Here is a 72,089-nt window from a genome sequence, read left to right as displayed (position 1 = left end):
AAGCAGGTAGAGTGAGAAAGCTTTCTAGCAGAAAAGAGAGGGAAACTCAGGTGAACTGGTAGGAGGCTGTTGTGTGGGGGAAGCTGTACGCAGGCTACCTAGAGGTGGAGTTCTCTATGTGATTGGTGAGGGGTGCAGTTTGGCTTTCTCGTTGGTGCTAAGTTGAAAACAGGTACAAGGATGAGGGAAACTGTTAGTTATTAATTCCTGGCCATTAGTTGACTGCTAAAGAAGTAATTGTTTAGCTTTTTGGATTGTCACTAGGGATAGCAATCTGGCTACCTGGCTGGGTTGTTGTAGGTAAGGGTTTGTTCCCTGAGCAGGTTGCTGTAAGCTTGGGGTCAAAATTCTGTATTTATATATGGTCTGGCTATTGTTCATTCCTATATTCCTTCTCTCAAAGCTTTTTGTTCTGATGAATCAGTAAGAACAAAACACTTGAGCTAATCACTTATGAGGATAAGAATGGGAATTCTGAGGGTGTGTTTTTGGGTTTTGGGCTTGTCATAGGTAAACAAGGGAGGCATCTAAGGTGGTTCTGTGCAGTAAGCCATTTCCAGGAAACAAAAGGGCGGGGGGAATTTTTTAGAAAAAATAATTAATGTTTATTTTTCAGAGAGAGAGACAGACAGAGAGACAGAGGGTGAGTGGGGGAGGGGCAGAGAGAGAAGGAGATACAGAATCTGAAGCAGGCTCCGGCACAGAGCTGAGCTGTCAGCACAGAACCCCACGTGGGGCTTGAACCCATGAATTGTGAAATCATGACCTGAGCCGAAGTCGGAAGCTTACCCTGCCAAACCACCCAGGCACCCTGGGGGGATTTTTTAACTTTGCTGTTTTCCAGGATCATAGAGTTTATGTAAAATTCAGCATTCTATGACCCATACATATACAGGAATATACATATGTATGTGCATAGATATGTAAGTGTTAATTATGGACACAAACACCTCATAGAAGTTAATGTGAACATCTCTAACATATCCATCTATATTTGTCTTTAACTACATATAGATATATTTTAAAATATTAAATATTTAATTTTGAATCTTTTGTTTGTGTATTTACTTTTTGAAAAAGAGATGAATCTAAATATTTGGGAGTATGCCTAGGGCTTTTCGGTGTTCCTTCCCACGATACATCAATGAGGTATTTGAGGAAATTTAGAAAATATTCCTCACTTGATGAGGTTGCTGCTTTTTAAATTGAGAATGCACTTCAGGCCATCACTAATATAAGACTCCTTCCTCCGTTACTGAAATTAATAGATATTTTATCCCATGTTGGTCATAGATGTGATTCCTCAGGCTTTGTTTTCCTTACCCTTAGTGTTAAAGACTCAGCCATCTTTTTATCCAAGTCAGTTTCTATGACTGTGCTATCACGGACTTGTGCACCTTCAGGGAACAGTGCTTAGAACGGATACAACAGACGCTATACTTTAGGATCTACCGAGATTGCATTGTAATTCAGAGCTAAAAAGAAATTCAGAAAAGGTTCATTCATAGGATTCTTCATTATCACCTTCATCGATTTCCTCAAATTTAACTTCATGTGTCTATAATGATTCAATAGAAGAGCCTCAGGAAATTTGAAAGGGCTGTTTAAAACAGCGTGACTGCCTTGTTTGTGTGGACATCTCTTTGATCATCTAAAAGTGAAATAAATTAGATGGTGGCATTTCCATTGTTGCCCTCTCACTGCTTAATCTATATCAGAGCAATATACACGTTATCAACCCATTTCAATCTTAACTCGATGTGAGGCTTTCAAAATTGAGCCATAAATCATTTTGAAAAAGGAATCCAAAAAAGGAAACAAAGATTTTCATATAAGAAGCAGCTTTCTAAAATTTAATTTTGCAAGAATCTTATTTAGAAATGTGAGATATAAAGTGCATGGCATGGAACAGCTAATGGAAAGCACAGGGTCATGTGGAAGACAAGGATGTGGCCTGTGGATTAAAGAGGTATACTCTAGTGTCCCTCCTGTGAAAGAGACCACTAGCATAAGTTAGAGGATGCCGGAGAAGCTCCCTTTCTCCCCAAGATATGTGACCTTGCCAGTTTAAATGTTGAAGCGTACCATGTATATATTAGAATCATCAGATATAAATGGAAGAAATGACTATGTAAGGATACGTGAAGCATTAACCGTTGTAAAGTGAAGAGGGTTTTTTGGTTTTGTTTTTGTTTTCTGTTTTTTGTTTTTGTTTTTGTTTTTTCGGTTCTTTGTTTGCTGGGTCATTGCTGCTTAATTGATTGAGCATCCAACTCTTGATTTCAGCTCAGGTAAGGATCCCAGGGTTGTGGGATCAAGCCCTGTGTTGGGCTCCAGGCTGAGCATAGAGCCTGCTTAAAATTCTCTCTCTCTCTCTCTCCCTCTCTCTCCCTCTCTCCCCCTCTCTCCCTCTCTCCCTCTCTCCCTCTCTCTCCCTCTCTCTCTCTCTCTCCCTCTCTCCCTCTCTCTCCCTCTCTCTCCCTCTCTCTCCCTCTCTCTCCCTCTCTCTCCCTCTCTCCCTCTCTCTCCCTCTCTCCCTCTCTCTCCCTCTCTCTCCCTTTCTCTCCCTCTCTCCCTTTCTCTCCCTTTCTCTCCCTCTCTCCCTTTCTCCCTCTTCTTCTACTGTGCTCTCTCTGTTTCTCTAAAGTTAAAAAAATGGACTTTTGAGAGCAAGAACATTTTATAAAATTATGGTCAATAATCAAATGCAAAATATGAGCATCTTAGAATGAGATCAGCGAAGGATAAAAGTAGCAGAATGGGTAAGTGAGAGATATCTGATTATTGTCACAATCACTCTGGCTTAAGTACTACGAAAACTTCGCTATTAGTTTTAAATCAGATCCAAACAAAACCAAGCACTAATTAATTACATCATGGAAAATCTGAGAACTTTCAAAACAAATTTGGTTTAAAAAAGTAAACTACTAACCCATGTTTTCAGTGTAAATAAGGCAAGCAGAGATGAAGTAAGTGGGAGTGTGGGTAAACTTGTCCCAAATTTCCCATTTACTAAATTTGGCTCTACAAATGCATAGCAACTAGACTGGGGTATGTACTCTTTACTGAGTACAGTTGTTCAGTTGAATTCAATTGTTCAATTGAATAACAGCACTATCCCCAGTATTGTACGTGTGCCGCCTACATCCCCTTCTCTTTACCAATGTGGTGCGTGCTCACCTGACTTCCACAGCAGAACCTGTATTCCTTTACCTGAGATCTTTCTATAGTTAGTGAGCAAGGTTCATCAACCTAAGCATGGGCCATTTGTGCTGAGGAATTAGGACCACCTGGGAGCAGTACTTACTCAATGACTAAAGGGAGGTTATGAAAAAATTACACCACTCTTCTTTTCCCTTGTGTAGGGTGACTTGGAGGCATGATCTTCACACTGGCTCCTAGGACTTCCCCAGCAGAATTAAGCTTCAGCAATCCCCAGTAGTACTGGGCTTGATTATGTGCCTTCACTCCAGTATCTCACTTCCCTACTATTTCCTTCACCTGTCAAACAAATAACTTGCAAGAGATCCTGGTCTCAGGGTCTACCACAGGGGAACCTAAACTCAGACAAAGTCAGTGGAGTAAGTTACCTTATACATGTAAATATATCACGGTTAAATCCTCTAATTAAAAAGATGTTATCCTAATATAACCTGTTTGGTGAATGTACCTTTGAAGTCTCCTCTTGGGGAGAGAGAATGAGAGACAGCGAGTGAGTGAGCAAGCTTGGGTGTTTCAGTGGGTATAAGAAAACAAGATTCATTCTGGTACAGCCATTTTCAAGAAGTAAGGGATGCTGTGAGCAGCAGCTTGTGGTTGAAGTTAGTGATGTGGGCACTACTGCTGAGGCATAGATTTGGCCTCCGGTCCATATGTACGCACAGCTGGCTGGGCTGCTGGAGGAGCCTAGTGTAGAAGGACAGCCTGCTGGGCTTGAGATAAAACACACCTGCTCCTCATTGCTTCCTTCTGGGACCTTCTATGCTAAAAGGGATCATCTCTTTTTCAATAAACACTGGGCTCTGTTATGGGAATACATCATGCAGGACTGAAAAGAAAGCCAGAATCCACAGAGGAAAGTTGGTAGAACATTATTCCAGGCAAAAAGAGAGTTGTAGCTGCCAATTTATATTGGTCTCATACCCATTATCATTACTAAGACATCCATAATCCTAAAAAGACTTTCAGTAGAAAAATAAGCTTAATTGTCAAAGGACCACAGATTTGCAGTTGGTTTCAATGGTCCATTGCCAGTTACACTACTTGACATTTGAAGTCCTCCAAACAAAAATATTAAGAAGATCTACTGGAAATGTTAATTGTTGTATAAATAGATCACTGGTCTCCTTAAAATTAAGAGTATTTTTAAGCAGTATTTTGACCTATGAAAAATTAATATAGCCAACAGCATATTCTATGTGATTCAAATTCCCCCAGATCTTTTTTTTTTTCTTATGTGTTTGGTTTGTAGATTCAAGAATCAGAAACTACTACTCAAGGAAGCAAAATGGTTCTTTAATAAATATGTAAATTTTGCCTGATGTAAGAATTTCTAATAAATTCATTGTTTCATGGTGTCTTAGAAGGACTTATTGGGAGTTATGTCTCCTATGAGCCAGAACAATCTGAGAGTTGGGAGAAAGGGGAGATCCATATGCCCAAGATAGCTCTGGGTTGGTGAGTCAGTCTGTCTTTTTCTCGCTAGCTCTATCTCTTTTCCTGCCAGAGCATCTTTTTAAAGACCAGCTTACTGCCCCTTTTCTAGGAGACACAGCTACTTTTTCCTCTTGCACATTCACTCTGAAATGTGCACTGCAGGGTTTGTGGTTTACTGGAAGACTATACTTGAGTTGTCTTTCTATTTCCTGTAGCTATTTCTTCTTGACTCCTGGGTATCTTGATTTTCATTTGATCCACAGACTGGTTTCTAATGAAGAACACCTAAACCACATTTAGGTAGAACATAGCTGCAGTTTATACAGGTTGGAAAACCAAATATAGAGAGAGGTTTTTACAATTTTTTTTTTAGGGATTCTGTGTTCGTCTTCAAAAAGTCACTACCTATTTCCTCTCCTTCATACTGAAGAAGTTAAGAGCAATTTTTTGAATTCAGACCAAGGGAGAAATAATAAATTCTGTGCCAATTAATGGTAATATTAATGAACTCTTGCCATTATGTAATTATGGAGCTTTTTGTAAATGATGTCAACTTTGATTTTGCCAATACCTTACAATAGCTCTTTTAATGATAGCTTCAACCAGGAGTTGTTTATAAATGTCAGTGTATATCAATTTGAGAAAGAAAATCCTATGAAAGGATAGTTCAGTTTCTCTAAGCCACATTCAATAGAAATATAATGCAAAACACATGTGATTTAAAATGTTCTAGTTGACAAATTAAAATTTTTAAGTAGGTAAATTGATGATACATTTACTTCAATACATCTAAATGTTTTTATTTTAAGTTCTAATCAATATAAAATGATTAATGAGATATTTTATATTTTTTGGTACTAAGCCTTTGAAATTTGGTATGCAATTTATGATTGTAGCACATTGCAATTTGGACTGGCTACATTTCAAGGATTCAATAGCCACATGTGGCTAGTGACTACCATGCTGGATAGTAGGTCTATATAGTATCTAGATACAAAATCCAAGGATGAAAAGTTCTGTTATTTTAAGACCCGGTAAAACACTGTATTGCTCTGGTGGCATTTTTGAGAAAGAAAGCTTCTATAAAACAGTGATAAAAACTCACAGCAGATAGCCTTTTTCCAAAATAAATTGCTTATATTTAAGAATTAGGTGTACTGCTCAGTGCTGTACATTTGGAATTGTCTCAGTTTACTCCTTGGCATCTGCAGAAGGATACAGTGACTTTTACTGCTTCTTGGACATGATTTTTTAACATTTTGTAGGTAAGCAATGACAAAAAAATATGGAAGGTATAAATATTAAGGGAGGTTTACATTGTACATTTAGGTGTTTTTAGAATAAGACCAGTTGTTTTTTGTTTTTGTTTTTCCCCTCCTCCCTATAGTATAATCAGTTTGTTGAGATACCATCATGGTGACAAAGAGTGCTGCAAAATTGATAGGGCAGCCTCTCCTACATCAAGTTGACTTTATAATCATTAGAAAATGGAATAGAGACCATTTTTAATGGTGTCATTTTTGTTGTGTTCCAGTCACTGTGGGCTGCAAAGAATACAGAAGTGCGCGCTGGCTCCAATTTGGATGCCTTTGGCATGAAACCGTTCTGCTCTACATACTGAGAAGAAACCATTTCCACTTAATCCTACATAGCCATATCAACAAAACATTCGAAGCTAGAATGCAGTTCCTGTGATGCTTATAGAAACATAAAACACTTTATTTGTTAGGGCATTTATACCACATGTATTTCTGACTATGGGTGACAAAATATGAAGCGAATATATGCTATCAGTACGTTTTTACTCTTATTTTTTTTAATTGGAGTAATCCAGTATTTCTTTCCAACTCTTTGTATTCCTTCTTCATATTCCTTAAAGATTTTGCTCAAAAAAAGCAAAGTGTATTATCCTGTCCAGGAATGTTCCCACAATGAAGAATATAATTAGAGTTTTCCATTTGTCAATATTTCCCTCTTAGGTAAACAAGAACTTTAGGAATCAATCGATAAAATCTCAACTACAGAAAACCATTTTATTATGACAAATACTCTATATTAAGGTTTCTCAATTTTTCACAAATTGTATATAATTTTTTTTTTTTTTTTTTGCTAAGCCCTAAGTCAAATACCAAGGGAAGTTTTTTTTTTTTAATTTTTTTTAATGTTTATTTATTTTTGAGACAGAGAGAGACAGAGAATGAATGGGGGAGGGGCAGAGAGAGAGGGAGACACAGAATCAGAAGCAGGCTCCATGCTCTGAGCCATCAGCCCAGAGCCTGATGCGGGGCTCGAACTCACGAACCGTGAGATCGTGACCTGAGCCGAAGTCGGACACTCAACCGACTGAGCCACCCAGGCGCCCCACCAAGGGAGGTTTTAATAACTCATGAAAAGTAAAAAATACAAAAGAGAAAAAAAAAACTTTTCTCTATAAGAACTCTAGGAAAATAGTGGGTTTTTCTTGTAATTGAATCATGACACTTTTAAAATAGAATTAACTCTAAAATTTTGCCTTATTTTATCAATGGACATGAGATTTTAAGTTATGTAAAAATATATTCAGAAATCTTTCTCAACCCACAGGATCTCCTTTTCACAAAGTTCTGGATCTGTTAGAAGAATGTCAAATCCAGAATACATGAGGCCAATCATCTAGGAATTGTTAGAAGCTTAGAAATTTGATGTGGTAAAAAAAAATAAGGGGAAAGGAATGTAAAAAGCTGATGAAGAGGAGATATTATTGAAACTGTCTTAAACTCATTTTTAAAAGCTGGAGAACAGTTTAACTAGAATGTTAGACTTTGTTGGTGGAGGAGTTATGAAAAATTTGTGCTTTTGGAAATGTTCTAAAATTCATTAGGAAAAGCATTAGGAAAATGGGTTTTCTGAAATGGAAAAAGAGATTTCATAATTTCATATTTGGATGAAGACCCACTCCCAGAAACATAGCCATTGAAAAATGCCTATTATATACAGAAAAAAAAATCCACATGAGACTAGCAGTGAAAAGAATGTATGAGTACAAAATAGAAATTGACCAGAGTGTCACAAATTTTAAGTAATTTAAAATCTATTGTCTTTATATTTATTGGCTCTTTTTGGTGCAAGTGTGTGTGTGTGTGTGTGTGTGTGTGTGTGTGTGTGTGGTGTTCAATATGAAAACTTTCATGAAATCTGTTTCCCAAACTGTATTTTTCTATAAGATCTTAAGTCCTTAGAAATGATTTTTTTTTGTATTTTTTTTTACCCTACAGAGTTTTATTTGACCACTTGGTTCTGTAGTGATTACTTAATGTGTATTTTGCATGATAGTTTGCAGTTGTCACCCATTATAAGCAATGCATATTTTTAGAAAAAATATTTGGCCCTGAGATATTATATTCACATAAGCATCTCAAAGTTCCTGCCAAGGCACATCTTGCTTTCCCTAATATGATGCGTTTAATGCTCCCATATTAATACTACCTAGAAATCAACATTCAGTCTCCATTATTTTTGCACAAATATTCTAAGTACATTCATATTTAAATGTTTCACACAGCTAATTCCTGCTGCCTAGAAGTTCTGTTTGACTCAATAGGACTTGAATGTTTAAACAGTCTAACTTTTATGTCATTGCTTCCCAATAATTTATTGCCAGGAGGCTAGCATTTGATTTGTTTTTCAAGCAATTCTATATTTGAAGGAATAAAGAAAGGGATGTAAATACCTTATATAATAGAAGTGCTGTTTTTCTAATTCAAATATGCATCTTTGTTCAGAGGCTATATTTTTGTTCATTAACTGAATTAATCTAATATTCAATTATTTAAAATAGTTCAATAACTAATTATCTAGAAGCTACTATGGACAAGGCCAATGGGCAAGTGTTTATGGGGTGGAGGTGTGGGGTGATATAAAAATGAGGAAGCTTTATGTTATCAAGGAAAGCTTAAGCTATTAATGAAAAGCTATACATAAATAACTATAGTACAAGGAAAAAGTAGTAAGTTCATGAGAATGGATGGAAGTATTTTATATTCAGAAGAGAGAAAACTCACTCAGCTGTGATGAGTGGAGATTTCATGCAGTTGGTGACATATTAGAAAAATACAAAAGAGGACTAAGATTTAAACAGAGTACCATATTCAATGAGAGTAACAGTTCAAATTAGGAAAAGCCCTTATTGTATATAGGAAATGAAGCTCACTGTGAGGAGAGCAAATGTCCCCTGCAGTAGGGTACCAAACCATTTTGTGAAGGGCCTGGAAGAACCCAGGAGTCAGTCTTTGGTTGAGGTGTTCTATTCCTAGTATTTGAGCAGAGAAATCATATTACAAAATAGTGAACTTGGAGGGGCACAGTACTGTGTGATTAATGGAAGAAGGCTGGTGGCAGTCTTGTTAGGGCAGGGGAAAGCTTGTGAAGGATGCAAAAGGTATTGTGAAAAACAGTCAACCAAGTGTTTGTCATAAAGGAGTAGGAAAACTCAAAGGTCCATTATAAAAGTTAGGTGAAATCACCAGGAAGAGAATTGGAGGCTGAGGGAGGAGCTACTGTGCGAGAGGGAAGACAACCTAATAACAAAGTACAGAATGAGATGTGGATGTGCAGATGTCTAGTGGGCCAGAAAACATGAGGACTGGAACACAAGAGTGATCTGGGCCATTTGAGAGGCAAGTCTTTATTTATTTAACTACTAAACTTTGGTAGGTGAATATTCACTGATGCTGAAACATCTTTTAGAAATTGGGAGGGTTGGCCATGGGAATTATGACATATAAGAATATGAGACTTACAGAGGCACAGATCCCATCTGTGCTCTGACTGGTCATGTACATGAAAGCAAAACAGGGCAAATGAATGGATGTGTTAAAAATGTGTGTCTTAAAAATTAATCTCTTTATACTTACTCTAGTTTTGGAATACTACAGATTTTTGGTGAATATTTGGCAAATTGTGACGCTTTGTCATGCATAAAATTGAGATTAAGATGGGAAAGAAAAGAAATCTGGACACAGTAACAATGAAATACTCAAGAGATCAGATAAATATCAGAGGTAAAGCAAGTCATGGGTAAGAATCAAGGCAGCAGGCCATAGAGAGATAATAATGTGCAAGGATCAGAGAAAGCAGTGTGTCAGGATCCATTCAAGAACAAAACTTAGAAGTTCACATATTCTGGAGAGCAGAGTAAAAATGAGAGGTTCAAAGACCTGGGAAATGTGTATACCAAAAAGTAGAGCAAGCCAGCAAGAGGCACCTGGAATGAAGTAGTTACTTAATACCCAGGAAGTGTCTAGCTGATATGAAAAATTTAGGCATGCATAAACTAATGACTCAAGTCACTTGTAGGAATTCATTTATTTGCTCATATTTTGTTTTGTTGTTGTTCTATGGCAGCAAGTAAAAATTCTTATGGAATCTCTGTATGTCCCTGACTTTCAACTTTGGCTACTCATTTGAATGACCTGAAGTGCTTTAAATTTTACAGATGACTGTGCGACTCCCCCCCGCCCCCCAATCCAAATTAGCTTTCCTTAGTGTAGTTTGGGCATCTGTAGTTTTGGACCCTCCCCATGTAGTCCTACTAGCCCAGATTGAGAAACCCTGCGTATGTAAAGCTGACCATAATGGAATTGATCACCGGAAAGGAGAGTAAAGGAACCTGTGTGCTGCTGGTTGTCGCTGCACCAATTTGATCTAGGTTATGAAGCAGAACACCTAGGGGATAATTCTAACAATACAGAAGCCTCAGTCCCACCCCAAAAATGTTGAGTGGAATCCGATTGTTGAAGGTAGAACACAGGTGATTCAGACACACTAATTCTCTTTTTAAAGTTTCCTGCCATTAGGTCTCCCTAACATATATACTCCATAAATCACTACTACAAATAAAGATTTTTGACTTCTACTGAGTTTCCAAGCTTCTTATGAAAGATCATACTGTGACCTGTTTAGGACTCATGATGCAGTGCTATTAATTTCTATTTCTATATTACATAATACTTAATTACCATAAATTAAGAGCAGTGTGACAAGATTTTGGTAGTCCCTAAAGATTTATAAAGAATCAAATCATGGTCCTTGTCTTTAAGAAGCCACCCACCGACTGGAGGAAAAACAAGTAAATGATTGTGACAACGTGGGGGCTGATTGCTCTAATAAAACTGTGTGGCGCATGTAGGACTGGCACAAGCAGTAAGGAAATCAACAAGACTGCCTCAAAAAAGTGAGAGCACTTCCTTGGTAGGAAAGATCAGGAGAAGACCCTGGGTGGCTGAAGACAGAAAAACAGTGTGTTAGGTAGGAAAATGGGCAAACAAACTACAAAGTAGACAACACTCTAAATCATGCAAATTTCAAGGTTTAACCAAGACATGGACTACTTTCTCTGGGAGCTTCATGATGTCTCTTGCCTTCCACCTCCCTTTGGAGTTCAGACTAATAGAGTATATGCATAAAGGCCTATTAGTTTGCCATAGGACACGTGAGAGGATTCAGGAAGCAAATATGTATCTTTTAAGCCAGCAGTTCTTCCTCTTACTAAAACAAGACAAAATTATTTTTAATCTCTGATGAGTCAGGTTGACCAGTCCTCCCTCTTTGGGTACTGGATTAAACGTGTATGATAGGGTAGGGGAGAGGGAGAAGAATAGAGACTTTTTCTACTTCCTATGACAAAGACCATTCGTTGCTGACTAATGTCCGTTCTCTACTTCCTTAACAACATAACCCAGGTTTTGTTGAGACTGATGATGTACCCAGTCTAGAAGCAACATTCATGAGTCCCATGTTGGGTATTGATGTCTATGGGACAGAGTTCTGACTTGTGTGACATTACTGGAAGTTGGGCAGAGCTTGTAGGAAGTTTCTCTGGAAGAGTGTCATTCTTTAAGGACATATCAGTTTTTATATGTGGTTGTGCTGTTTCCACTGTCTTGAAACTCAGATGTGAGGGTTGCTGGAACAGCACCCATTTAATGAAAACAAATTTGAGGGTATAGGCCTGAGTTATACATAACAACATGAAGTATGGTACCAATATCGGATGGCCTATCTTCAGACTATCATTACTAGAAGAAAACACCCAGTTCCCTAATTTGTTTAAGCCACCTTGTTGTTGTTCTTGGAAAGAGTAGTGATATCTCTGCTGCTTACAGAAAAATTACAATTTCTGATACTTTTTCCCACAAGGGAAGAAATGACCAAAGTAATTCCCCTTCTCCATAAGGCGAGATCAAAATTTTAGCATGTAGGTATACATGCTTTACGTTTTACTTAATGAGAACCAGTAAAATCCACTGACTTAAAAATGTGTATGCTACACCAAATTGCATACCAGTCAATAACTAGAAAAACACTTTTATGACCTAAAGTAAGAAATGTCACTACAAAATCCCAAAGATCTGAACTAGTTCTCTTATAAGAGAAACATTTCATTCTTAAGCAATACTAATAAGACTCGCTTACCATTGCATGTTAAGTCAACTCTTAAAATTATATGAGAGAAAACTCCTTTCAGTTTTTTCCAATTATTAGGTGAGTAATTTGCAAAAGGCTGCCCCAGGAAGTATCCATGAGAGGATGTGCCAGTCCCTTAAATGGAAGTGACAGCTGCTGGATAATGCTGGAGTTCTGGCTTATGCCTTCTACCCACTCACTGTGACAGACTTGTGATGAGTCACCTTATGCTATGAGCATAGACACATCCCTTATGAAGAAGAATGAGAAAAATACCAATAATATTTCTTTTTTTAAGTTGACTGAGCAGTTGTAAGAAATCTGCACAATTATCCTCACATCTTTTTAAGGAGTTGATCATCATTGTGGACATTTCATGCTTTTAATGGCTTTGGTTTAAAATTAATGACAATCCTCAAGCTCTAATGATAAACTTTACAATAATGTTTTCCACAAGCATTTAGGGATGCAACATTAGCCACTGATCTGACATTACTCAACAGTAACAATATCCCTCCATAGAGTTTGAATGCTCAAGGAAAACAGCATCAACAAAGCAATTTTTATTAATAAGAAAAAGAAATTAAACCACAAAAGATGTGTTATTTTCCCTGTGTTTTCTTCTAATAGAAAATTTTATTTTATAATGCCGCTGGTGTTCAGGTATAGCTCTCAGTCCCAGAAATACCTAGAGATTGTGGGAACTGGGGTTTAGGGTACTTAAATCAAGATACTGGGTGTGGGTCTGTGGTTCAGCTGTGGGATCTCAACATCACACTTTATAATTTTCAAAAATGCTTTTGCTCGAAGCAAATGTGTAAATTTGAGGTTTCAGGCAACGTGGAATGTTTTTTTTAAACATTTAGTGAAAAATCATTTGGGTTATCTTTCTCTATACTTAGGGGATCACATTTTCCAGATTATTATTTAGTCTTTAAGGACCACTGTGACTAGAATACACTACTGAGCCCACATCCTAGCTAAGTCTGCCAACTGAGAAGTAAATTAAAGAATTCCACAACAGCCTCCATGATATTTTGGATTAGAAGTAGATTTAATATGTGTAGTGCTTTAACTTGGAAAACCACTGGATAAATTTTATTACTGATAAATTCAGCATAGCTGGGAGCAGGGGAAGACCAGCAGTGCCAAGACTGTTTTTCCATACTCATTTAATGGGATAATGTGGCCTTTGTTTCATGCATAATAACCATGTGAATATCAACAAAGCAGAAAAGTTCAATCTGGTCCTGCCATCCCTTTTTACTCAAATATAAATTTCTCCTACACCAACAGGCACATTTTTATTTTTATTTTACCAAAGCTAAATGCAACAAAGAGCCTTCTCTTTTCTTGTCACTCATATCTCTTTCTGTCTTATTATAACCCACTTTACTGTGCTGGAGACTGAGACCCAGAGCTAGGACCAGGGCTCAGGAAAATGCTAGTGTGTCAGAGATCAGTAAGCTTTTGCGAAATCCATTTTCCAGACTTCTTAGCAGTTATATGTGACTAACACATCTTTCCCTTTCCACTAACATGATGCACGTGGGTTTGGTAACCTTGGGAGTCATATGTTCAAAGAGATGAAGCCATGGGATAGGAGAAAAGTGAGTCTCTAAATTATCAATCGGAGGAAAGCTGTTTGTCAATTAAGAGCAATGGTTTTACTTAATGTATTCAAGAAATGAACATTTGTCATGTCATTATGTCAAATGTCATGCTTGAGTCTTTCTATATTGGGAGGTTTGTTTGTTATAATAGCTAAAATTACTTTAAACAAGCAGGAAACAGATGATTAGTATTCTTTTATCTCACTGATATCCTGCTCATTTGGAAGGTCTCTGTAGGAAACCTGTCTCTTCATTTCTTAGTTATCTGTATTAAATCTGTCCCCACTCACTTTTGCCTATGTTCAAGGTTTACGTACCTCTTCCTGTAACCATAGCCTATTTCCTCTTTTAAAACAGACCTATCCCTGTCTCATGTCTTCATGGACTTTATTCTTTGGAAAACAACTAATTCACTCAAATATGTAAATAACTGAATGTTGTTTAAAACATTGCCTCTCAAGTACTAACACCTTGGTATTTTAAGAGATTCATAATAGACTGATTTAAATGAATGGCTAACATGAAAAATATAAGCCAAGGGGCCAACTTTTTGAATATTTTTGGTCCTCTCTATCACATTTCCTAACATATTCCCTATCTAGCAGTATGCAAGATGAACCCTCAGCCTGGCAATCAGTTGGTAGCACCAGACTGGGGATTGTATCCTCACTGATTCAGTCATATCCTCACCACCACCATCCTTTCATCTACTCACCCCACTCTCTGCCCTGTCATGAAATTTTGAAATTGGTAGATTTTGAAATTGGTGTTCTTCCAGTGCAGCCACTGATTCCCTGCTTGTTTTCTCTTCCCTCCCTGATGCCCTGATGACCCATGAAGCAGGAAGCCAGGATGATTTCACCAGGGAGTGTGGATTGATCTTCTGTGAATTTCCCAACTTAAAAATCAGCTAGGAACTACCAAAGCCTCCATCAGAATAAACTGAAGTATGTGACTTCATGGTGATTTACCAAATAATCCCCTGCCCTTCCTATTTTACTAAAGTGTCCTTGATTTATTAGAGAGATATTCAGTGGAGAAAGTCAGGTCCATTAACACAGTAGGTCAAAAGTGTTAATGCGCTCTTCAGAAAGTTTGCCCACACAGCCGCATACAAAGTGGCTGTTGTGCCAGTGATTCGTTCCACATAGATGGTTGTTCTGGACAGTGCAGTCTGAACAGAAAAGAGTCTATAAACCTGGAAATGCCCAGTGGCCTCTATTATTCTGTGTGAATGCCTACACAGGTCTAAAAGCCTGGAAGCATATTGGGTTGTGTTAAATGAATGCCAGCTCAGACTTCACTCTGTCCTTCTCAGAAGGTGCTCGGTCTGCTTCACGGCGAGCTTGTGGAAGTGCAGGGGCTGGGAATGCTTGCCAAATGGCCTCCTCTCATCAGGGCCTCTAATATCCAATTCATTTGTATTTGGCCCCCATGCATTAGAGCAAATTGCTAAAAATGCCATAAAAAGAGTTATTGTAGGGTTATTGAAGTTCTGATAGGTGATTGATGCCTTAATTAGGCCTGTTAATAGTCTTCATAGTGGTCTGTAGTAATAACAAAACAGTCAGGTTGGGATTTAGGGTCACTATATTAGTTTGTTGAGTGCCACTAAATGAGCTTTTCTCTTCAGAACCAAATTATGGTTTTATAGCTAACTCATAAACTTAACTCAGCTCAAATACTATTTAAAAGGCTCAGAGAGGTGCTTTATTTACCAAGCTCTGAGCCACTAAGTTCTAAGCTGTAAAACTTGAATTCCAGCTATTAGAATCTTAATCTTTACTTGATAATAACTCCTTTTTAAATAATGTCCTACATTTTATAAAAGCACAAGGTAAATTCAACTATCCTAAAGAGGAAGTTGTGAGTATACACATAGTAGCATAAAGTTACATTCACTATTTCTATCAATTTACAGGGAAACATTGATAAGTGCTCTCAGTGCTATGTGTTCCCACTGGATTAAGGCTAATTCCAGTCATTGTGAGAGGCACCAAAAAATATATGTAGTTTCAAAGGCTAAGAAAAACAAATTCCTTAATAGTCAAAATTTAACTTAGGAGAGTCTCTTTCACTTATTTTAAACCTATACTTTTTCTGTTACTATATTTCATTCTATATTTGACCTATGAAGACTTCAACATTCATCGCATTAACAAAAGAAGCATTTTTCCTCTGTGTATAAAAGAAGGTTAGCCTCTTTAAATTCTCATCTAAGAATAACGTACTTAAATATGCTGGTTCTATTTTTTACTTTACTCCTAAAAGATATTTCCAATGAGACCGCACATGGGTTATATAAATTGAGCCAAACAGTACATGTGGACAGGTAGGACAGGCATCACTTCCTTCGTATGGGAAAGACAGACAAAAAAAGTCCATGCTTGTGTAATTCACCATGTGGATCAGTTGCAGAGTTCCTATTTTAAATCCAGAAGGCCTTGATTCCATGTGCTAAGCTTTTCCAAGACTAATTCTCATAGCATGATGATTAAGTGAGATAAACAGATAGAATTAAAAATAAAGTTTTACAAATATGGTCCCTCTCCCCCACCTTCGTGGGCTTCCTGAGACTTCAGATGAGATTGGTTGTGGGGTTCATCATACTTGTGGGGAACACAGGTGCAACTGGGGGGCTAGCATTCAGAGGCTGTGCTGGCTTCAAATGTAGACATTGAATCCAAACCAGAGATCTAGAGAAAAGGGGAGGTAGATAAATATGGAGGTAGATAAAGGACGGTTAAAAATGAAACAAAGGATTAAACTCTGCTTTAAAGCACTTATGCTTATATCCCCCTTGACATGTTATTGTAGTTATTTCTCTACTTTTCTATTTCCTTGCCTCAAAATCCTTGAGATACAAGGCTGTCATCTATACCTGCCTGTTAGAAACCTAGTTCTACATTGGCCACATAGAGGTTGCTCAATAAATGTTTATGCAATGAATGAATCATTTAGTCCTTGGGAAATGTAAAAATGTACAAGTAAGTGGAACCAGATTATGAATTTAAAAGGTCCTTTAAGCCTCTCCCAGGGATCTGTCAAGAAGACTCTCCACCCTTAAGAATATTCTTATAGGTTTGGAGAATTTTGCATTCAGAAATATCTGACTAAAAATTCTGGTGTAACTTGAGTGCCTCTTTGGCTCTGGAGAACAGAGAGCGTTCTGAGGTGGCAGGTTCATATCTATCATTACCAATTAGTCTCCACTTAGGTACTCTGAGGTTCGGACTTTATAAATGCTTACTCATTGCGGCCTCTTCTGTTGTCAGGAGATTTTAACTTAACTCCAGATGTGATCTTTTCCAAATACAGAATCTACTTCACAATACATCTAAGGACTCTGATTTCCAATGTTTTTATGAAACTGCCATCCTCTGGGAAAATTAAATCCATATGTAGTCTGATTAAGAAAAAATGGTTTCACTATTTTCTCTTTGCTGTGGCCCAAATAATTCAGCTGCTTTTTGCTAGAATTCCCTACACAGTTGCCTCTCCACTTTATTTGGTGGAGGAAGCCTGATTAGCAGGAATAACTACCTTATCTCACCTCATGTGGGGGGACAAAAATAAAAAAAGGGACCGGTTTTGGTTAAAGCTCTTCTGGTTAAGAATTCACTCAAACTAGTGGTAGAAAAAAAGGAGGAGTTGACTGGACTTGGGGCCTGGAAAACAGCCAGGATATAAGCTGTGTCTCCCTTTTTTTTTTAAGAATGTATTATCTTACATTCCTGTTTCTATATGGGCGTTTCATTATTCCTTGTGTCAGCCAAATGCTTTCTCCTGCTTCTCCATATAAATGGGAGAATGTGGTCCCTTCACAACTCATGAGTTTAGTTTGAATGTTAACAGAATGTAGCTACATACCATATTTAAATCCCAGTATTTAAATCCCATATTTAAATGCTTGAGACAAAGAAACTAATTATCCCAATGGGTCAGCTATCCACCTCAATCACCTGTAACAATAGGATGACCATGGTCAGGGATGACCCTACGCATGGCAGAGTAGATCCTTGTCAAGTCTTAAGACATGTTATACATACTTTGTGGGATAGACCTAACTGGAACAGCTGCCTATCACAAAACATATTCCATCCAACAAAATTGGTAGTTTATGGCTTAGCACTAAAAATTAGAGGCAGGGGCACCTGGGTGTCTCAGTCAGTTGAGTCTGGCTCTTGATACCGGCTCAGGTCATGATCTTGTGGTAGTGGGATCAAGCCCCATGTTGGGCTCTGTGCTGCCTGCTTAGGATTCTCTCTGTCTCCCTCCCTCCACCCCTCCCCCACTCATGCACATGCATTCTCTCTCTCTCTCTCAAAATAAATAAATAGATAAATAAACGTTAAAAAATTAAATTTATTTTTAAAGTGTGCAACTTAGTTGGTATCACTGCCAATAGTCATCATTAAGTTCAAATATTTTTTAACACCTCTGAGAGAAATCTTGTACTTATCAGCAGTCACTCCCCTTTCCTACTTCACCTACTCCCTGACAACCATTAATCTACTTTTTTTTTTTTTTTTTGTCTCTAAAGATTTGTATTCTGATTTGTATTCTGGACATATAATATAAATTAAATCACATAATATCTGGCCTTTTGTGTATCTGACTTCATCAAATTATCAAAATATATTCAGGGTTCATCCATGTCGTTGCATGTATCAGCACTTTGTTGCTTCATATGTTCATTATATGGGTATACCACTATTCTTTCATCATTGATGGACATTTGAGTTGCTTCCATTTTATTATTATTGTTGTTATTTGCTATTATGGATGAATCTGCTATGAACATTTACATATAGGTTTGTGTGTGAACATACCTTCCACTTGTGTTGAGTGTATACATGAGGGAGGAATTTCTGGGCCATATGGTATAATGGTTAGTTTTATGTGTCAACTACAGTATCCAATTATTCAATCAAACATTAATATAGGTATTGCTGTGGAGGTATTTTGTAGATTTGCCCAATAAAATCAGTTGACTTAAAGGAGATTATCCTTGATAATGTGAGTACTCCTCATTCAATCAGTACTTAAGAAAAACACTGAGGTTGCTATGAGAAGAAATTTTGCCTGAAGACAGAAGCACCGGCCCCTGCCTGAGAGTTTACAGCCTGCCAGTTTGGCCGACTGATTCAAATTTGACAGTCTCACTATCATGAAGCAAGTTTCTTTAGGTGAATATACCCGTAAGTCCAAATGGTTGTGTTTCTGTGGAGAAAACAGACATATTCGGATTTTTGTACTGAGAATGGTTTTGAGGAACAGATATTAAGGATGAGTTTTCTGCATTGGTTCTGGGTTTTTTGGAATTATCTAATCTGACTATATTTCAAGGTACTAATGACTATTTCCAGTGGTAAAAAGAACACTAGTAGTCCATGTGGCAATGGAAATTTGCAAAATATCACCGTATGATATTCTGGATGACTATGTGTTTGGTACTGTAGGGCATTTTTGTCAAATGAAGGAGTAGAATGAGATTGAATGGTTATTCCTAACTAATGGAGAAAGTGAGGGACATAAAGGATAGATCTGGACTTAAGTTTTCTAGCTTAAGCTTTACATAAATGACCTAAAAACACCCGTGTGTGTCCTGAAAGAAACACTTATCTCCTGCAGCTGTAGAGGTGATATTTCTGAAAAGCACACCCAGACTCTTACCTTAAGAGTGACTGAATCACAACATGAACTAAATTCCTAACCTCTCAGGATTCCCATTAAAGTGAAGATATTGATTGGGAGAAAAATGGGATCTTGAAAATTAAAATAGGGGCATGTAAAGAAGGTCTCAATGAAGCTGGAGATACAAAACCCGTACATTCTTCTGAGTCTTATTTGACAGTATTCCAGCACCCCTTTCTGAGGAGTTTAACCCCTGTCAAGAGGAGTTTAACTCAGATTTGCCTGAAGAAACTCTGGTGATCTTCTCTGTGGAAATGCTTTACAAGATACTGTTCTCTCTACCCTTCTTTTCTCCAATACCTATAACTGGACTTATGTTCCAGCAGGTGGCCCAGAAGGGTAAGGTTAATGTGTGAACTACAGAGAGATGGGCTACACATGAAAAGAACTGTCAGATTTTCCTAATATATATGGAAAGAAATCTGGGGAATAATTAATATCAAATGTGCAGGGTAATAGTGGAAAAGGAAAAAAAATGGATTAGTCCAAAGCAATTCATGTAGAACCACTAAGCAAAAAATCTGGATTCAGTGTTGCAGCTGAAGGGGTTAGAATGGGCTCTGACAAGTTGATTGGTTGGTTGGGTGAAACATGACCGGGAAGATGACCTACACTAAATAAATTTGAAATGAGAAAACAGTCTTGGAATACTGTAGGAGACATCCAAAGATGTAGGGAGATTGGAATAGTAGAGTGGATTTATCATGTCTGGGAATACTGTAGGAGAGATCCAAAAGCTTAAGGAGATTGGAATGGTAGAGTGGATTTATCATGTAAGACCTGGTCACTCATTGTGGAAGGGTCCACGGGACACATCTTTCCCCATTATTATGAAAAGTAAATTTGTGAGAGATACCCCAGCTTCCTTGAAGACTGCTATAATTGTTCTTCTCTGTAGGTCTGAAATTAGAGTGGGAAATGTTGCCACTGAAGTGGGATTATTAAATGCAGTGAGAGATTGTTAGATGCCAGTGGCAGTATTTCATTGCCAAAGACATTTAAATACCAAAGGCAGACATGATGGCTTTAAAAGACAGAAAGTCAAAGCAACAATCAAAAGAGTCTAACTCACAGAGACAACAAAAATATTGTTCAGTTTATCATGATGTTCCTGGAAGAAAAATAGATGTATAATTTACTGAAATTCTTGCTTGATCTTTGTAAGCAGAAAACTTCTAGGTCGAGTGAACAGAAGTCTAACCTGAATCACCAAAACAGTCACAGACTCTCAGTCAGTTCCTACACTGGATCTAGTTTATGGACCTAAAGCCCCTTCAGTGAAAAGGGAGGCTGAGTCTACTTAAAGAAGAACCCTACTTCCTTAAAATTAATATTGATGATTTATTAAAGCTGTCATATGGATAATCTTCCAGAATTCTCCAAAAGAGAAATAGGAAAAGAAGAAATTGTCTCCCTTTTTTGGATCACTGGACACTACCTCTGAATTGACACTAATTTCAGGAGATCCAAAATGTAAGTGTGATCTACCAATCAGAGTAGACATTTATGGAGATTAATCAATGGAGTTTTAGCTCATATCTGTTTCATAGTGGGTATAGTTGGTTGTTGAACCTATTATTTGGTTATTTCCACAGTCACTGTATGCAAAATAGACATGGATGTACTCAGCACCTGGCAGAATTCTTGTATTATTCATAGTAGCCTCTTCGATATTGTGTATTTCTGTGGTATCAGCTGTAATGTCTCCTTTTTCTGATTTTATTTACTTGAGTCATCTGTTTTTTGTTAATCTAGCTAAAGATTTACCACTTTTGGTTATCATTCAAAAAAATGTTAGATTTGAACTTTTTCTTTTCTTTTTTTTTTTTTTTGGTCTCTATATTGTTTATTTCTGCTCTAATCTTTGTTATTTCTTTCCTTGTGCCAAATTTGGGCTAATGTGTTTTTTTTCTGTTTCCTTGAGGTGTAAAGTTAGATTGTTTGAGATCTTTCTTTTTCCTTAATATCAATGTTTATTGCTGTAAACTTCTCTCTTAGAACTACTTTTGTTGCATTCCATAGATTTTGGTATATTGTGTTTCCCTTTTTATTTGTCTCAAATATTTTTTTGGTTTTCCTTTTGATTTTTTCTTTAATCTATGGGTTGTTCAGGGGTGTGTGTGTGTGTTTATGTGTATGTGCGTTTTAATTTTCACATATTGGTGAGTTTTCCTCCTGTTACTGATTTATAGTTTCTTGCTGTTTGATTTAAAAAGATAATTTTTTTAATTTAATTTTTAGTTTTATTTTTTTCTTAAGTTTTTATTTAAATTCCAGTTAACATACAGTGTAATATTATTTGCAGGTGTACAATGTAGTGATTAAAAAAAACACTTGATGCAGGGCACCCGGCTGACTCAGTTGGTTAAGCGTCTGACTTCTGCTCAGGTCATAATCTCATGGTTCATGAGTTTGAGCCCTGTGTGGGGTTCTGTGCTGACAGTTCAGAGCCTGGAGCCTGCTTTGCATCCTGTGTCTGCCTCTGTCTCTGCTCCTCTCCAGCTTGTGCTCTCTCTCTCTCAAAAATAAAAGAAATACTAAAAAATTAAAAAAAAAAATACTTGATATGATTTCAGTCTTCTTAAATTTGTTAATATTTGTTTTGTGGCCTTACACATGAGAATTCTAGAGAATTTTCTGTCTGCACTTAAGGATGTATATTCTGCTGCTGTGAAATAGAATGTTCTCAATGTCTATTTAGTCCATCTGGTCTAAAGTGTAGTTCAATTCCAATGTTTTCCTATTGATATTCTCTCTGGATGATGTAGCCATTGTTGAAAAATGGGTTTGGAAGCTCTCTATTATTGTATCACTGTCTCTTTCTTTAGTTCTGTTAATTTTTTACTTATATTATTTAGGTATTCTACTTGGATGCGTATTTATTTACATTTGTAAATAAAGATACATATATATGTATATACATATACACACATATATTTATCTTTACATAATAATTTTTCTTGTCTTTTCATAGATTTTTTACTTAATGCCTGTTTTGTCTGCTATCAGTGTAGCTACCCTGCTCTCTTTTGGTGTCGACTTGCGTGGTTTTTTTGTGTCCTTAAAGCTAAAGTGAGTTTCTTCTAAGCAGCATATATATATGCAGCATGGAGTTGGGTTTTCGTTTTTTATCCAACTAGCCACTTGGACTGCAGAATTTAATCCTTTTGCATGTAAACAATTATTGATAGGTAAGAGCTTACTATTGCCATTTTGTTACTTTTTTTTTTGTTTTTGTTTGTTTTTTTAATTCATTAGGGGTTCTTTTGTTCCTCTCTTGCTGTCTTCCTTTTGATTTGATAATTTTTGGAGTCCTTCCAAAATTTTGGAATTTGATTCCTTTCTTTTTTTCTTTTGTGTCTACTATAAGTTTTTGCTTTGTAGTTATGAAGCTTAAAAAAAATCTTAATGTTATAATAGTCTGTTTTAAACTATTAACAACAGTGTCAATGGTATACAAAAACTACATTTTTGCTCCCAACATTTTGTTTTTTTAATATTTATTTATTTTTGAGAGAGACAGAGAGAGAGAGTGTGAGCGGGGGAAGGGAAGAGAGAGGTGGAGACAGAATCTGAAACAGGCTCCAAGCTCTGAGCTGTCAGTACAGAGCCCAATGCGGGGCTTGAACCCAAGAACCTCGAGATCATGGCCTGAGTGGAAATTGGTCACTCAACTGGCTGAGCCACCCAGGTGCCCAAACATTTTGTTTCTGATATCATAATATATATCTTTTTATATCGTATGACCATTAACAAAAGTTGCTATTGTTATTTTTAATCATTTTGTCTTTGAGTTTTTCCACTAGACTTAAAAGTAATTTATATAACACCATTACAATATTAGAATATTCTGAATTTGGATATATATCTACTTGTACTATTGAGTATTATATATTCGTATATTTTCATGTTACTAACTAGCATGCAATTGTAGGGTTCTTACAGATATTCCTTAGCAGGGTGAGGACTTTTCCTTTGATTCCTTTTAACAAGAATTTTTATCATAAATGGGTATTGGATTTTTAAATTGTTTTTCTCTATTAATTAACAGAATTGTTTTTTTTTCTTTTTTTTAGCTTTTTGATATGCATTATATTGTGTGATTTTGAAATATTTAACAATCCTTGAAACCTGAAATTATCTTATTTGATCATGGTATATAAGTCTTTATGAACATTTGGATTCTGTTTACTAATGTGTTATTTAGGTATTTTGCACCTAGATTCATGAGAATTATTGGTCTGTAGTCTATTTGCTGTGGATGGCAGGGGGAGTGCATTTGTTTACATTTGGTACCAGGGTAAGAATAGTCTTATAAAATGAGTTGGGCTATGTTCCCTCATTTTCTGTTTCCTGGAAGAGGTTGTATAAATTTAGTTAAATTTTTCTTTAAATGTCTGGTAGAATTGTCTGGTGAAACCAAATGTGCTTGGAGATTTATGATTTGGAAGCCTTTTAATTATGAATTTAATGTTTCTGATTTATATAGGGCCCTTTAGATAGTTTATTTCATGTTGTTCTGAGTCTTGGTAGTTTATGGTTTTTGAGGAATTGATCTATTTCTTCTAACTGGTCAAATTTATGAGTGCAAAGTTGTGTGAAGTATTCTCCTGTTACCTTTTTAATGGTTGAAGATCTCTAGTGATATTCTCCATTTTATTCCTGATAGTGGCAATTTTTGTCTTTTTTCTTTTTATATCTGTCAGTCTGGTTAGAAATTTATCACTTTTACTGATTTATTTCAAAGGACCCGCTTTTTGTTTTATTGATTTTTTTTCCCTCTGTTTCACTATTTGAATTTTGTTGACTTCTGTTCTTTATTAGTTCCTTCCTTGTGCTGGTGTTGACTTTATTTTTCTTTTTCTACTGTCTTGTGGGAGGGAATAAGCTTATTCATTTGATGACTTTCCTTGTTTCTAATGTAAGCACTTGTTTTCATAATTTTTTTTCTCATCACTATTTTAGGTTTTGCTATACTTCTTTATTCTTTCCTATTCAGTTTTTCTGTTTTTAAATCTCCTTTGAGGCCTATGGATTATTTAGAAATCTGTTTTTTTTTTTAATTTTAATTCCTACATTCTTATATTTTCCTGTTTTTATTCTATTATTGATTTCTAGTTTTATTCTGTTATGACTAGAGAACAGAGTATGTAAGATTTAAATTCCTTTGAATTTGTTGATTTTTTAAAAAATGACTCAGGATATAGTCTATCTTGGTGAATATTCCATGGGTACTTGAAAAAAATTTGTATTTTGCGGTTACTGGTTGGTGTGTTTTTATACATGTCAGTTAGATTCTGTTTGTTGACTCTTTTGCTGTTTTTTTGTCTAACAGTTCTGTCATTTGCTAAGAAGTTGGTGTTGAAGTCCCCAATTATAATCATGCCAATTTTTCATTATAGCATTATCTGTTACCACTTCATGTATTTTGAGTCTCCATTGTTGGGTACATACACACTTAGGGTTGTTGTATTTTCTTGGTGGGGAGGATTAATCCATTAGTCTTATATAATGCATCTTTTAGTCTCTAGGAATTTTTCTTAAGATTTTCTATTGTTAAGTAATCTCTACACCCAACATGGGGCTTGAACTCACAACCCTGAGGTCGAGTCCTACGCTCTACCAACTAAGCCAACCAGGTGCCCCTTAAATAATGGTATTTTCTCTGGAGATTACTTTGTCTGCTATTGATATGGCTCCCCCTTGCCTTTTTTGATTAATGTTTGCATGTATATCTTTTTAAAAAAAATTTGTGTTGATTTATTTTTGAGAGAGAGAGAGAGAGAGTGAGAGAGAGACAGGCAGAGCATGAGCAGGGGAGGGGCAGAGAAAAAGGGAGACACAGAATCTGAAGCAGGCTCCAGGCTCTGAGCTGTCATCACAGAGCCCAACTCAGGGCTCGAACCCATGAACTGTGAGATCATGACCTGAGCCAAGTTGAAAGCTTAACTGAGTCGCCCAGGCGCCCCTGCATATATATCTTTTAACTATCCTTCTATATTCAGTATACCTATGTCTTTGAATTTGAAGTGACTTTCTTGTAAACAGTATATAGTCATGTCATGTTTTATTTATCACCTTTGCCAATTTTTGTCTTTTAATTGATGTATTTGGACCATTTACTTTATGGATAATTACTGTTATGTTACAGCTTAAGTCTGCCACCTGATTATTTGTTTCTCTGGTTTTTCTTCCCCTTTCTCTTTTCTTGCCCTTCTTTGGGCAGCTTGTATTGTCCAAACTGGGTGAATTTTAACTGTTTTTAGGTATATACTTTTGTGTAATTTTTGTGGTGATTGCCATGTGTATTGTAATATACATATGACTTATAATAGTCCTCTGGTAGTAACACTTTGAAGGATATATGGAAATGGCATTTCCACTTAGGTCCTTTTACCTTCTCAACTTTTAAGTATCATTGTCTTGGGTATCACATATTATTTTGTTTCAATCATCAAATGTAATTTATAAAATTTATAAGGAATAGGACAGCCTATTGTATGTTCACCTGTGTCTCTGTTCTTCTGATTTTTGTTCTTCCTTCGTTTTGTCCTGAGATTCCTTCCATTATCATTTTTTTTTTTTAAAGAATGTCTATTAGCCAGTTTTTAGGGACAAATCTACCTACTAATAACAAACTCATTTTTGTTTTCATTCTTTGGACAATGTTGTTGTTTTTTTCCATTTTCATTACTTTTCATTACTGAAGTATAGCTTTACTAGTTAAAGAATTTGCAGGTGACAGTTGTTTTCTTCCAGCACTTAACGAATATCAGTTCAGTTTTCCCTGGCCCCCATTATTTTATATGAGAAATGCACTGTCATTTGAATTTGTGTTCTATGGATAATGTGTTGCTTATCTCTGGTAACTTTTGAGATTTTCCATTATCTTTAAGTTTTCTTTTCTTTATGTTTTTTTGGGGGGTGGAGGCAAAGAAAGAGAGAGAAAGCATGCAGAGGAGGGGCAGGGAGAGACAGAGAAAGAGAATCCCAAGCAGGCTCCATATTTGGCACAGAGCCTGACACAAGGCTCCATCCCACAGACCATGGGCTCAAGACCGGAGCCCAAATCAAGAGTTGGATGTTTAACCAACTGAGCCACCCAGGTGCCCCTAAGTTTTCAAAAGTTTAGTTCTAATGTATGTTGGCAAAGGTTTCTTTCAGTTTATCTTGATTAGTGGTTAGTCAGCTCCTGGGATTTATAGGTTTTGTCTTTCACCAAATTTGGAGAGTTTTGTATTATTTCTTCAAATCAATCACCTCCAATCTCTTTTGTATATCATGAAAATATGAACGTTGATGGGGCGCCTGGGTAGCTCAGTGGGTTGAGTGACCGACTTCGGCTCAGGTCATGATCTCACGTTTGTGAGTTTGAGCCCCGCGTTGGGCTCTGTGCTGACAGCTCAGAGCCTGGAGCCTGCTTCTGATTCTGTGTCTCCCTTTCTCTCTGTCCCTCCCCCACTCATGCTCTGTCTCTCTCTGTCTCAGAAATAAATAAACATAAAAAAAAGTGTTTATTAAAAAAATATGAATGTTGGACCTTTTGTTTTTATACCACAAGTCCTTGGGTCTTCTGTTTATTTTTTTTTTTCCAGACTTTTTTTCTCTGTGATATTCAGATTGGGTGAATCCTATGTTTTCATTTTCTTTTTTTTTTTAATTTTTTTTTTCAACGTTTATTTATTTTTGGGACAGAGAGAGATAGAGCATGAACAGGGGAGGGGCAGAGAGAGAGGGAGACACAGAATTGGAAACAGGCTCCAGGCTCCAGGCTCCGAGCCATCAGCCCAGAGCCTGACGCGGGGCTCGAACTCATGGACCGCGAGATCGTGACCTGGCTGAAGTCAGACGCTTAACCGACTGCGCCACCCAGGCGCCCCTATGTTTTCATTTTCAAGTTAATTGAATCTATCTTTTGTCACCTCTATTACTGAGGCCATCCAGTGAGTTTTCTTTCTATCTTGCATTTTTCAGTTCCAAAATTAATATTTGGTTCTTTTTTTTAAACTTTATTTATTTATTTTGAGAGAGAGAATGCAAGCAAGGGAGGGGCAGAGTGGGAGAGGGAATCCCAAGAAGGCTCCTCACTGTTAGCACGGAGCCCAATGCGAGGCTTGATCTCACAAACCATAAGATCATGACCTGAACTGAAATCAAGAATCAGATGCTTAATTGAACCATCCAGGAGCCCCTAGTTGGTTCTTTTTGTAAAATTAATTTCTGCTTCTTTGTAGAGGAGATATATATAGTTGTTTAAAAAGAATTGTTAATTGTTGAAACATTTTTATTATGGCTATTAAAAATCCTTGTCAGATAATTCCAATATTTGATTCACCTCAGTGTTCATATCAGTTGATTGTCTTTTCAAGTTGTGATTTTCTTGGTTCTTGGTATAACAGATGTTGTTTTTGTTTTAATTTATCCTGGACATTTTATCTATTATGTTAGGAGATTGGATATTATAGAAGTCTTTCATTTTAGCAGTATTCACCTGTTGAGGTTTAACATGTGGGTGTTGGTCTATTTTTGTGGGCTGTGGTTCCAATATCAGTTTAATTTTAAGAGCCTTTGTGGTGTTATTTTGTCTGCTTGGTTAATCTACTGCCACTGGGGTTCCCACTAGTTCCTGCTGGTTTCCCCAGATCTGACTGCAGGCTGTCTCTCAGTGAAGGAGTGAGTGTAGTAGAATCTGTTCACTGTCCACTCCTCTTCTTCTCCCCTATTGCTCTGATGTTTCCGGGGGGGGGGGGAGGGAGGGGGAGGAGAGTCTCTGACCCACAGAGACAAAGAGGCTTCCAAAACCAGGACACTCTTTCCAGCTAGTTGTCTCCTACCTACTCCATCTGTCCCCTGTTTACATCAGCATCTCTTAGAGGAAAGGAAAAAGTCTCAGACTCAGCAAGGGAGAAGGCCTCCACTGGTAGCTTACTGCTGGCAGGGATCCCAAATAATTCTCCTTGTTGGTGGTGTTGTGCAGCTCAAATGATGTTGTCAGAAGGACGCCCTTCTATCTGGGGGAAGAAGGAGCTGCTTTTTGTTGCTAGCTCAGACATGCTGGGTCTGGGTGGACTTCCTCTGTTGGGTGGGGAGATACAAGATACTATTCTACTGCGCCGTTCCTCTCATTCTGGGATCCCAAACCAGACCACATTCTTCTTACCACCTCTCAGAGTTCTCTTTTGTTGTTTCTTGAGTCATTTCCAGGGTTTTCTGTTGTGCTTAGCAGAGAGGGGCAGGGAAAACAGATCCACATCATTTTGCCCCTATCAGAAGTCTCTAGATATCATTCTAATAAACTGAGGGAAAGGAGACAAATCTCACATTCAGTGTGAGCCAATGCAATGTAAAGAAGTTAGGAGATTTTTTTTATTTTTATTTTTTATTTTTAGTGTATGGTAGACTATTATTCCTGAGATACATTTATTAAGTTTTCCATATATTGGAAACCTAATGTGGTTTACAAATGGCTCAGGTTTCAAGATTTCCATTACAATGATGATGTGGGCTCTGGTGTTTATACCTGCACATAGAAGAGAAATTTGTGTTGTTACTCTGCCCAAGGAATGTTGTCACTCTCATGCCAGAACTTAAGGTCTTTCAGTAATATAGAAATTGGAATAAAAGAAGAATGATGAGGTGACTTTTAATGAATAATTGCACATTTGGTAAGGTATTGGAGAAGGAGGTTGAAGCCATGCCAACACTCCTAACTTGGAGGGTAAAAACAAGCCAAAGGAGAAGAAATAAATGCGTGTGATAAGGAAGCTGCCAGGTGCAGAGCCCCCTGCAGCAAGGCAGAGTACTGGTCACCAGTTTTTTATGTGGTAGATTTTCGGAAGGCCAAGCAGTGGAAAATATCTCCAAAACTGTTAGCATAGTCGGGGGCCACACCTGATGGCCACAGTAAACAAGCTTGACTTTTGAATGAGCTAACGTCGGGGGAAAAATACCTCTTTAGGTTCATGGGAAGCCACCTCAAGTCCAAAGAAAGTCCCTACTGTGAAAAATCAGAAAGTTTATCTGAAGTAGTTTCTCTATAGAATCAAGAAAATAATTAGGCTATTACTGAGTTGTGTATTCACACATACCACAAAGCACATAAAAAATTGATTGTGCAGTCATGAAGAAGTAATAGAATGAGATTTCTAGAAATGAATGGAGGTTACAAATATTGCTAAGTAAGATGAACAACAGCTTGGATTGTGCAGAAAATCAAATAATGACTATAGACTCTGGATTCTGAAGGCCTGAGATGCATGTATTTGCTCCAACACTCACATGCTGATTGATGTGGAAGGAAGAAGGGCAGGCAGAAAAGGACAGAGAGGAGAGGCGAGGCAGAGAAATGGATACAGATATAATTATGGTATAGACCTTAAAGGGCTGAGAGAAGTTTTGTTTTGTCCGTAGTTTTCTTTTCTTTTTCTCCTTCTATAAAACGGAATAACCCTAATGGTTTGTTAAATTAGGGCAAAGAAACTAACTGAAAATGTAAGAGCAGGGAGAGGACATCCTAGAATAAATAGTAACAGGAGGAGGTCTGGAAGAAAGGCCACAGGAACAGGGGATTCTTTACTGAAATAATAAAGGAGAAGGATCTTGTGTCATTCAGGGTCTCATCAGGAAAAGAGAAACCAGTTTAAGAGTTCACAGCAGATGCTGTTACGGCAGGAGTTGGTTGTACCCATAATGGAGGAATTAAGGAGCAAAATGGACAGTGAGATCACAGTAGTAACAGACTAGCAACAGCAGGAAACACCCTGCTCTCAGGCAGGGGCCCGAGTGAGAATGTGATGTACCAGAGCCCACACACCATATACTACAAGCTGGAATGGTTGCAAGCCTGCCTGATGGGAGCTGGAGGAACTGAGGAGAGGCGACCACTGAAAAGAAAATGCCCGATTCCCCATAATATTTTGGGGCAAAGAATGGCAATATGGGCTGTGTTTAGCATTGGCTAAGTGATGGAAGGATTCAAGGATGCTAATGAGGATGCTGTTAAAAATTTGTCAGTATTTATTCAGACCACATAGAGAGTTGGGTGATTTAAAAAAAAAAAAAAATGGAAGGGGGAAAAAAAAGGAAGAGAAAGAGAAATAACAATGTGTCTGTCACATCAAACGTGACATTGGGTATAGTTTGCCGAAGTGGCTCAGATAGGAATCAGATTGCTAGAGGTTCAGGTAGATATAGTTTGTAACATATGGGCTGCAGATGACCACCAATTGAGCCAGAAATTAGAAACGAATGCAAGAAGAGAGTAAGAGAGTAATCGGGAGTAGTTATAACAAAGTGAGTGATTTTTTTTTTTCAATATAGTAAAAGTTATGCCCACATTCAGAAAATTAAAGGAAATGGCAAATTTCCATTGACAGGTATTTAAGAGAACCTTATATAATTTTGTTTAAAAAGTGGTTTCAGTCACCTGTTTACATACCCTTCATTTTGATTCAGATGATTTTATTTCTTTATTTATTTTGAGAGAGAGAAGAGAGAGCAGGGGAGGGACAGAAAGAGAGCGAGAACCCCAAGCAGGCTTTACACTGTCCTACATAACCCGATGTGGGGGCTCAATCTCACAAACTGTGAGATCATGATCTGAGCCGAAACCGAGTCAGGTGCTTACTGAGTCAGATGCTCACCACTGAGCCACACAGGTGCCCCCGATTCAGCTGATTTTAAATGCTAACATTGAATGAGTAGGATTGAAATCAAGATATTTAGAAGATCTTATAGAAATTTTGCAGGTATAGGGGTGCTGTCAGCACAACCTGCTTGGGATTCTCTCTCTTCCTCTCTCTGCCCCTCTCCTGCTTGCACACTCTGTCTCTCTCCCAAAAATAAATAAACTTAAAAAAAAATTGGAGGTGTAGCCTTGGCAACTGTATCTCCAAACATCCCAACAAGAGCCTCATGTTAATCCCTGGGAACATTCCCAAGCACAGTCTTACAATAGCAGTTGTGAAAACTGGGAGACAAGATTGTATACTCACAATGAGGGCAGTGTGTTGTCAGAGAGGATAAAAGCAAATGATGTACAGGTGACTTTAGCATAGACAACTATGTGCTTACATCTGGGAAGTATTCCAAAGGACAGATCCTGAAAAGACACAAAACCCTGGCAATGGACTGGGCAGATAATCATGCAAGCTCTGTGATTCTATACCACTTACAATTTAGAGCAACTCAAGGGAGAAAACTCTAACAAGGAAACCACTGCAATAATTGAGCCATAATTATTAGCATTTTAAAGAGAACATTAAAATTAAACTCAATGTACTGTATCTGTTCTCTTTAAAAATGGGGCACCCTGTGGAGAGAAAGAACTCTGAGTAAAAAGTCATCCCAATTATAATGAAAATAAAGTAATATTGGAAATCTGGAGGTCAGGCAAGGTGTGGTAAGGTCATCTTCAGTATTTTGATTTATTTCAGAAGACTTGGCTATTTCTTGCCCACTCACAGCATTTGGAAAGAGTTAGTCCTATTTAGATTTCTTGGGATGCATTCTGTGTTAGTCTGCTTGGGCTGCCATAACAGATTACCCTAGACTGGATGACTTCAACAGCAAACATTTGTTTCCCACAGTTCTGGGGGCTAGAAGTCCAAGATCAAGGTACCAGTTAATCCGGTTCCTGGTGAGAGCTTTCTTCCTGACTCGTGTGGATGTCCTCCTTCTCACTGTGTCCCCACATGTCAGAGACAGAGAGAATGAGAGAGACAGAGAGAGACAGAGGCAGAGAGAGAGAGCTTCTTATAAGGTCATGAATTCTATCAGATTAGGAGCCCATCCTTATGATCCTACTTAATTACAGCCTAAAAGCCGTATCTCTAAATTGGATGTTAGAGCTTCAATATACCAATTTTGGGGTGACACAGTTAATCCTATGGCACATTCTAATAGTTTATTTGAGTCAGAGTCCTCAGCATGGTCTGTAAAGCCCAGGATGTGTGGCCTGGGCCCTAGGCTGATTCTCTAACATTTCTGTCCATTCTATATAAGCAGCCTAAGCAGTGGCTGTTTCTTAAAATGCTAGATATAGTCTCCTCCTGGGGCCTTTACATGCAGTGCTTTCTCAGCCTGCTGACATACTACTTTCTGTGCTTGGCTTCCACTCTTCAGTCGTCTCTGCTCAAATGTTGCCGCTTTCAATCTTTAGGTACTTATTGTCTACTTTCATCAATACGTTGTAAATTCAGTGAGGAGACGCACTGTTTTGTTACTGTTTATTGTACAGTAAATACTAAATAAATGTTTGTTGAATGAATAAATGAATCTAGAACCAAGTCAAGAATGTAAAAAGCTTGTGAACCAATTCTATTTTAGTTACATGCCAAAGAGGAATGAGTGTCTAGACTTCTTCTCATTTGTTTATAAGTGAAAGTCCCTTGGACCTGAGAGCCACTCATGAAGAAGGGTATGCCCTTCTCTCTCTCTCTCTCTCTCTCTCTCTCTCTCTCTCTCTCGCCTTTCCAGCACACATTCATAGTACACATATCTAACGCCTTTTTAGATTTCTAATATAATCAGTGTCATGGGAGTCCACATTACTACTCACTCACATCTCCAGTTTGGAGTATGCTCTCCCAAAAGCTTTATGAAATGGCAGTATTAAAGGGGTCTCTCAAAGGGGGTGAACCCTTATAGTCTCATTTTGGGAAATCCAAAATTTATTATACCAAACAGATAAAACAAGAACAACGACAACAAAAAACAACTCAATAATCTTTGTTGTAAAAAGCACAATTTGACTCTGGCTACTTTGAAAACACAGTTTGCTGGAAACCTGTCAGCAAAGCTGAATCCACAAATGATCCCTCCTCACCTCTTTGCATGGTATCAACATTCCTGGTAACAGCAGGGAGCAAAAAGCACAATCAGGGTAGCCGGGTGGCACATTTATAGAAGCCCATGGCAATTTACATAAGCCACTGTTCCAGAGGAATGGCTCTATCTTCTCCCAGTCCTGTCATTCCTTCCTGTGCTGAGGTGGCCACCAGGAAGAACATGAGGCCGTGTACACAGGTGACACTATGCTATTTACGGTCTCCAAATGCAGTAACCACTCTTAACTTGCAAACTCAGCATACTTCCTTTTATTTACAATCTGTCACTTCTTGCTTCTCCATTCCTCAAAACAAACAAGCTTTCACAATTTCCTAGACCTCCATAATCATGAAATATAGGCAAGTCAACCCAAAATGCTGTTTATATCAGTTGCATGTGGCATTTCTTTTTATAATATATTTGGCATGATAAGGCAGTTATAAAAATGCATACTTGCAGTATCCTTTTTCAGTTTAACCAGCTTTGAATCCATTTGAATATAATTGAGACATCTAATTTATCTTACATCTGTCAGCCAGCTATGTAAACTCATTTATTTTCCTATTAGCCAAAGCAATTTCAATAGAGCATTTAAAATTATCCAAGTAACTTATGTCCATATGATCACCTCACATAATATTACCAGCTTTCTAACAAATGATGCTAACTTTTTAACTTACATGATGACATATAAGTTTCACTAAAAATTACCATCAATTTTTATATAAAATGTTTTCTTATGCATTCTATCTGATCTTATGAAGGATATTGCAGCATGCAAGGGAAGCAGAGAGACTGAACTTGGAAATGCCAGGAACCTAAAATGTCGCAGAATGTTATAAAAAGGAAGGAATGGCGTGGCCAGGAAGTCACCACATTGGTGACTTCAGTGTTAGTCCCAGCATATTTATCAACAGAACTTTTTTTCATTTACAAAAGTATCCCAGTTTGAATATTATATTATTGCTCTCATAATGACATCAAGAGATATCAAGCTATTGAACTATTCATTAACGGGGCCAATTCCCCAAGATGAAAGAGCTATATGGGGTTGGTGAGGTGATTCATAACATCTAACTGACTTGTTAAAATAAGCCTGAGTGTAACTTATGAATCTGCTCATTCTTTCTTCTGCATTTTCTTTTGGGGAGAAACACACAGAGGGTAGGAACCCTTGGAAACTGAAGTTGAAATTTTACCTGAGACTCACTGGGAAGAAATTTGTGTACACATCCTAGGATATGACTGATAAAATGTATGAACAGAGAAAGGTTTAAAACCACTGCAAACTAAGTACAAAATTGAATGCAGGAAATTCCATGACGCTGAAAAAATGCCCTGGAAAACTGAATGAATAAGACGTCTATAACTGACCTCTCTAGTGATCAAAACCTTAATCTAAAGAAAGTGTTTTTTCATCTATATGGACATAACATTGCTTCCATTGATGAAGTGATCCAAACCAAGGAAATATTTTCTGTTGAGCTCCCACACAAACGCAGGGAAAGGTAACAGAAGCCTGACCAGCTGCTGCTTCCCCCTCTTAGTTTAGCTTCAGGATGAGAACTACTGCTTCAGATCTGAGCCAGGAGACTTCAGTTATTATGTTTAGTTTCGCTATTGTTGTCATCATCCTGAAAGAAATGGTAATTTGCGTTCTGCAGATCCTTGAGAAAGAAATACTCATGTGTATTGCCTGACTTCACTGTGAACAACTCTCTAGGCAGAAGTGAGATAAAACTGAAACAAATTAGTTCGACAACAGGAAAATATGTACAATGGAAAGGATAATTATTTCTTTTTTTTCTTTCTAGTATTCCATTAGTTAGGATTGTTATCTTTTGTGTTAAATTTCAGATTTCTCTACCAAGGCAAGAGAGTGTTCTGCACATAAAATAGAAAAAAAATGGCTAGCATTAGAGCTTTCTTAATGTTTCGAATAGGTAAGTTTTGCTTTAATAAATATAAATCATTATTCTAACAATTTATCTGAGATGCTGTGATTGCCTTGATACTGGAAAACAAAAGCTTATTATATATATATATATGTATAATTATATATATATAATGTATGTATTAAAGTGTAAAATAATACAGGTGTGCAAATTATGGCAGCTTAGTATGTGAAAGATGTCTTTATTGAAGCATAGTTACCATACCGGTATACCATATAATGATTCAACAATTCTATACATTTCTTGGTGCTCATCGGGATAAGTGTACTCTTAATCCCCTTCACCTATTTCACCCATTCCCCCTCCACCTCATCTCTGGTAACCACCAGTTTGTTCTTTGTACATAAGAATCTGGTTTTTTGTTTGTTTGTCTCTCTCATTTTAACAATGTTATTCTATAAGTTTGTGATTTTTTTCAGGATGGGGGGCAAGCATGAAACTATTATACGATAAAGGCAGCAAAAATTTCAGAACAGCCAGGCCCGCCTGAAGAAAATAAGGGAAAGGGAGAGACAGGGAGAGAGAGAGATAAGCAGAGAGACAGAGATAGAGACAGAGAGAGAGACAAAGACTGAGAAGGAAAAGGCAAACCATTTGAAGTCAAGAATTTTGAAAAGTTAATAATAGTAGAAGTGGAAGGAAAGTGCAAGGATGGAATTAATCAAGGAAAAAAAAAAACAGAGAACACATTTGAAATGAATGTAGCAATAATATGTAAATCCAAATGTGATTTATTTCAAAAACAGTAAAATCTAAGCTAGTCAGGAAATGATAAGGGAGAAAGTATAGACACAAAAGATTAGACAGGAAATGGAAAAGAACCAAAGAAACAGAGGAAATTAAATGAATTAAACAATTTATCACTTTTTAGAATCAATTTGAAAGCTGAATATAATAAATGAGATACTGGGAAAATGCAAATCGCTAAAATCAACAGTTGAAGTGAAAGGAAACATAAACAGACCAATTTCAGGAGGGAAATTAACATGCTCAGAAAGAAAACAGCCTCCTCCTGACCACTGCATCTCTAATATCCTGCAAAAGGCCAAGAAGCAGAGGTTATTACTGGTGAATTTTATCGATACTCCAAGAAATTGATCATGCTGATGCTATTTAAACTTGACCAGAGTACCGAGAGCAAAGGAAAAGTTCAAAACTATTTTTAAAAGTCAAACATAGCCTTGATATCAAAACCAGACAAATCAGTTCAAAGAAAGAAAACTCATTTAAAAATATTGATTTATAAGTCTCAAATAAAATAGACTCCAGCAAAGAGCTAAATTAGGAAATACCATAGAAAACTAGTTTGTTTCCAGAATAAAAAAATAATGTTAAGAAATATATGTATATAACATAACATGAAACATATACTAGTATAAAAACGTATGCAACATAGCATAGAATTAGTATACAAACTATACATTTAATTAATATAAAAACATTTACAAAAGCTGGATTGATGGCCAAAAGACATATGATAAAATTTAAAATATATTTTTCATTAAAATCACTTACCTTTCAAGAAAATAGGATTTGTTTAGTGTAATCTTTAATAAAGGAACACTGAAAAACCGTTACATTCAGAAAACATAAGTGATTTGTATCACTAACACCACTATTACTTAAAATTATTTCAGAAGTACTAAATACACAAGAAAACTGTGCTTAAAATATGCATAAAACATCTTCTTTAAGGAAAAGATCCACTTATCCTTATTTATAGATGATGAGGGGTGCCTGGGTGGCTCAGTTGATTAAGCTTCTGACTCTTGATTTCGTTTCAGATCACAATCTCACAATTCCTCAGTTTGAGCCCCGCGTTGGGCTCCGCACTTAGAGTGTGGAGCCTGCTTGGGATTCTCTCTCTCTTTCTCTCTCTCTCCCCCCCCCCCCACCAAAATAAATAAATAAATAAGAGGTGATGAGATCATATAGCTCGTCATTCAAAATATTTAAATCTAAACTCTGTTAGAAACTCTGAATTCATCAGTGTAGGTACAAAAGTAATGTACCCAGCATTCATATTTACAAACAGCAACCTCTTAGATATTAGAGATTCCATTTACAGTAGTAAACACGTGCAAATTATAGAAATAAACATAAAATCCAAACCTAGAGGAAGAAACTTTAAATACCCATCAGTTTTTCATAACTGTGTAATTAACCACCTCAAAATTTAATGGCTTAAAACACAATAACATATTCACTCTGTTTCTGTTGGTCAGAAGTTTGGGCTGTGCTCAGTGGGAATGACTCCTCTCTATTCCATGTGGTGGTGTTGACCTTAACTGTGTCTTCCTTTGGCTCCTCTTCCTCTAGGAGGATAGGCTGGGTTTATTCACATGTGGCAACAGCCTTCCAGGTGAGAGTGTAAACCACAAGATTATTTTAGGTTTAAACTTGGAACTTGCAGGGATCCACTCAGAAGTTGAGAGTTGGTATAAAGATTATTTCAAGCTGAAAATATTTGAGATTTAACAGATGTAGAAAGAAGCTTTCTCAGAGCATCCCTGATCTGACCAAAAGCAGAAACTTGTGAGAAGTGAAGACTGACATAAATTCCCTTTTCAGGGCACCATCTACTCCCAGGAGAGAGGCCGAAAGTGAACCTACTAAAAATCCCTCTCTGGGCCCTGAAGAAGACCACTCATACCTGTATAGACAAATGTTATCACAAGCTTTCTTATTTCCCATTTGTTCTAAAGACCATTTTCTTTCTTTCCTTCCTTCCTTCCTTCCTTCCTTCCTTCCTTCCTAACATTTATTTATTTTTGAGAAACAGAGAGAGAGAGAGAACACAAGCTGGGGAGGAGCAGAGAGAGTGAGTGAGACCCAGAATCTGAAGCAGGCTCCAGGCTCTAAGCTGTCAGCACAGAGCCCAACACAGGGCTTGAATTCAGGAACCATGAGATCATGCCCTGAGCCCAAGTTGTACACTTAACCAACTGAGCCACCAGGAGCCCTGTATTTCTCTTTCTTTAAAAGACCTATTTGTACTTCCAACAGAAGCCATTTCTCTTCTTTCCTTTCCCCTACTAATGTAGGTTTATAAACCTTCACCTTTAACCATTTAACAAGCTAGCTACTTCTTTTGTTGGCTCCTGTGTGTGTGAATAACACATTTCCCCTGTTACTCTAGATTTTATCAGTTTAATTTGTAGATTCCAGGTACCAAACATAAGAGATAGAAGAAAAAAGTTTTTTTGTTTTTTTTGGGTTTTCCCCCCCCCCCCAACAGACTCAAGGTACAAGCCCAGCCTGGGAAAATAGATTCCATCCCTTTTGGGGAAGAGCTACAAAGCATTTGTGACCACTTTTAATTTACTTATATTTACAAAGGGAGTTAAATAAGACACCTAAATGCCTGGTTCTTAGTCAATGAGAGAAAATGTTGTAAGCCTTTCAGCTCTTTCAAAAGGCATCTATAAAATTAATGGGATTGATAAAATATTGGCTAATTATTTTGTTTCTTTGACACTTGATGCTAAACCTCATATGTGAAAATATGTAAGAGTTGGTATAAATAGTGACAAAAATAATTATGATAATGGTAAGTCATGATTAAAGCATAAAAAATTAATTAGTAGTAATGTTTCTACAAATATGAAAACATTACAAAAACACAGTAATAGAAACTTTTGATGTTGGCACGGAAATTAGCAAATAGGTAAATGAAATGGACTGAAGATTTCATAAAATATACTAAGCATATGACAAAGCCATCATTTAAAAACACTAAGAAAGCTATGAATTAGTCAATATACAGTTAATGGATAAACCAAGTAAAAATAAAATGCTAGATCTGTACATCTTTTACACCACACTCCCTTGCAGAAAAATAAAGCTAGAGGACAATAGAGAGAAATTTCTTTTAAAATCTTGGAGAAGAAAAGGTTTTCATAAATAAAAAAAGAATACAGAATTTATAAGATAAATTGTATTATGCAGAATTAAAAATGTACGTATAGGGGCGCCTGGGTGGCGCAGTCGGTTAAGCGTCCGACTTCAGCCAGGTCACGATCTCACGGTCCGTGAGTTCGAGCCCCGCGTCAGGCTCTGGGCTGATGGCTCAGACCCTGGAGCCTGTTTCCGATTCTGTGTCTCCCTCTCTCTCTGCCCCTCCCCCGTTCATGCTCTGTCTCTCTCTGTCCCCAAAAAAATAAATAAACGTTGAAAAAAAAATGTACGTATAGAGGGGTGCCTGGCTGGCTTAGTCGATGAAATGTGGGACTCTTGATCTTGGGATCAAATTCAAGCCCCACGTTGGGTGTAGAGATTACTTAAAAATAAAATCTTTTATTTATTGATTTTTAAATAAAATATTAAATCAAATCTGATAAATATCTAGAGAAAAATTATTACTCTATAAAAAATCTACCACAAATCCAATAGCAAATAGAATGGGCAAAGGATATGAGTAGGGAGTGCAGTGGTTAATTCTGTGTGTCAATTGGACTGGTCTCTGGGATGCTCAGACAGCTGGTAAGACATTTCTGGGTATATCTGTGAAGGTGATTCTAGAAGAGCTTAGCATCTTATTTAGTTGGCTGAATAAAGCAACCTGTCCTCACCAATGTGGATGAGCATCATCAATCTGTTAAGTGCAAAATGGAACCAAAAGGCAGACAGGGTGAATTCTCTCTTCTTGAACTGGGGCTTTCATTTTCTTCCAGAGTTCCTGGTTCTTCAGCCCTTGGACTCCAGGAATTGCTAGTTTGAAATACACAAATGATTATTACAACAAAACAAACTCTGTAAAGGTACTTTAATTAAGTGCCCAGAACTGAACCCAACATACTGTTACTGTGCTAAACTATTATAGAATAGAGAGTATTTTTCTGCTTTTATCGTAAATAACAATAGACCAAGAAAAATAAGTTAGCTGCTTGTTCCAAGAAATACTTGTTCCTATGAACCGACTGAACACTTAAACCACAACAATTTCCTTATTAAAGCTCGTTTTAAACACCCTTGTTCACTTCATTGTGTCCATTAATCCAAAATTATTAGGTCATACATTTTCCCTGCTTCATCTCAACCAGTTCCCCATTTTGCAAGACTTAGCTCAAAATCACCAACAAAGACTAAATCCAAATTTTTCCATTTTGAGACACTGTTGGTTAAGAGGGTGATTCTCTACTGCTCAACTCTGAGTAACAGATTTTATTGAGAGTCTTTTGGGGAGTTGACAGTTGACTACATCAATAAAGACAGTGCAAAAAAAAAAAAAAAGACATTGCAAGAGATAAGTCATTTAAGCAAATGTTAAAATGAAGTGTTCCTGGGTTGGCAGTTAGCCTTCTGTGGGCTGCGACCCATCTCATCACCTTTACCTAAATGATAACACGTTTCAGAACCACAGTCATTCAGTGTCACTTTTCTGTATATGGATATAGAAACTGATTTCTAAGGATGTTAATTGAATAGTCAACATTAAAACATGGAATTAAAGACATGGGGCTAGAATCGCTGTTTCCGAACTTTCAAACTTAAATGTTCTGTTAAAATAATGCTTATTGCTGGAGAACTCAGTCTTTTTTTATATAAAAAATAAGCCTCAAAATTATCCTATTAAATTTGAAATGTTGGCTGAGGCATTTTAAAAATGGTACTGTAAGTAATAATGTTACCGAAATGTGGTTCATTTATTTTAGGGGTATATGTAAAATTTTACAGTAGAGTTTCTCAAACTTACTTGACAGTAAGAATTTCTTAAAATTATTATTAAAACTTATGTATGTTTGGACCCTCCTCAGTCTATTGAACAAGCTTATAAGAAGGTGCCTGGAACTTGCTTTTTTATCAAGTTGTCAGATGTTTCTTGACTTAAGGCAAGTATGGGAAATGATGATGCATTTTAGGCCAGTGGCTCACAACCCTGTCTGTACTTTTTAGTAACCTGGGAAACAGTTTTAAAAACACTCACGGCTACCTATATCCTAGATCAATTAAATTTAAATTTTAGGGGGAAATGGGGTACCTGGGTGGTTCTGTCGATTAAGTATTTGACTCCATTTTGGCTCAGGTCATGATTTCAAGGTGCGGGTTCAAGCCCTACATGGGGCACTGCGCTGATGGTGCCGAGCCTGCTTGGGGTCCTCTCTTTCTTTATCTCTGCCCTTCCCCCACTTGTGTGCACACGCACTTTCTCTCAAATAAATAAACTTAAAAAAATTAAGAGAAGAGATGCAAGCATGTACATTTTTGTATCTTCCCGGGTTAAGCTAATGTGCACATAGGACAGAGACCTAGTGTATCAAGCCAATGAGAAAAACTTCTCATTTATGTGCATACAAATCTTAATAAAATGTAAATTCTGATTCAGTGGGTATGGGGTGGGTCTGAGATTTTGCAGTTCTAACAAGTTTCCAAGGGAGGCTGATGCTGCTGTTCAGCAGACCACATAATGAGTAGCAAGAAATTAGAACAGTGATTCTCTAAGCCTGATCCCCAGACCAGCAGCATCAGGCTCACCTGGGAACTTGGAAGAATACAAATTCTTGGGCTCCACCCTGCTTCTACTCAGTCAGAAACCCTGGGGCCCGGATCTTGGCTTCACAAGGCACCACCGTACCCCTCACAAAAATAGCAGATTCATAGTCATTTACTTTATACGCTGAGCTTCCAGCAATAATTTTGCTCAAGAGCAGTGATTAATAATTAAAAATACATATGTAGCTAAATAATTAAAAGCCCCACATTTACAGGAAAATTCTGATTATAGAATTAAACAGCTAAATTTTAAATTGTAGTTCAATTTTCTCTTGCTTATGGCAACTTGGTGAATCATGTAACCTTGAGCCTTCAATTTGTTAACTGAAAAAATGCTAAAATAACCTTCCTTAGCTACTTTACAGGTTAGCTGTGAGGAAACACGTTTTTACAGGTAGTGGAAATATACACCTGGTAATGACAAGTAGGTGCATAAAGAAATATATAATTAAACTTTTAAACTTGGTTCTGGCTGCACAGACTTTTCAATCTATTCAGAAACAAAAGTTCATTAACCAACACTAAAGAAAGCAAAGGAACAAAAGAAAGTATAGAAACATTTACAGAAGACCAATTGGGTGCTTTCTGTATCGTAATTTATTTTTCCAGCATCCTAATAAATTACAAGTGAGTAAATTGGGATTGCAAAGAAATTAAGTGAATTGCCTTTGAAGCTACATTAATGGGCTTTTGTATCAAAAGATCTAGGTTTGAGTAATGCCTGTCAGTAGCTATGTGACCATTGATTCAAACTCTGTTGTAGTGTGTCTTTAATGAAGTGGATATAATATCTGTCCTACAAAATACTTAGTATCTATAAATTTAATGTGAAATTGCTGTAAAAATTTCAAAGATTTTTAGTGATGTGAGGCATTGTCATGCAAAATAGCACAAAATAGCATGTAAGAAGCCTTATGATAAAGACTTTAATATTTTCATATTTGCCTAAATTTGCCTTAATTTCTCTGACTTATACATACATGTATCATTGGTAATGTTGAGTTGTAGAATATAAATTCATCTTCAATCTTCATTTCCATACATTTTAATTTCATAAGTTATTTCTTACAAATATTATTTATTCAGTAATCAGGAGAGGACTCTGAATATAATCATGTTGAAGTTTTCTGTCTGATTGCTGTGTCATTTTCATTTTATTGGGAGGGAATTCATCTACTAGGGTTGGTTTTACTGGTAGCTTCTATAGTTCAATTGTATTGATATATTCAGAATTTTGTTGTGCCGGTGTTTAGGGACAGGCTCTCTCTCTCCCCATCAGATCCTCACTCTTGGAGTTTTGCAGTTGCTTTCACACGACTTCGCAGGGCTCCCAGTTGAGAACAGCATCCTGCCTGTGGCTCAGTTCCTCCTCCACGGTGACTGCAGGATTGTTGCTGATTCAGTGGCTGAGCTGGCAGGGGTGTCTCTCTCCTGCTGCTTCCGAAGAAAGCGGATGTGTGTGAGCCATGTTGCCAGGCAGGGGTTGTCAGAAACATTTTTCAGCTCTCTTACTTTTACAAGTACAGGTCCTTTATCATGCCCTGCTTTTAACACAGTGATCCTGACTCTATTTCCTCACCTCTTGTGGAGAATGTTTATTCCTTATAACCCTAGATGAGTCAGATTCTCAGCTGCTTCTGCCTGCTTCTGTACCTGGAGCCTGGAGTGCTCATGGCTTTAGTTCTGCTTTGTGCTGTGTTTTCTGATTTTTAGAGACATTTATTTACTTAATTTTAGAGCATGGCCATATCTTTTTTTTTTTTTTAATTTGCCTTTTATCAATCATTATTCTATCTTTAGAGATGAGTAAAAGCCTCAAAATACAACTTTTAATGCCAGCTTATTAGGGAACACGGTGTCATTTTTATGAACTGATGCTAAGAGATATAAGGGTTAGAAGAGGGGAGAAGGTATCACGGAAAAGGTCTGCTAGCACCCACATAGGCAGAATCAGATCATTACATGAATTTCTGTATGTTGGCTCTGTGGGTACTGAAGCAATGCCTGCTCAGCCTCAGTGCTGAGGGGGCTGAGACAATCCTTTGTTCCTCTTTTACTGTTTTCCACGTCATTGCTTTTCCTCATGTGTTAGCCCTTGGGGAGGGGGTAGTGATCTTGTTTGGTCTTTATAGCACCTGTAAATTGGCCATTCTTCAGTTGAATGTCTCCCCAGCTGACTGTGACTAAATCGGATCAACCTTTGCAACTTGATGGACTTTCCTACACTCTGTCATCAAGAAGGCTGAAAAAAGAGGGACAGGAAAGTTGTCTATGTGTAGGCTTTTCCTAAGGACACATTCACTTGCCCCATGCCCTGACTGAAAAACTCACCTGTCCAGCACTAAGTTATAAAATACATTAAAAAACAACAAAAACAAAAAACAAACAAACATCAAATAGAAGTCCTGAGTAGAGTTTTTTGTCATCTTTTCAATTGATTGGGTTATATTAACTATATTAACTCTTGGGCATTAACTGAATAAAATTATTTCGTCATATTATTCCTGGTTTTATCTCAAAGGAGGTATAGGTCTCCTTATCATTGGAAACTTATCCTGAATAATGTCCCAAAATGACTCTATGAGAAAAATCATCATGTATATATATATATATATATATATATATACATACACACACACACACACACATATGTGTATATGTATATATATACACAGTAGTATGTATACACAGTATATATTTATAATATATATAATATATTAAACATATAAATATATAAATATATATGTTAATATAGTATATAATGCATATATTAAAATTTAACTGGTTTATTCTCAGAATCATTACTGAGCTTCTGAATTTATTTTTGAGAGAATGGGAAATATGTGTAGATTTAGAGGTTTTTATTGTATTATAAATTATCTGGAAGCATATAGAAGTCATTACAATATAGTTTATCTAAACATAAATAGAATATTTAGAGAAAATAAATATAATAATTATAATATGTTTTTTTCATTAGGGTGTACTTTTTGTTTTAACTGGCAATCTGGAAAAATAATTATCTATCAATTATGTAAGTAGTGGATTAATCAGTGTGTAGGTTAATAGTGATTTAAAATAGTAATCGTGTGGGATGTTTAAAAAAGGAACAGACTATTAAATTTAACTTTTTTTTTCCTTAATAATATTAGCAGAGGTCAGACCATCAATGAAGGAGAGGCTTTGCTTGCTTAACAAAGCAAGTTTTGGAACGCTTACTTTATTCTGCTCCTGGATTGGTTCCAGCAGTGAGAAATTCTTTGGAGAATGTATTCAATATGCATTGTGTTTCCAGGAAGGACAGAGTTGAACTGGTTCACTCCCACCCTGTTAAATTTGGGCTTCAATGCATGAACCCAGGAACTTGCATAAGACTGATCTCTGAAATAGCCTCTGATTGCAGAATGGAAGAAATGGGCCAAAGTGAAACCAATCTGTTCCCAAGAAATGAGCTAACATCTTGTTTCTCATGGTTCAGACATCCACTCTATGAAAGAATCTTATCTTGGAAGGGTCTTCAATCAAGAGGATATGGTGGAGGAGTTGGATACCCTCCAACAGAGAATTCCCTGAGCCCTCCATATGTGTTTATAAGGATATTTTGCAACATGAGAGCTGGCTGGGAGTAAAGACTGAAAAGATATAGATAAACCCTAAATTTTATGGTATAGTGATAAGAACATAAAACCTGAGCTCTCAAGTTCAAGTTTCTTTCTTAATACTTTCTCTTTTGGAATCTTGGGCAAGTTAGGCTTTAGTGCCTTAATCTGTGAAATGATTACAGGTATATAAGCCTCATACTGTAGCTAGTGATTATCAAGTCAGGGGACTCCACACAGTTAAGTAAAGAATATGAGGGTGGGAGATGAGATATGGATGCTGTTCCTCCCCCCTCCAATGAAGGACCTCTGGATTCATCATCTGTGTGGTTAAGATGTACCAGTGAGGTTTAATTTGAAGAAGGGTTGACTAAGAAAAGAAAACCAGGGGGGCGCCTGGGTGGCTCAGTTAGTTAAGCATTCGACTTCAGGTCAGGTCATGATTCAGCTCAGGTCAGTTCGAGCCCTGTGTCCTGCTCTGTGCTGACCGCTTGGAGCCTGGAACCTGCTTCAGATTCTGTGTCTCCCTCTCTCCCTCTCTCCCTCTCTACCCTTCCCCACTTGTGCTCTGTCTCTGTTGCTGTCTCTCTCAAAAATAAACATTAAAAAGATTTAAACAAACATAAAATGAAAACCAGGGATTATGAATGTAAAATATAAGGGACAGAATAATGGTTTTTCATTTCAGGTTTTCAATCCCAGAAAATTTAGGACTATGAGGCCATAACAGGGAGAGACAGGCCTAGCAGTATGGGGTTGTCATAATGGAAAGAAATCTCAGCAAAACTGTGTGGCTCTCAAAGAAAGGAGGAGAGAAACAAGAGTCAGGGCAGAGCTGAAAGTAGGTGTACAGAGGTAGTGTGGTATTTCTAAAGAGGGTGGAATTTGAAGTCAGAAAGTGAGTTTGAGTAATGTCTTGGGTAGCCTTTGGCTCAGAATTCACTTTAGGCTCAGAATTCTCATTGGGGAGCAGCCACTGTAGCCAGGCCTTTCTCTTTCATCTTCTCCCTCAGATTCTGCCCTGCATCCATGCTTTACTGTCTGCCATTTCTTTGAACCTAGAAAGCTCACCCATGTCTACTTCTTTGGGCACATGGGTCTGTTTTCCCAAAGTTTTCCCAAGGGGGCTTGGAGTTCCTTTTTATTATTTTTTTTTATTTATTTTTTTTTTAATTTTTTTTTCAACGTTTATTTATTTTTGGGACAGATAGAGACAAAGCATGAACGGGGGAGGGGCAGAGAGAGAGGGAGACACAGAATCGGAAACAGGCTCCAGGCTCTGAGCCATCAGCCCAGAGCCCGACGCGGGGCTCGAACTCACGGACCGCGAGATCGTGACCTGGCTGAAGTCGGACGCTTAACCGACTGCGCCACCCAGGCGCCCCTTGGAGTTCCTTTTTAATCTTCCTTTTTAATATCTTCCTTTTTAATATCTCCAGAATTTAGCAAAGTCACACATAGAATAACATTGGCACCCAAAAAGTGTCTTTTAATGCATAGAACAAGAAAGGAAGAACAGAAGAAAGGAGGAAGGAGGGAGTGAAATAAAGTGGTTTAGTGTTGATTCATCCCTACCCAGTCACACACGTATAAGACAAATTCCACTGGTAAGATCAAATCTGTGGCTAAGGAGCTGAGTGGTGAGTTAGGGATGTGGCAAGGCAATAATAAATTGATGATACGTCTCATTAACATAGGTTTTCAAATCAGTGAGCTAATAAGCTTGCAACCTAGGAAGGTGAGGATTGAGAGAAAAAGAGAAGGAATATAGGGAAGTGTGTGTTTTAAGGCTGTGAACCCCAGCTGTGCCCTCCAAAGTAGGCAGTATTCACTACCATTCTATATTGACTTTCCACATAATATCTGTGGTGATAAAGGTAAAAAAGATGAGCAAGTTAAACAGCAGAACAACCCAGGCATCAGGCAAGTCAATGCTTTAACTTTCTGCTAAAATAGCACTTAGCCAGGCAATTTACTTTTTGGACTCTTTGGCCTGCCATATGGGTAGCAAATTCCCCCACAGCCATTAACTCAAACCCAGTTGAAGTACTGGAGATGATCCAAGAAGTGTTTCCTTTCACCATCACTTGTCAAAGCTAAGATCCTACACCTATATAAAATTGTGCCGTGGTTTGACTCTGCAATTCAGAGATCTCACGAGGGCCTTAACAGGTTTTCCCACTGTAAATTTCACCACCCCACCAAGCTACTCCTAACTGTTCTGAGCCATATAAAAACTCCCTCTGTTAATATTCTTCATCTCATACTTAAATCAGTGGCACTTAGACTTTCTCTTAGTAAAATAACTATTTGTTGGTGTCAGAGTTGTTAATGCAGAATTTAATGTGGAGCATCAGAGTGATAGAATAGCTCCAGAAAAATGAGTTCAGATGGAATGGATTGGAGTTCTGTGTTGAGGCTGTACTGATGCTAGTTCCACAATAGCTGACTGGGAAAAGAAAACAATGAATAGAGGTCAGAAAATTGGGTTCTAGTTTTCGCATGAAAAAGCTGTGTGAACTTCATCAACTCAGCTCACCTATCTCACCTAATGTTTCTAATATACAAAATAAGGCAAGGGATGCCTTTCAGTCTTAAAATTATTCAGAGTGAAATAATTTATGATTCTTGTAATTTTAATCTTGATAAATTAAAAATGGTTTTCTGCATCAAAGATTGAAAGAAAAATGTCAACAAAAATTTTTGAGGAGCATGGATTCATGTAGCTTAATATTGCACAAAGAGCCTGTGTTATTCATTAGGGCATTGATTGGTTATTGACTTGATGTAAGAGAAAAAAGATCTATAATAAATGAAGAAATAATGTGAAAGCCACATCCTTAAAAGTTCAAACATATTCCCATATGTGTATGTCCTTTCTCTACTTTATTTAACACAATTTGAACAAAACATTTCATTGTTATGCCCCAACTACTCTGCTGGCTGAAGTAAATATTGGATTCCCCAGATATAAAAAGATTTTTCACCTTTCAAAGGGACTTTGTAAGGTTCCAGTGACCTGTTCCTTAGGCAAACAAAATGTCTTTTTCTGCACATAATTTTGACTTGAGAGAAGGTAAATTGAAATGACATTTTAAAATTTAAAATTAGTTTTAGTAAATCCAATATTGACAGTGTACTACTTGGGGGCACCTGACACTTGAAAGATCAGAGATCAGTTTTTCCTCAGAGAAATCCTGCTTTGTTTGTGTCAAGAATATTTATTTATTTATTTTGGAAACCTTGACTGTGAAACTGAACATCAGAAATAGCAAGTTGATAAAAATAATATGCTTATTTTTTTTTTACGTTTTCAAAGTACTTCCATATGACTAAATTTAATTATCATAATTTTTGTAGATTTTTAAAGTGACATATAGCATAAGGTTAAATATATAAATCTGGTGTGTGAATTTTTCTTAAATGTAAAAACATCTGTAAGTACCACCCAGATCAAAGTAAAGGACAATATTAGCAGATCAGAAACTTCCTTTGTGTCTTCTTCCAGCTAATTCCTACCCCATAGTTATACAGAGTCTTTTATAACATAAATTTTCTGTTTCTGAACTTCACATAAAGAATTATATAATATGTGCTATTCTTTTCATCTGGCTTCTTTATCTCAACTTTATTATTTCTATCAGATTTATTCATGTTGTTATATGTACCAGAATTTTTTCCAGAATTTCTGTATTTTATTATATCCTATGAATAAATATACCCAATTTATCAATTTTAACATTGATATGTGATTAGACTATTGCTATTTTATTATGAACAACACTGCTATCAACGCTCATGTACTTACATTTTGGAATTTATTTTCTGTATGTGGGATAAAATTGTGTGTACTCTATTTAGTAATAGTTACTGCCACAAGTTTTCCAGAGTAGTGGCTGCAATATTTATTTACATGCCCACTAGCAGTGTCAACACCAGTTTCTGTTAACATATTATCAGTGTTTTTCAAATTAACGTTTTCAGTTTGAATATGAGCATAGTGATATCCTGTTCTGTTCTTAATTTTAATCCCCCTAATGTAAGTTATATGAATATGTTTTTGTATTGTGTTCTATTAAACTTATCTCTTGAATTAAGTTCTATTAATGCAGAATTTTCAATTCTAAAATTTCCAGAATATGTTTCCAGTTTCCTGCTGAAAATATTTTTTATTTTTTCTTTTAATTTTTGTTTAAGGTTTTCATTTATTTGAGAGAGAGAGAGAGAGAGAGAGAACGAGCATGAGCGGGGGAGGGGCAGAGAGAGAGGGAGACGCAGAGTCTGAAGCAGGCTCCAGGGTCTAAGCTGTCAGTACAGAGACCCATGTGGGTCTCGAACTCGTGAACCATGAGATCATGACCTGAGCCAAAGTTGGACACTTAACTGACCTAGCCACCCAGGCACCCCAGAAAATCTTTTTCTATATTTTCTGAACATATATATGTTTTTAAATTTATTTATTTATTTATTTTTTTATTTTAGAAAGCGTGCACACATGAGCAGGGTAGGGGCAGAGGGAGAGAGACAGAGAGAGGGAGAGAGAGAGAGAAAGAAAGAGAAAGTGAGAAAGAGAAAGAATATTAAGCGGGCTCCATGCTTAATGTGTGGAGCCTGAGGTGGGGCTCGATTCCATGACCCTGGGATCATAACCTGAGTTGAAATCAAGAGTTGGATGGTTGACCAACTGAGCCACCGAGGCGCCCCTATATTTTCTAAACATATTAAGTATAGTTATTTTAAAATTCTTACCTGATATTTCCAGTATCTGGATCACTGTTCAGTATTTTTATATTATTTAATTTTACTCTTGATTTTTTGGTCATTTGATTCTTTTTCTTGGCATGCCTATGAATTTTCCATTAAAACTGGGATATTCTATGCTTTGGATGATGCTTTTTCCAGAGAAGGTTTAATTTTACTCTAGCATAGAGTACAAGTAAACTATCTTATTCCATTGGAGCCTTTGTTTCCAGTTTTACCAGGGCTGCTGTATTTCAGGTTGTTCTTATCTTCTGGTGTGATTCCCACTCATTCAATGTAGCTCTTTCAGTGTATCGCCTGAAACTACTCTTTCCTCCTTTCCACCCTTTCTTCACCTCCATGGCCAGTGCTGAATTTTAACTTCATTGTAGCAAGGCTGCCAAACTATCTTCTCAGCCCTTTACCTCATCAGATACCACTCTCCACTTGCTCTTTAGAGTCTCCGCTTACACACACAAAGTATAACAATTGGGCCATGCTCAAAGTGGGAATGACGTCTAAATTTCAGGCTCACTTCTTTTTGGTTATTCCTGCCTCTGGTCTTTTGCCCTTTATGTTTTTGTCACCCTAGGAACCCCAAACTCCAGATTCTGTGTCCCTTCCCCAGTTTGACTGCTCAACTGTTCAGGTTACTATGGGTTTCATTTTCCTAAAATGTGATTGGCAGGTTCTCTGAGGCAACAATGGAAGTGAGTGAAGGCTTTCCTGGGTTGTGCTTCTCTTCTCCTGCCTGCATGCCTTTATCTTCGAACAGCTGTTTGTGCATTTTATCCATCTTGTATAGTTTCTCTTAGTGGGGAGATTGACTTCTTACATGTCCCATTTTCATGGTTGCAAGTCAGAGAGCATTTTTTTAAGTAGAGTGATAAGCATTGTAGTACTGTTTTGAAAGATGGAAACAATAAAAAAAAATGAAGAAGTAAGCATTTCCTGTGCTTACAGAGCAAGGCTTTTGTGGACTGGGAATTAGGATTTTAGTCTCAGAAACTTGTGGTCCAAGTTTTTTTATTTGTGTGTGTGTCTTTTACTTTATACTCTTTAGATTTCAGATAAATTGAACTTCCATGGTTAGTTTTTATCAGATTATATTGAGAAGGAAAATTAACAAACCAACAATCCCAGTTTGTAACAAATACAATGTTCAGTGTATTCTTATTAATAGTAACTTAATTAAATAGTACATTCAAAGAATGGGAAGGCTTTTTCTTTAATTAGCAGCTACAGATGAAGTCCACAATTAGAAGGAGTATATAGAATACTATAAAAATAGGGGTGCCTGGGTGGCTCAGTCTGTTAAGTGTCCAACTTTTGATTTCAGCTCAGGTCATGATCTCTCGGTTTGTGAGTTTGAGGCCCGCATTGGGGGCTCTGCGCTGGCAGTGAAGAGCCTAATTGGGATTTCTCTCTCTCTCTCTCTCTCTCTCTCTCTCTCTCTGTCCCTCCTCCAGTCACATGTACATGCTCTATCTCTATCAAAATAAATAAACTTAAGAAAAGAAATAAAAATAATTCCTAACTTCTCTTTACATTAAATCTAATGATATAACCTTGTCCAGAAGTTATATGATGCTGATATTGACATTCATCATGAATGAGTGTATTCATATCATCCGAACCAATGGCTGACAAGTGGACCCTTTAAATGGAAAATGACATTCATTTTATGACATCTTACAAAGCTTATGGTGATTTTCATTTACTGTCTCAAGTATTTTATGGTAATACTATAAGGTAGTTCCATATGTTATAAAGATGAAAGAAAATGGATGCACAGATATAGTCACAGGAATTAACCTGGGGCAAAGAGGAATTTATGACAGTCAGAAATGAAACTCGTATTTTGTCTCAACCTTAGCCTCAGTCCCCTTTTGCTGTACTGGAAAACCTGAATGTATGATGGATACAGCCCAAGAGCTTTGCTTTACCCTACATCTCTTGAGCTACCCTCAGGCATTTGAAAATACAAAATAAACTCCATGAGGAAAGGTTTCTGAGGCTTATGATGAAAATGTTGTGGAAAGTGCCTGCTATTTAAGTATCACTGGAAAATTTCTGTTTTACTTTCTCTGTATTTTCATAGGAATTCCAGTATTCTGTATAGATCCTCTCTTGTTTCGGGAACTTAGGGCATTCTCAGTGAGAATTTCATATGAGCACCATTTACTTAGATCTCACCATGAATGATGCATTAGTGATTCGTTAGCCTTGGGATCTAGTGTCCTTCCATGGTTTTCTTCCATGTTCTATTGATAAAGTTTCAGGCACTTTCCCTCCTTATAATTGCTGCTGCTTTGCCAGACACAACAAGTCCTGAAAGTGCTTTACAACTGTTTATGAGGTTTTCTTTCATGTAAAACAGTTATGAGCTGAGTGATGCCCCCAATTAGAATTTCAAAGTTTCACAAAAATCAAGAGAGGTTGTCTTTTCCTTGTGTGTCACACTTTGTCAGAGAAACCCCGAAGAAGTCATACTTGATATTGAATTGTGACAAAGTTTAATGAAAAAGACCCTGTCCTCCCAGTGGATATTAATTTTCTGATGCCTAGCTTAGGGAATTAATACTATTGACAAAAACAATGATGTATTCACCATTTCACTTCCCTTCTGATGAATAAGCCATCATTAGTTATAAAACTCTTTGCTCAATTGACTTTCCAGTTTCATTTCAAGAAATTATTATCAGAATAGCTCAACAATCTTGAAGCTCAGAAATATCTGAATTTCTCAAAATACAGTTGGAACCTCCTACCAAAGAGATTGTAACTGATTTCCTTTACTGATGGAAGAGACTTGCTAGAAAACAACTGTGCATAATAAATAAAATAAAATGCTATGTCAGATCTGTAGAAAAGGTCATTAGCAATCATAGAAACAGGTGTTCATGGTTGGCCTAGCCTTTTTGTAACTGGACTATAATGATCCTCATTTTCTAATAACTGGTTTATCTAGAGACAGCAATGTATTTTATAGATTTGAATCATTAATTTTTGAATGGTCATAGTAATTTCTGATTTTTACCAAACCTCATTACATACTATATAGAATTTGGTGAAAAATGAACTCTCTCTTTTAATGAAAGCTTTCTTTCTGATTCTTGGTATGGAAAAATGGATTAAATTGTGCTAGAAAGGACTTTTACAACAGCAGGCCACAGAACACCTATTTAACACTTTCCTTGAATCGTATGAGTGTTCAAAGATTACCATTTCAGAGGTTTGCTAATTTTCAAAAAAAAAAAAAAAGAATGATTCAGATAATTGCTATGATTTCTTTCCTTAGGTGTTATCACTTGTAGTATGCTATTATTCTGTCACAGAATAAAAGGTTAAAAAAAAAGAAAAAAACAGCTTTGGTAATTTCCTGAAATGAGCCTTCTTACTTTGTGTAAGAATTCAGAAAAGACCAAGATTTAATAAAATGCATTTTGTTGAGAAATGAAAATACTCGAGGAAAAGGAGTGGGTGCGGACAGGGAAGAGATTCAATTGTAGTTAAGTTTTTACCAGCAAATGCGCCATTCTGGTTGAGTAAATATAGTTACCTTTAGAGAAACAGATGCACAAATGAGTTTGTGCTTCGAATGCCAACTGCTTTAAATCTAATTCTTATATAACTTTTGAGACCTAAATCTGTAGTTTCCCTTTTGTTTTTAAGCCAAGAAAAACACTGCCGCTTGAAAAACCTACAACTTTGTGGCCTGGTGTACTAAAAATAAATGATATCATCCCAGTTACCTTGTTCTATGATGGCAGCTAATCAGAAATAGATTATTTTGTGTGGGTAACAGGAAATAATTTGATGTTTAGTGAGATAGGCATTAGATATCTCTTCCTTTTAAACCAAGCCAGTTCCGCTAAATCTGTAGAGAGGTCAGCATTGCTCTTGAACTTTCAGATTTTGGGGGGGAAGAATGATAGCATCAATCAAGGCAATTATGAGCTTAATGCAACATTCAGATGTGAATAGGAATCCCTTTGAGGAATGCTAGCATGTTTTCAAACATTAAGGCACATATTTCTTAAAATGCAGAAAATGTTTATTTAAAGATTTGGAGACAAGTCTGTGGAAAAAGTTAATTTGACCCTAACATGAGATATAGCTCAACTTAGTAACATGAAGGTAGCCATCAGATGGTAAATAGTCATTTTTAAGCACATGACGGTTTTTCTCCGTATTTGATATATAATCTCGTAGTCTCTCTTTTGTGTGCATAAACTTGTTTGGTTTATTGTGAAATGATCACCATGCCTATCAATGGCTATTAGAGTACAGTCACAACCATGACCTCTGTGCTTGTGTTTTTGTACACCATCTAGCCCTTCAGGCTTTCTTTATTAATATATCCCCCATAGCTCAATTCCACTTTACTGATCTTATCTCAGTGTTTTTGTATTTTATTTCAATTATGATAATATTTGCTTGTGTATGAATATTCTCGCTGGAGGGAGTCTTAGTTCTCTATGTTGTCGGTGAGTCCCATGGAGGGGGATTATTTCCTCATGGTTCATCAAGCTAAAAATGAATGGTTTCAAGCTGGAAATAAAGTCTTGTTTTCTGTCCTCTGCATTAAGCTGGAAATTGGTTCACAATCTTTGATTTGATCACAAGACAATATGGATCATCACCTCTGTGTGTAAACTAGTTGTAGTGACTTCTGTCATCTTCCCATTTCTCCTGGAACCCAGCAAGAGAATTATATATATATTTTTTTTTTTATAAATTTTTTTTTCAACGTTTTATTTATTTTTTTGGGGACAGAGAGAGACAGAGCATGAACGGGGGAGGGGCAGAGAGAGAGGGAGACACAGAATCGGAAACAGGCTCCAGGCTCCGAGCCATCAGCCCAGAGCCCAACGCGGGGCTCGAACTCCCGGACCGCGAGATCGTGACCTGGCTGAAGTCGGACGCTTAACCGACTGCGCCACCCAGGCGCCCCAAGAATTATATATTTTTATGTAACATTGTAATTAGCCAACGTGAGGATAATCAGTGAAGAGTTTATAAAGTGTTATTAGTCTCCCTGACCCATTAGCTAATACTTCTTATATAGTGCATAATTCTGTTTATATTTATTTCATATATAGCATTGATTTAAAATCATTATCAGATTGTCTCATCTAAGAAGTTTTCCTGCTATTTAAAGTTCTTAACTCTCTGGGGACGCCTGGGTGGCTCAGTCCTTTAAGCATCCGACTTCGGCTAAGGTCATGATCTCGCAGCTTGTGGGCTTGAGCCCCATATCGCACTCTGTGCTTACAGCTTAGCTTGGATTCTATGTCTGTCTCTCTCTGCCCCTCCCCCGCTCACACTCTGTCTCTGTCTCAAAAATGAATAAACATTATTTTTTTTTTAATTTAAAAAATTAAATTCTGAACTCTCTGAAATGCATGAGTTCACCAAGATCATCTTAATTTGGATGTCGTGGCCAAATTTTGGTGATCTGGGTTGTCCAATTATCAGAATATCAGAATTGGTATATTTTCTTATTTTGTACTACCTAATGCCTACAGTAAGATATTCATTCATTTTTTGTTCTCTTTATTCACATTGTTCCTTGCCTACTTTTCTTTCTTCCAGCAGTTGTTTTTCAAAGGTTTATTATATACTGAGGACAGACATTCCAAATATATCTTAACATAAATAAGGCTCATATTTTCCAGAAGTTCAGAAAACAGTGGGGGAAGCAACCCAAGTCAGATCTGTACAGCAGTGAAAGTATCTCTCTGGTGGAGTGCTTTAGAGAAGGTTGTGCCACTTAATTTACCAGGAAAACTGGAGAGTGTTCCTTGAAAGGATGACACTCAAAATATAGACATAGAATAGAGGAAATATGAAATTTCTATTAATAGGGGCCCAGTGATTGCAAAGCAACAGAGTCATGAAAGAGCACAAGCTGTTTAGAAAGTGACAGTGGACTCATATGCAGCTGTGATCTCCTTGCTCCCTTATCACAGTGAGGAGGTGGTGGGGGTTGGCACAGAAGGGGATGCTTCTATGAGACAAGTTAATAAAAGGTTACTGCTGTAATTGTGCTCTGAAACTGATTGGTTGAAATTTTTTTTTCCTACAAGTTGCTCTAGGAATATAAACAAGTATTCAGATTACCAAGCAAATAATTTTGAGAATAACACAAGCACAAAATACACTCTTAGACGAGATCGGGCACATTCAGGGTGGCATGGCCATAGACAAAATATACTTTTGGAAGTGACATGTCATTCTTTTTGTTGAAAGCAATCCTTTAAAATCCATTATTTACAACCAATCACTTAAGAAGCCAAACTGTGGTTCACTAGGTCCTTTAACTGAGGAAAGATGGCTTTCTACTCAATCTACCCACTGGGTAGAATCAGTTAATCATATTTATGTTGTCATGGTGGACATTTTTTAAAAAATTGGTATCCTTTCCCTTCTTTGTGTTTTCTTTACTGTCAGTGGCTGTTCCTAGTCAGGATAGATTGTTAGAAAATGTTTGTTCTTGGCAGTGTAATCCCCTTAGAATACTGAGGAACCTATGGACATCATTCACCCATTAGGATTAAAGGCTAAGTGTCATTAGTGAATTGCATGGACAGGTGTACTTATTTTTTTCTTCCTCTCCTGGCAGTAGAATCTAATTAGAGAGCATCCTCAAAGCAATAAGAGGAGGTCCACAACGGTAGGCACTGAGATAAGAGCCTTATGGTGCTGAAAATTCCTGTTGCTACAGTGAATAAAACACACTTTAAGGTGTCACAGTGAGCACATGCATGTATGCTTCTCTAACTTAAAGAAGATTTGGATCAATGTTTCTCACATTTAAGTAGTACACTTATACTTTCCTAAGAGACAAATATCTGTGTATGTGTATCTGTAAATTCATGTGCATGTGTTTATAAAATTAACACTTGAGAATAAAATTTAAAACCCAGGATGAGAAGCACCTTAGTAAAAGGTGATGTTGACTTCTATTTCTAGCCACAATAAATAATAGACACTGGATTTACTATGCCAAAACAACTGAAAACTACACAACATACATAAAACCATGTTTTTCAGACATTAAACACTGGCAATGCAGAAATTATACTTGAGACAGAGGAGAAAAATGAGGCAAGCCCAAGATGTTTCCAGTGTACTGACTAGTAAGGCTGCAAGCTGAAACAAAAGTACTAGGAAACCAGCTTGAGACCAGAGGTATTTCTCAATTAAAGAGACAGAGTTCAGAGTCTGGGAGTTCAAGAAGAAATATCTGCAGAGGCTCACCCTTGAATCTTCAACTGAGTACTGATCAGCACATGCACATAAGGAAATTTCCAAAGTTGGGAGAGAGAACCGCTCCAAAAACATTAGAGAGAACAATTACTTATAGTTATTGTTATTATTGAGGTAAAATTTATGTAACATAAAATTAACCATTTTAGTGTGAAACATTCAACAACATTTGGTACAATCAGAGTGTTATGCAATCACCATGTCTACCCTAATTCTGAAATATTTTCATCACCCCCAAAGGAACCTTGTACTCATTAAGCAGTTGCTTCCTATGACAACCAATAGTATGTTTCCTGTCATATATATGTATATGTATATGTATATGTATATGTATATGTATATGTATATGTATATGTATATGTATATACATATATATATACATATATATGACTTTTTGTTTGATTTCTTTCACTTACCATAATGTTTTCAAGGTTCAAAAATGTTCACCATGTATTAGTACTTCACTCCTTTTTATAGTTGGAATAATATTCCGTTTTATGTATATACTACTATTTGTTTTTCCATTTATCTATAGATGGAAATTTGGGCTATGTTCACTGTCTGGCTATTGTGAATAGCGCTGCAATAATGTATATATACATGTAATTTGTTTAATAACCTATGTTTAATTCTTTTGTGCATGTGCATATCACGTAATGCCTCTTAGGATTTTGATTTGCATTGCCCTAATGATTAATAATGTTGAGCATCATTTCATGTGCTTGTTAGCAATGTTTTTGTATATCTTTTTTAGAAAAAGTCTATTCATGTTTTTTTTTACCCATGTTTAATTCATCTGTCTTTTTGTTTTTGAGTTGTGAGAATTCTTTATATATTCTGCTTATTAGACCCTGATCAGATATGTGATTTGCAAATATTTTCTCTCATTCTGTAGGTTGTCTTTTTCACTTTCCTGGTAATGTCCTTTGATGTACAAAAAAGTATTTTTTTTTATTTTAATGAATTATGATTTATCTAATTTTCTTTTTGTTACGATTTTAGGGTCATATCTAAAAATCCATGCCAAATCCATGGTCATGAAGATTTATCCTGTATTTTCTTCTAACATGTTTATGGTTATAGCTCTTATATTTGCGCCTTTGATCCACATTTAGTTACTTTTTCATAGGGAATAAATTCTTAAATCTCAAACAGGGAAAGGATTTGTCTGTTTCCAATGACTAGAGTGGAAAACCTTATAATTCATGGTGTATAGGAGTCTATTTGGAATTATTATTCAGCAGGGTAAAACTAGCCTTAGACAAAAGGTTGTGTCCTCTTTCCAAAGTTAAAAGAAGCCTGGCAACAAATGTTCTGTTTCCAAGTAAATCCATTGTATCCTGTAACAATGCACAAATATATTTATAGAAAATGAAAAATATTAATAATCCACAAAGCAAAATTCCCAAAGACCTAGCATTCAGTGAAGCAAGAAAATAAGTCCCATAATAAAGAGAAAAATCAAACAATATAAAGAAAGATTAGGGAGTTACTAGGCAAATGCATTAGATTAGTCTTCTTTATAATTGTATCCCATATGTTCAAGAAGTAGAAGAAACACAGAAGACAGTAGATACATGAAAATTATTTTTAAAAAAACATCAAAAGTCTGGAATTAAAAAACTTCAGTATCTGAAATGAAGAAGATACTGGATTGAATTGACAGCATATTAGCCAGTGTGGAAGAAAAGTTTAGTGAACTTAAACATATAGCAAATTGAAACTACTCAAAATGAAACACAGTGAAATAGCCCTCAAGAAAACAGAGCAAACATCTTTCTTTATGATTTTTTCCCTCTATTATTCAGTTTTGAGACTTGATTATATATCCTGCATACACGTCCATTATTAGATAAGTGATTTTAAAATGTTTTCTCCAGTCCATGGCTTTTCTTTCATCCTTTTACCAGTGACTCTTGAAATGTAGTGGTTCTTAATTTTGATTAAGTTTGTCATTTTTGTTGTTTTGTTTTGTTTTCACCTGTGGGTCATGTTTTTGCTCTCCTACCTAAGAAGTCTTTATTTAGGCAATAGCACAATTTCTCCTATGTTTAATTATTGATATGTTATAAAGTTTTACAGGTAGGTCTATAACTAATTTTGAATTAATTTTTATATATGAAGTGAATTAGGAAAAAGGTTTCATTTTGTTTTATTTCTTTTTTTTTTTTTCTCTTTTTGCTTAGAGTACTGTTTGTTGAAGACACTATGCATTTTCCTCAACCATGTTAACAAGCAATTGATCACATATGTTTTAGTCCATTGTAGTCTCTATCCTGGTACGTTGATATATGTGCAATTTTTATTATAAAGATACTCATAAAGCTGTACAGTAAGATGGTACAGGTCTTCAGTTAATATAGGTTTTCCAAATTTATTTTTCCTTTCCTAACTTTAGCTACTCCAATTTTTTTTTTTTTTGCTGTTGTTCTTTCATATAAGGTTAAAATTGGCTTGTTGATTTCTACAAAAAATCTTGCTCCAGTTTTTTATTGAAATTACATATTCAATGTAAGGAACATTTTTATCTTAACAACAATGAGTCTCCCATGAGAATCCCATGAACATAATACATCTCACCATTTATGTAGATATTTGAAAAATTTCCTTGTGTTTTTACAGTTTCACTATATAGGTCTTGCACAGGTGTTCTAAGATGCATACCTAAGTTTTTCAGGGTTGGGGGACAGTAATAAGTGGATCTTTTCAAATGGCAACTTCCAGTTTTGTAACATCGATCTTGTATCATTTGACCTCACTAAATTCATGTTAAAGTTCCTGTAATTTTGGTAGATTCTTTTAAATTTTCCAAGTCAGCGATCTTGTTTTTTCAAATAACAAGTTTACTTCTTCTTTTCCAGATTGTATACCTTTTAATTCTTTTCCTTGCCTACACACCTAGCTAGATCCTTTAGTTCAATGATGCATAGGTGTGGTGACAGAAAATACCTTGCTTTGTTACCCATCATTAGGGGAGATCATTTAGTCTTTTATCTTTAAATATGAGGTTACTTATGGCTTGTTGCTTTGTAACTTTTTTTTTTAATTAGGTGGAAGATGTTCCTTTTTCATGCTAATTTTTGCAAGTTTGTCACTAATAAATGTTGAATTTTGTAAAAGTCTTTTACTTCACATTTTGAGATGATCACAAAATTTTTCTTTACCTTGTTCACATGGTGAATTGCAATGATTGGTATTTGAATGTTGACCAAATCTTGCATTCCTGGTATAAACTCCATATTATTATTTTTAGATTGCCCTGAAAAGATAAAATCATATATAATTCCTAGACTATAAAAAAACACATCTGTAAAGTTCTTTTTTAGAAAATCTTTTTTTTTTTTTTGTATTTTATAGTATTTTAGATTCTAAAATTTCCACCTCTATATTTCACTGATGTTAAAATAATTAACTGATTGACAGGTATTATTTTTAGTTTTCATATAAGACTTAGGGAGATCTTTGTTCCAGGCATCAGTGGAAATTTAAAAGTGTATGGATCAATAAATATTCCACAAAGTGGGCATTAATCTCTGATTAAATGCATTGATAACAATGACAGCAATGTGATTGTATTAGAATGTAAGTATAGAAGGATATCACTGATGGATAGGATTGATGGCTGGGGGGTGGTACATGACTGAAACAGCTCAGGAGAAAGGGAGATTATCTCCTCTTCCTTTGGAGGATAGAAAGGGCCTATGTGGCAGATGACCTTGCTGGTGCTTACCAGAAAATTTCTGACTGACTGGTTAGGACTACATCCTGGGGAAGGTTGAAACTGTAATTATGTTAGGTATTAAACTCTAGTTTAATAGATGGTTTGGTGATGTGGACCTAAGACATGTGATTTCATTTTGGGGCTAATGGGATTTGTGGTTATTTATTTGTTTATTTAGTAATTTTTAATTTAAATACAAGTTAGTTAACATGTGGTGTAATAATGATTTCAGGAATAGAATTTAGTGATTCATTACATATAACACCCAGTGTTCATCCCAATAAGTTGTTTTTTTTTTTTTTTTTTGAATGGCAATTTTCTTTTTGTACCTGTTGATATTAAAGATTAAGTGATTCTCTGTATCACACAGCTAATAAATGTTATGGGTAGAATTCAACTCAATGATTTTCTGCATCTGTAGCTGTTGGTACTGATCACCATGCTAGAATTTGAGCACTGAGAAGGAAGGTGGGATGTGTCAGTTGAGATCATACCGGAACCCTCTTGGAACCTAAGCAATAGCTCAACTTTCTCCAGGGGTTTGAGCTTGATGGTCATATGTGTGAAACAATGAGAGAGACAAAAATGACTCTGGAATTCATGTAAATTTCACAGAAACTCACATTAACAGAGGTTCTGCAAGGTTCCAAGAGGAAGAAATAAATTTCAAAAGAGGCAACACATTTGGATATTTGGATCCAAGTTAATTTCTACTCACCTACTCTTGAAGATATGATATATTGCCTTGGGTTGTTCCTAAAATTAGATTTGGAAATGGTCTTATGTTCCAGTAGACTAACATGGATATTATATAAAGAACAACTTTCTCAAATAGATTGGTGAAGAAAAACTTGCCTATATCCATGGTCCTTAAAATTCAGAATGCTTCAGAATCTGAAGGCTTGTTAAAACAGATCCCTGGCCCCTTCTCCAGAGTGTATGATTCAGTAGGGCTTTGGTGGGTCCTAGAAATGTGCATTTCTGTAAGGTTCTAAATGAGGCTGATGCTTCTGGTCCTGAGATCAACCTGGACATCCACTGGCCTGCCCTAGGTAGTTTCAGGTGAAGTCTTCTCTCAAGAGCCAGGAATCAGGACACCTAATTTCTAGTGAAGGTTCCCTACCTACCTGTGTCACCATGGGACAGTTCCTTTATCTCCTTCGGTTGTATCTAAATTGTGGGTATGGACTAAGTGATCTTGAACGGTCCCTGTAATTTTATGGCTTTTTAAAATTTTATTATTTTTTCATGTTTTAATAGTTATTTCATTTTTCTTTTTTTTGTGAATTTTTTGCATTTTTTCATAAGTCTGAATTTTTCTGTAGCTCCTTACTATTGCCTGATTTAAGAGCAATTCATTTATTCATTAATTTATAAAATACTGACACCTATTTCATGCTGGGCATGGAGTTGTAAGATGAGTAAATTAGTCTTGTTTTCCAGGAACTATATCTAATTTTGCACATCTCCAACTTCACCATACATCAGAATCACTTAGAATTAAAGACAACTAGGCCTTTCCCTGGGAGATTCGTATTCATTAGGTCTGGGCAGAGGTGTGGTACCTAATTAGTCTCAGAAATGATTGCACTAAGTGGCCAGTATTAGGAATTAATGATTTCATAGAGGAGATAGGCACAAAAAAGAGGTGATCATGGTGCAATATGATCGGCACCAAGAGAAAAGCCCGCATAAGGTGAGGAAGCCAAGAGAAACACAGCTTTGTTATTTCCCTCTCTTTCCCTTAGTAGTTCAGTTACCTTTTGCTGGCTATAGAATCTTGAAGAAGCTTATGTTCTCAGTCAGATGATAGCGATCACAGCAAATACACTCAAAGTGTAAACTAGAAATCAGGGACCAGTTATGGGGCCCCTACTCTGCCTTATTCTCCCTAGATTCTGGACACATTGTTCCACCTCTTGCGGCTCGGTTCTTCCATCCCTGAAATGAGGACATTGGAACTGGCACCATCTGAGATGCCATCCAGTTCTCAAGGCCTGGAAGTTTAGGGGCTAAGCATATAGATATTGCGGATGGTTTCTAACAGTCAGCTCTGAGACAATTTTCTTTTGTTTGTTGTTTGTTTGTTTGTTTATTTAGTTAGTTTTGGTTTATTTATTTATTTTGAGAGAGAGAAAGAGGAGGCGCAAAGAGAGAGGGAGAGAAAGAATGAATCCCACACAGGCTCCATGCTGTCAGCCTGGAGCCCAATGTGGGGCTCCATCTCACAAACTGTGAGATCATGACTTCAGCTGAAATCAGGAGTTGGACTCCCTATCGACTGAGACACCCAGGCATCCTGAGACAAGTTTCTGAAGTGGACTTCTTTCCAACAATTTTCTTATTTCTCCTGTAAGTGAATTAGGAGGGGAAGGAGGGGAGCCCATCCAGTGGCTTGCAGATATGGTTCCTTAGAATCCACCCATCAGTGCTTTTATTGTTGGAGAAGATGATTATGTTTGTCTCTCTCTGTGGTTTGATACCATGTGCTTTCATGATGTAGACTTCCTTTATAGCATATGAAATAACCAAATAATCACTTTCAATGCCTGCTTCCAGAGTATCCTCTTGACTCTGGTAAGTAAATTAAAAACAAGAGAATCCAGTTAAGGAGCCACTTCCTTGTGAGAGCTCAACAACTGTTCCCTCATTTACTGAAAAAAAAAAAAAAAAAAAAAAAAAAAACCAAAAAAAAAAAAAAAGAAAGAAAGAAAGAAAGAAAAAAAAAAGAAATCTAGTTTATTCTAACAGAGCTCTCTGAGATATGCATTTATCAGAGAGATTAATATCTCTCACAGACCATTCAGCAGGCAATATGCAAGGAGCCAAGAGGCTTCAGAGGGTAATGCAGTTCTGTTCAGCACGATTTTTTCTCTTATAAAAATGAAGTTAATGTTATGCCACCCTGTTAAATCTTTGCATGTTTTAATTCAAAGTGGTATATTTTAATGTTACCTTTGTCTTTAAAAAAAAAAAAAAAAAACGGCCCTTGTATCTAAGCTTGTAAAACTCCAATGACAGTGATTTCAAATGGCAATGGGAACTGGCATTGGTTATGAAAAACAGGAAAACAACAATTTGCTGTATGGTTAGAATTTCCGATGGAATTTTAGTTTGATATTTTAAGAGGTACATGGATGAAGGAGTGTATGGTTAAAAACAATACTCATTGTAACTAATATTATTTTCATCATTGCAAATAATGGCATGCAAGCACATATTATCTCCATGCTATTTAACCATCCTAACAACAAAGACAAATAGAAATTATTAGAGTTGAAGATAAAGAGCATGAAGCACAGATAAATTCTTCATTCAAGGTCATGAAGGTTATAAGTGGGATTCAAATTTATTTACTCTTTAAATGTGTTTAATGTTTATTAATTTTTGAGAGAGAGAGAGAGAGACAGAGTGCAAGCAGGAGAAGGACAGAGAGAGAGGGAGACACAGAATCTGAAGCAGGCTTCAGGCTCTGAGCTGTCAGTACAGAGCCCAGTGAAGGGCTCAGACTCACAGACCATGAGATCATGACCTGAGCTGGAGCCAGACACTTAACTGACTGAGCCACTCAGGTGCTCCTCAAATTTAATTCTCTCTGCAATCACTTCATTCTGTGTTCTCCTCTGTTCATTTCCCTGGAATGTAGCAACAGTTCCCATTTCCATTGTAGCAATACAGCTGGAAAAGTGTAAAGTGGGAGGACCAAAGATGTATCTAGATGCATTTGCTAGATGGCAAACTATGACAGAAGCATGAATGCTTCCTGTTTATGCACTGATGCCAGCTTTTACCGTGACTGTAATACATGCCTGCCATCAGCGGGAGAACCAGCTTTGGTCCTGTTGACAAACAGAAAAAGTTTGCTGGTGACTTTACTAAGACCATTTTGAGTCTGGGTAATTGAGAGCTATATGAAGAGCACATCCACACCTAGATGAGTTGCCTGAAGTTGTAAATGTAAACCATGTTCCAGCGCACTGTCAAAGCTACCATCTTAATTAGTTACATGTTTGCAGATGTCGTCTTTCCTCTTGATAAGCATCACATTTCCCATCCACAAACTAAAACTATAAAGGCTGGAAAAGGCTCAGGGAAGTCCTCTTGCTTTTTCTGATGCTCTCTCTCATGTGGAATATCTGTAGGCTCCTCAGACTGGGGCAGAATTCCTTTGCATACTGGCAATCCTTTCTTCTGTTTTGCTTCACTTCTATATCCACCCCCTCCACCCTAAGCTACCACGTGTGTGCTGTGTTAATACACGTGAGAGCTTGCTGATTTTTATGAGCATACGGGATTCTATATAGAATTCTAGGCTATAGGCTAATATAGAATTCTTTCTAGCATCAGCTCCACTGCTGCTCACATTCCTTTCTCACTTGCTCACCGCTGGGCTCCAGGATGAGCTTAGTCAGATACAACTTGATTCTTCATCCTATTCTAATGAGTTTCCTGAAGAGCCTAAAAAGATAGCATTAACACAACACTGTGCCATGCTGCTGGAGGTAATATTAGGGAGGCATCCAGTCACCTTTTATAGTTAATCAAATGATAAAATAGGTCATGTTGTGGCAACCTTCCCATCAGGAACTTTGGGGAGTGGGTCCTCCTCTCCAGGGGGTCCCCTCTCCTAGAAAAAGCATGATCCTATAATTAGCTCACAAGCCCTATGTGAATCCTGAGGGCATCCTGGCCTTAGGCACCTTCTTGTCTTCCTGTGTTCACTTTGCTTTTAGCCACACTACCCTCCTTGCTGTTCCCAGAGGTCTTTTCTGCAGTCTTTGCACTTATTCGCCTTCATGTCTGGACTGTTTCTCTCCTATAACTCTACAGCTGCTCATTCTTTCCCTTCCTTTATGTCTTTGCTTATATGATACTTGCACAGCAAGGAATTGCTCAGTAATCCTGTCTAAACTGCAACACATACGTAGACACTTCACATTCCCTCACCATCTTATCGGCTATAGTATTTAATGTGTCACTTCGTTTATTCTTTTGCTTCTCTCTCCTCTCACTCAAATATGATTCCTCTGGATATAGATGTAGGTAGAGATGTGGATGTAGATGTAGGTGTAGACATAGATACTCGTTTGCTGCTGTGTTCACTTTTTGTTTTTGCATTTTGTTCACTGCTGAGTTCCCAGGGTCTCAACCAAGTACCTGGCACATGATCCCCTCAATATATAGTTGTTACATAAATGAACATGTCTAGGCAGTCCCTAAGTAGACTCGACACAGCCATTTTTCTTCGTCAGGAATGAGGAGCAAAATGAAGAACAGGAGTTTTCGACAATCTGGATTAAGAACCAGTTTTTAGTGTAAGATTTCACTGACTCTCACATAATAGAAACAGATTCTATTAGTTGAGCAAATACATAATAACAAAGCTATTTTTAACTAAAAAATTTAAATCAATCTTCACTTGATCAATCACAAAAGCATGACATATAATTTATTCTGTTTGGGTTGCAAAAGAGATTCTTCAGAGTCTTTCTGACTGAGATGGATAGCTGTGAGGCCAACAGTCTTCAATGTCCTGGAAACAGATGGTTTCTTGGGCAACTATGACTGAGTTTTGGTTCTAACACCATCACTTTTCTAAGCCTACCCGTAACGTGAAACCATCTCTTAGTGATTTTGGAAGGATTAGATATGATGGCATTTTAAACAATGGTACTCAACAGTGGCCTGCCTGGGCCTGCACCTCAAAAATGGGAATTCTGTTAAGAAATAATGGCAAGAGTGATGATCCACTGAATAGTGAGAAAGAGTGGGTTCTGCTTGAACACAGATATTGGTTGAGCTGTTACTGAGCATCAGAGATGCACCAGTGTCCCCAAAATGTCCTTGCAAACTATACATTTCAGGCCAGTCTTCACCCAAAGGTGCTAGAAAAACAAAACAAAAAAGACTGTCAATTTTTATTCCTGTATGTCTCCATACAGAAATAACTACTTGGGCGGCTGGGGGGCTCATTCAGTTAAGAATTCAACTCTTGGTTGTGGCTCAGGTTATGATCTCGTGGTTCATGAATTCAAGCCCTGCTCTGTCAGCACAGAGCCTGCTTGGGATTCTGTCTCTCCCTCTCTCTGCCTCTCTCTCTTTCTCTCAAAATAAATAAATAAACTCAACAGAAAGAAATAACTACTGAATTAAATATCATTTTCCCCCATGAAGTGTTCAGCTCAATGTTTTATTTCTTAAACAATGAACGAGTATTACACTTGTTGCTTATTACATGCCTAGCACTGTGCTAGTGGGTGACGAGGACATGATGCAGCACGTAGGGCACAGGCATTGGGATCATTTAGACTTGGCAGTGAGCCTTGTTTATGGTTCCCAGCTATGCTCTCCTCCTGAGGTTGCTTATGTACAGCTCAGTTTTCCCATTTTTAATATAAGCATAATTCTTCATAGGTTATTTGTTAGGGTTAAGATTGATATAAATAAAGCAAATTATAAAAAAAAATAATGAAGTAATTAATATATTAAAGGAAAAGCAGCTAGCAATGGAGCTCAATAAAATCCAAAGTAATTTGTATAATTGTAGAAAACTTACAAAAATTTTCTAAGCCAGAATTGTAAAAGTTACTACATATAACCATACCAATCTCAGAAAAACATCATCAATATTATGTTTTAAGATTGTCTGAGACCACAGGAAAAGATTAAAAAGCAAGAATGTTACTATATATATCATGCAACTTGTGGACAATTTTTTCCCACAAATGTTATTTCACATTTTTAAAAAGTATTTTTTTAAGTGCTGCATTACCTTTAAGAATTGGGCGTAAAGAATCAACCCAGGTTCTGTTAGTGAATTCCTAGGCTAATTTCAAGTAGTTTTTATTGTTATAAGCTAACATTCTATAAACAATTAAAGAGCTCCTGCCACGGGGCTGGAGAGGGCAGTCCACAGGGGAGTGCAGCGATGGAGAGAGCAGGGTCCCAGCAAGGTCTTCCTGGGTCTGTGGGAGGGGGCCCTGCAGCTGCCCAGATCTGGGGCAGGGTGGAGATGGTTGGAGTGAGCAGATCTGCAGAAGAACTTGGGGGGCAGGTGTGCAGTGTTAGCAAAGTCTGTGGGGGTCCGCCTTGGAAGGAGACCTAGAGCCGTGGCCTGGCTGGCCAGAACGTGGGGGTAGAGGGTGCTGTTAGCAAGTTAGGTTGAGAGTGTTCTCCCTGTGCCAGTTCCTGCAGGTGTCCCTGTGTCTGGGGGCAGGGTGTGGGCAGGAGAGAAATGGCACTTGCCAGCATCATGGTTCCTAGAGAAGATTCCTAAAGATCACTGCCCCTCTAGCACATGCTCTGAGATTAGTCAACAAATCCTCCTCCTGTTTACCCTGGGCATTTTTCAAATGGCTGCTTCTATGCTGTATCTCAGTGGGTTGTTTGTTGTGTTCTGTGTTTAAGGGCAGAGACTTCTCCTGAGCCCACTGACTTTTAACACTCCAGTTGATAAGTCCTGCTGACTGTAACTACCTGCTTAATTTGGCCCCTCTAGTTTTCAAAGCCAAATGTTATGGGTATACATCTTCCTCATGCAGGCTCGCTGGTGTGTCTATTTCTCTCTCCACTTAGGGCCTGGGACATCCTTCCCTCTTGGGGGCTGTTCCAGGTCCCTTTAGCCCCTGCTATGTCTGCCCTTCCTGCCATGTGGCCTCTTCTCTACATTAGCTGTGGAGAGTCTGGTCTGCTGTCTTTGTTTTTTTTTGTTTTGTTTTGTTTTGTTTTTGTTTTTTTGTTTTTTTCTGGGTTATTTACAGTGATGTGGGTGTTATTTAGTCGTATCTCTGTGATGAGGTGAGTTTAGGATCTTCTTACTCCACTGTCTTCCCCAGAAAGCCTTGTCTCCTTTTTTAAATTAATAATACTTTCCAAATATTTTTCTACAGTATTTTTTCTTCTCAAAAAGAGAAATAAAGAACACTTTTAATTACATTGATCAAATCTTCTGTGTTGGGTTTTGTTAACTTCGTTGTTTATGTTAAATTTTAATTTTTAAAAGAAATTGCTTCTTAATTGTACATGAAATGAATGAATGTTTATTATAATAAGTATGATAATGTATTACAATATGTCTGTTGTCAACGCTTATCATCTTCCACTTCCCTATGACCTTTCTAATTGCTACCCTGGTATGTGTCTTTTCAGAACTTTTTTCTTATGGTAAAAACTTATCTAAACATAGAACTTTAACACTATATATATACATGTGTATATGTGTGTGTGTGTGTGTGTGTATGTGTATATATACTTTTCTTTTCCCTTTTTGAAAACTTTGTGAGCATATCTACTGTCAGTAGATAGAGCTGAAAGTAAAAATTGTTTGCTTGTCACAAATATACACAAACAGATCTCACGCTGGTGACTTTGACCCCACTTTAATATATCTGATAGTCATTTACATTTATCTTTAAAATTTTTTTTTAATGTTTATTTATTTTTGAGAGAGTGAACGAGACACAGAGCACAAGCAGGAAAGGGACAGAGAGAGAGAGGGAGACACAGAATTTGAAGCAGGCTCCAGGCTCTGAGCTGTCAGCACAGAGATCAATGCGGGGCTCAAACCCATAACTCTAAGATCCTGACCTGAGCCAAAGTTGGACGCTTAACTGACTGAGCCACCCAAGCGTCCCTGCATTTATCTTAAGTAGATTGCATTTTACTATAATTTTTCTTTCCTTTTATAGTTTCTAATATTTTCTTAGCTATAAGATTTCTGCACCCCGTATTATATTAAGTCATGTACTTGTTCAGTGCTTCTCAAGAACCACTGAGTATCATTTTAAGGGCAGATGTGGTATATTGGGGTAGAGCCAGAGAACCTGGGTCAATAGGACCTCTGCTGCTGCTAGAGGTCTAGATGTTCTCCTTGGGTCTGGGAATTTATGTTACCTACATAGAAAAACAAATGTGCTTTAGTATACGGTGTAAGTATTTTTTATCAAGTTAACAAGTTTATTACTGGTTTTTATGCTGTACTGGAAGCTCTTAAGGTTTACAAATATGCAACATACCATTAGCAAAATGCATTTGTTGGAGCTTCTGACATACTGCGAATTATTATAATGGTAGCACACCACTTTTGCAAGGTTACAGATTTTAATTTTAATGATACTGGTGTCCTTCCATTTAAAATATGTGCTTTGCCTTGGAAATTAACTGTTGTTATATTTACTTGGCTACTTTTAAGTGTTATAACATGTTGCATTTTATTATTTTATATATAAAATATCAACACTACACAACAATATGAGGTTTCTTACTCTTTCTATATTTAGATAATACATGAATGGCTTTCTTCACATGAAACCTCCCTTGTATTTCTGGAATAAATCTACCGTGGCTGTGGTATATTGTAGTTGTCGGCAGTGATGTGTTATAGGATTGCATTTGCTAATATTTACATAGGTATTTTCGTATCCGTGTTTTAAGTGTTAGGAACAACTCCTATTCAACCTGTTGGTGAACAAGGAACCCTCTGCCCTAATTAGTATGAGATGGCTTAAAGCACAGCACCTGACACTAGATGGCTAAGCTTTGTAGCAGTTCATTGGCCGTATATACTCCCTGGAGGAAGAGGACACTGTGCACCAGGCAGGGCCACACAGAGGTTGCAGTCAGGAGAAAAGTGACTGAACACGGACCAACTGAGGCAGGCTTTACAGTACCAGAGAGTGTGGGGACCCCTGGTTCCACTGGCACTGTGTGATTGGATTGTTTGAAAAGTTTCAAGGACTGGCAAGGAAATAAAATCCATTAGATTGAGCATTGGTAGGAGGCAGTTGGTATGGCTGATAGGCAAATGGCCAGGCACGGAGAATTTCCCAGTGGGCTGGGGCACGTGTGGGGACAGTAGGGGAACTCGTAATTAGGCTTTCTGGGAGTTTTGTGAGACTCAAAGAGCTCAAGCCATCATTTGGCATTTTAGGTTTTTTAATACAATAAGTTAGATTAGTCTATATTTTTTATAATATTTTTAGCAGAATTTAGAAATAAATGTATGCAAGCCTTATAAAATAAATTGGAGAGCTTTCTAGAACATTTTTTCTAGGATATTATTTGAATATTTTAACATTAGAATATTATTTATAGAATATACATTTTCTAGGTTGTTTAAAATAATGGCCTGGTTCTTTAACAGAACTCAGTTGTAAAACCATCTTTTTCTAACCTTTTGAAAGGCTGAATCACTTTTGCAATCACTTTGATGGAGAAATACTCTAATTATTCTTAGGTTAATAGAAAATTAAAATTTTACTTCAAAATTATTTATTCTAGGTCTTATTTTCTTTTATAGACTTGCATGTGGTATTTTCTTTTTTTTATTTCTCATACTTATGCATAATCAGGTATAGGAATAATATAAAATATTTCTTCTCTCCTTCCTAATCATGTTTTTAACTTCCTTTTAAATTAATAAAATTAATGAAGGCTATTCTAAATCTTTTAAATCTTTTCTAAAGATGAGTTTCAATTTATCTTCAAATATTTATACCTTTTTATTTCATTAATTTAATTTAATTTAATTTAATTTAATTTTTAAAGTTCATTTATTTTGAGACGGAGAGAGAGAGTAGGGACACAGAGAGAGGGAGGCAGAGAATCCTAAGCAGGCTCCACACTGCCAGTGTAGAGCCCTATGCGGGGCTTGAACCCATGAACTGTGAGATCATGACCTAAGCTGAAATCAAAAGTCAGATGCTCAACCAACTGAGCCACCCAGGTGCCCCTTTCATTATTTTTAATATTTCTTTTTAGTATAATATCCTGTATCATTGTGATTATATTGTTCATATTTTGATATCTTAAGAATAATTCTAAATTGATCTTTTAGATGTGTGAGATTCAGTTCCTAGATGCTGAATTGGAGACAGGAATTCTTGTGGAAGTGACTTAGGGAGAAACCTCTACAGAAAAGTCTTTAATACCTCACCATTAAGTGTAATGTTAATTTAGGGTTTTGGTAGATCTCCTCTATCAGATTAAAATGTTCTCTGCTCTAACCAAAAGCAGGACCTGGTGCATATACTTTTCAGTGGCTATATAGTTGTTTATTATTATAGCTGTTATT

At 36.8% G+C, this 72,089-nt stretch overlaps 1 long non-coding RNA gene across 2 annotated transcripts; it reads right to left on the bottom strand.

Moving 5' to 3' along the window:
- Positions 1 to 15,950: 15,950 nt before the first annotated feature.
- On the bottom strand, positions 15,951 to 50,545 carry LOC123596736. 2 transcript variants are annotated; one of them, XR_006711838.1, is made up of 4 exons: positions 50,032 to 50,545; positions 39,763 to 39,901; positions 36,707 to 36,754; positions 15,951 to 16,408 (listed from the first exon to the last, which is right to left on the bottom strand). It is a non-coding gene; the product is annotated as an uncharacterized LOC123596736 (long non-coding RNA). The 2 variants fall into 2 exon arrangements; XR_006711839.1 differs by lacking the exon at positions 50,032 to 50,545 and adding an exon at positions 42,664 to 43,920.
- Between the last annotated feature and the right edge of the window lie 21,544 nt (positions 50,546 to 72,089).

This window comes from Leopardus geoffroyi, chromosome C1 (genome assembly GCF_018350155.1).
Source record: "Leopardus geoffroyi isolate Oge1 chromosome C1, O.geoffroyi_Oge1_pat1.0, whole genome shotgun sequence".
Lineage (NCBI taxonomy): Eukaryota > Metazoa > Chordata > Mammalia > Carnivora > Felidae > Leopardus > Leopardus geoffroyi.
The sequence above is the reverse complement of the archived record's forward strand: the minus strand, read 5'-3'. Positions and strand labels throughout refer to the sequence as shown.